General features: G+C 41.6%; 1 protein-coding gene and 1 pseudogene across 2 annotated transcripts; one reads left to right on the forward strand and one right to left on the reverse strand.

The window, feature by feature from the left end:
- Positions 1 to 6,520: 6,520 nt before the first annotated feature.
- LOC100448772 (protein MEMO1-like) lies at positions 6,521 to 7,405 on the forward strand (annotated as a pseudogene).
- Positions 7,406 to 26,180: 18,775 nt separating this feature from the next.
- On the reverse strand, positions 26,181 to 59,141 carry ALDH8A1 (aldehyde dehydrogenase 8 family member A1). Of its 2 annotated transcripts, XM_024248587.3 has the most exons (7): positions 58,805 to 59,141; positions 52,704 to 52,851; positions 51,295 to 51,450; positions 48,143 to 48,292; positions 41,649 to 41,905; positions 37,948 to 38,109; positions 26,181 to 27,665 (listed from the first exon to the last, which is right to left on the reverse strand). In XM_024248587.3, exons 1-7 carry the CDS (start codon positions 58,940 to 58,942, stop codon positions 27,213 to 27,215), a joined length of 1,464 nt encoding a protein of 487 aa, XP_024104355.1. In that variant the 5' UTR covers positions 58,943 to 59,141; the 3' UTR covers positions 26,181 to 27,212. The 2 variants fall into 2 exon arrangements, 1 of the variants encoding a protein (XP_024104355.1); XR_008526462.1 differs by lacking the exons at positions 26,181 to 27,665; positions 41,649 to 41,905; positions 48,143 to 48,292; ... (1 more) ...; positions 52,704 to 52,851; positions 58,805 to 59,141 and adding an exon at positions 30,197 to 30,224 and having other exon boundaries at positions 37,948 to 38,002.
- Positions 59,142 to 71,096: the final 11,955 nt, after the last annotated feature.

Genomic DNA, 71,096 nt, shown 5'->3' on the forward strand with positions numbered 1-71,096 from the left:
TGCATAGGACAAACATTCAGAAAATAATTTAAAAATTACCCCTTTCCTTTTGAAAAATGTGTTGATGCTTTCACTTTCTACAACCTAGTAAAAGGGAGATTCCCAAAGGTGAATTATTGATATTTAAAATTTTTTATATACAAAAATAGCAAAAGTTCATTTAAAAAATTTAAGCCATATAAAACTATAAAGCCCAGAGTAAAAGTGCCCCAGTGCATGCACTCTAACATGGAAAAGAAGTCACAGTTGTTATAATCCCCAGAACAAAGGCATGAGTAGTACTTTGCAGATACTTTCCCATGTTCATATACATATGGAACATATATGTAACAAAATGCTGCTTGAGTTCTCTCCTTTTGTCTTGAAATCTTGGCTAAATCTTCAAAGCTGAAGCCAGTCATTTCAACAAAGCCACACATTCTAAACACAGTGCCAAAGAGTTGCCCAAATCACCCTTTGGCCTTATAAAGAGTTGGCTAAGCTGGCCCTTCTACCTTGCCCCTCCACCCCATCTAGCTTCTAGAAGCAGAAGGTCAGTCTCCTGAAGGAGAAAGGGAATCATCCAGGTAGTGAGGTGCACGCCCAGGGAAAAAGTGCTTTGGCAGAACCAGGAATGTCCCCCTCCAATCCCCCAGGCCAATCCAACCAAAAAGGGCACCAAGAGTGCCAATCATAGAGAAGGAGGGTGTCAGCACCAAAAGGAGACTGGCATGTGTGTGCAACTGCATGCTTACTCAGCTGTGGGACTTTGTGAATGAGCCTGCAATGTGTCCCTTCACATGCCAACACCTAGAAACTGGCACCTGCTTTTCACCTGGAGATTCTGAAGGCGCTAATGTCCCCATCCCCCCTGAGGGCACTAAGGCTAACTGGAGTTGCACAGAAGAGAGAACAGCAGCAGGATAAGGCACCACACTCACCATTCAGCATGGCAATGGTGTGTGGTCTCAGTCCCTGGTAATTAGGAAAACACAAATGTAAATATTGAAACACCATTATCTGACAGGTTGGCAAAAATGTAAAAGATTGATAAAAATCCTGTGTTGGAAAAGGTGTGTGGAGAAAGGCACTCATACATTATATATAAGACTATGTCTTGGTCTTTTTTCTGTTGCTATAACTGAATACCACAGATCAATATGTAAAGAATGGAGGTTTATTTAACTCACAGTTCTAGAGGCTGAGAAGTTCAAGGGCATGGCACCAGCATCTGGTGAAGGCTTTGTGCTGCCTCATAACATGGTGGAAAGTACCACAGGACAAGAGAGGAAGCAAGAGGAAAGCAAGAAAGCCAAAGTCACTTTTTATAACAACCCACTGTGACAGTAACTAATCCAGTCCCAAGACAGCAAGAAATCACTCACTTTCTCTAGCCAGCATTAATCCCCTCATGAGAGTGGATCCCTCATGATCCAAGGGCCTCTTAAAGGTGCCACCACCTGTCAACACCTTTACATTGAGGACTAGCCTCAACATGAGTTTTGATGGGGACAAACCATATACAAGCCTTAGGTAACTACAAATATAAATACCTTCTTTGGATGACAATTGTCAGTGTCTATCAAAATGTTAAAGACATATGCCTTTTCAGCCAACAATTCCACTTCCAGCACTCTATTTAAAAAATAATAATAATCTTCCAAACTTTTTGAGAGATGATTTCTATCCCATCAGTGTGGAGGTAGGAAGAGCAGAACTGGTGGGAGGCTTTGAACAAATTCAGATAGGGAACAAAGAGAATGACTGTGAGGATGAAGAAGAGGAGAGTGAGTAGAGATAGTTAACAGGTTGAATTAACAGGACTTAGAGGCGCTCATGGATTGAATAGTGTCCCTCAAAAATGTATATTGAATTCCTAATCCCCAGTACCCATGAATGTGACCTTATTTGGAAATGGGGTCTTTGCTGATGTAATCAAGTTAAGATGAGGTCATATTTACACATTAGGGGGGTCCTAGTCCAATATGACTGATGCCTTTATAAAAAGAGAAGAGATACAGACATACAAGGAGAATGTCACATGATGATGGAGGTAGAGAAAGGAGTGATGCCTCTGCAAGCCAAGGAATGTCAAGGATTGCCAGGATTACCAGAAAGGCATAGAACGGATTCTCCCCTGCAACCTTCAGGAAGAGCACGACCTAGCTGACAACTTGGTTTTGGACTTCTATACTCCAGAATTATGAGAGCACACATTTCTGTCATTTCTGCTGTTTTCAGCCACCCAGTTTATGGCACAGTGCTCCTCTTTATATGCTGTTTCACGTTCCACAGTTTTAGTTATGTGTGGTCAACTACAATTTGGAAATATTAAGTGGAAAACTCCAGAAGTAAACAATTCATAGTTTTCAATTGTGCACCATTCTGAGTAGTATGATATGATCTCACACTGTCCACTCCATGCCACTGGGACATGAATCATCCCTTTGTCCAGCGGATCCACGCTGTAGACACTGACCACCTGAAAATCACTTAGGAGCTGGCTCGGTTATCAGATTAAAAAAAAAAAAAAAAAAAGGCCACAGTATACATAGGGTTTGGTACTATCAGTGACTTCAGGCATCCAATGGAGTCTCAGAACATATCCCCTGCAGATAAGGGGGAACTACTGTATTCTGTTACAGCAGCCCTGGGAAATGAATACAGAGGCCAACTGGCAAAAGTGGCCAGGAGGAGAGAAATCAAAGATGACTTCAGATGAGTCTGGCTTGGGCCACTGTGTCCACACTAGTCCCGTAAACTTTGCTGATAGATGTAGAAAACATAGAATGGGGAGCAGCTGGGTTGGGGCAGGACATGAGTAAGGAATTTACTGTCTGATGTGGTAAGTTTTGGCCCAGGGTCCACCTGTGTGGACATGTCCAGTCAGCTAAGCTGAGCAGAGAGGTCAAGATAGCCTGGACTATGGGGAATGGGTCTAAAGAGATGTCAAATTCAGTTTGAAACGTGTTAGCATTCAGATTGGAAAACCTTCACCTTCATTCTCTCTAAGGTGAGAGAGACTTTACTCTATGGCAGAGAAACGCACCTCTCAGCGGAAACGCACCCAGAACAAGCATGGTGAGTTCTGGGATCTAGGGCCCTTTCCCGCTGAACAAGGATCCCCATCCTTGCTCACTCTTTAGAGCTGGTGTGGGTCCGCTCTGGCCTCTGGGCTTCCCCGTGAGCTGGACAGCACTGCTCCTCAGAGCATTGTGGAGACATCCTAACAGAAGAGTCGTGAGGCAGGGTCTCGGGGGACCTGCCTCTAACTTGGGGTGTGGTCTGGCCTGGGCACTTAATGACTCACAGCCTCTCCCTGGAAACCGCTCACTGGGAAGTAACAGTGGAGCGATGCATAAAGGAAGGTGAGAACCAAAGTAACCCCATAGTCAGTTCAAGCATTTTATTTTACAGAGGAGCAATATCAGACATGCAGAAGTTAAGTGGTGTATTCAAGGTCACAGACAAATGGGTTTTGAAGTTGGAATTGAAAAGTGCTCTTTTCATTAAAGCATTTCTAAGGTCACTTTCAGTTTTTAAATCCTCTGGTTATAAAAGCAATTTATAAATTTATAAATAAAATGGGGTGCTAGAAGTTTCTAAATACCACCAGACACCAAAAACTGCTGTTTAAAGAGAGGAACTAATTGGAATTCATCACAATTCAGAGGCCACACATTAATTCTGTGCACTGGAGCAAGACCTGTATGGCAGATCATTTCAATGCAGGAGGCCAGTCAGATAGATTGCTTCTTTAGATCTTCAAGAACATTCAAGAACACTGTCAAAACCTTTCTATTACAAACATTTTCATGTTGGATTTTCAATAATGTTTCCAGCTATCCAGAAATGGGGCGGCGTGAAAACTTGCCCCTGCATGCCCCCACCCCAGCTCAAAAAGGAAAACAAATGTGATTGCAGCAGCTTTGCCCTAAAGTCGATATCCAGACAGAAATTGTGAAAAATAGCAACCAGTTACTTCCCCAGGTGGTCTGTTCATTGAAAATGAGCTTCCCTCAGGCCACATGGAGGCAGGCTCCAGGGTCTGAGCTAGACTTTGAATGTGCCTGACAAATGAAGAGAGAGGACTAGAGAGGTGTTCCCCTGCCACCAGCCACATCCAGATGTAATCACAGACCAAGGCTGGCTGCTGCTGGAAGCTTAGCCTTCCCAGGCAGAGAAGAAAGCAGCATCTCCTACCCTCCACCCACCCACCCATCCTAACTCCTCTTTCTCTTTTCTCTGTCTTGGACCATCCAGATTTCCCCTCAGCTTCCTTTCTCTTTTCTTTGTCTTCAATCTTACTCTCCCCTCTCTGCTCCTCTTTCTATCTCTTTCATATCTTCCTCTCGACCATGTCTCTTCTCCCTAATACCCAACCCGAACTCTGGTCTGTCTATTCTTGGACAGACAGAAATGAAGTCACTTTCAACCAATAAAAATCAATAATTCCAATGCCATGGAAAGGCTAGTCGTATGGTAATGAGTAGAGCAAATCCTCTCCTCCTAATGGGGTGCGGTGACTCCAAATTGTCATGGGCTGGCCACCATGGAATCATCAGCCCAAGGAGGATACACCAAGCTCCATAAGGCAGTGCCATCTTGGTTCTTAGGTTCTCTGAATGGCCAAACATCAAAATCACCAGAATGGAAAATTGAGCATGTATAGGAAGCTCTCCTTCCACTCCCAACATAAAGAATGGGTAGAAATATATGAGTGTGTGTGTGTGTGTGAATATACTAAATGCCACTAAACTGTACAATGGTTAAAATGGTAAATGTCATGTATATTTTACTACAATAAAAATAACGAGGACAGCCAGAGTCAATCAGTGCAAAGATAGGGAGAATATGAGGTTATAGTCATTGGAAGGAGAGGCCACCTGAGGGTGTGCGTGTGAACAGAGATAGAGATAGATAAAAGTTACGTAACATAGTCAAATTCAAAAGCAAGAAATGAAAATTTGAGAATAGGACCTTTAAGGACACAAGAGTGAGAAGGTGTTAAAGCCAGGTAGCCCTCAGTGAGTTAAGAGGAAATATGTAATTCAGAACTAGGGTTGAAGCCCCAAGCACCTGCTCAGCAGGTGTTGGAATTGTATTCTATGCATTAACAGTGAAAAAGCCAAATGCTATCACTGAAGGATGACCAGAAAACTCTACCCAAAGGTTATAAACATACTAGCATTTCTTCCAATAACTCTAGAGGCTGATCAAACCATAGCTCTAACAATGGTCCCTCTCTGAAGACTTTTACCTAGGCAGAAATCAGGACCAGAAGAATCTTTGCAATGAGCCGCGCATGGTGGCTCGCACCTGTAGTCCCAGCACTTTGGGAGGCCAAGGCAGGCAGATCACGAGGTCAGGAGTTCAAGACCAGCCTGACCAACATGATGAAACCCTGTCTCTACTAAAAATACAAAAATTAGCCTTGGGTGGTGGTGCGTGCCTGTAATCACAGCTACTCAGGAGGCTGAGGCAGCAGAATCGCTTGAACCCAGGGGGCAGAGGTTGCAGTGAGCCAAGATTGTGCCACTTCACTCCAGCCTGGGCAACAGAGTGAGACTCTGTCTCAAAAAAAAAGGAAAAAAAAGAATCTTTGCAATTCTTTGCAATGAAATATCTTCCAATCCTGTACCTTGGGTCTCATGTTAGCAAATAAGCAGTTAGCATAGAAATAGACCTTTGGTTTCCAAAGCTGAAACTTTGGAATTTTGCCTGGAACCAATCATTGTTTTATTTGCCCAAATCCTGTACCAGACATAGGTCATATGCATCCAACAGGCACCCCTTATTGGGTTTTTATGGATGTTCATTAACAGCTCCATTGTTGGCCAGGCCATTTAGAGACAATCAGCTGGAAACACCAGCTGCTTCACCAAAGTTATGGATACGGCTGAGCCTTCCACCGAGGGCTGTAAAGCCTTAATGGAGTGGCAGCATGGTAGGGCAATTCAGGCCAATTTAGATTTTGTAGCATGTGCATAAATGACTGTTTCCTGTCCTGCTCTGATTTTTCTGTTCGAACCCTTTCCATCCACGTGGGATAGTCACCTCCAGAAAACTAACCTAAGGAAGGTGGTCTCCACTTATCCAGGCCACTGACATATGGATTTACAAAGAGTTTTTCCATTCCCTCAGACGCTAATGCCTTCCCTTTGTACAGAATGTTTAACATTTACCAAATACTTTCACAGTACCATCCAGTTCCTATGAAGTAGGTAATAGGGCTGGTGTTATTATCCTTGCGAAAAAGAGGTTCTGGGAGGTTTTGGGACTTGCCCAAAGATACACAGAAAAGCTGGAGCTTGCAGGTGTCCAGTCCACTCTACCAGTTGTCCAGGTGGCCTTTTCTTCCAATGACCATGACCTTCCATTCTCCTTGTCTTGACATTGATTAACTCTGGTTCTCTATTTTTATTGTGGTAAAATATACGTAACATAAAATTTACAATTTTTAAGTGTACAGTTCAGTGGCATTAAATATACTCACATTGTTGATTCATCCTTGTGCACCGTAGGCGGCACAGGCATCAAGATGTCCAACCGAGTGGTCTGCTGGGAAGCCAGCCGCTCTGGAGCTGGTACGCAGCCTCAGGACCACAGCTGAATGCACAGCTAGAAGGTTGGCTTTCACAAGTAAAGTCTACAAAAAGACCTGCTAGAGCCATTATTGCACCCCATGCAGGATATACGTACTGTGGGTCTTGTGCCACCCGTGCTTATAAACAAGTGGATCCATCTATTACCCAGGGAATTTTCATCCTCGGGCCTTCTCATCGTGTGTCCCTCTCTCAGTGTGCACTTTCCAGTGTGGATATATATAGGACACCTCTGTATGACCTTCGTATTGACCAAAAGATTTATAGAGAACTGTGGAAGACAGGAATGTTTGAACACATGTCTCTGCAGACAAAGATGAACACAGTATTGAAATGCATTTGCCTTATAGAGCTAAAGCCATGGAAATCCATAAGGATGAGTTTACCATTATTCCTGTACGGGTTGGAGCTCTGAGCGAGTCAAAAGAACAGGAATTCAGAAAACTCTTCAGTAAATATCTAGCAGATCCTAGTAATTTCTTTGTGGTTTCTTCTGATTTTTGCCATTGGGATCAAAGATTCCGTTACGGTTACTATGATGAATCCCAGGGGGAGACTTATAGATCCATTGAACATCTAGATAAAATGGGTATGAGTATTATAGAACAATTAGACCCTGTATCTATTAGCAATTACTTGAGGAAACACCATAATATTATATGTGGAAGACATCGCTTTAGGGTGTTAAATGCTATCACAGAGCTCCAGAAGAATGGAAGAATATGAGCTTTTCCTTTTTGAATTATGCCCAGTCAAGCCAGTGTAGAAACTGGCAAGACAGTTCAGTGAGTTACACAACTGGAGCACTCACAGTCCAGTGAAGCTCTGAATCCTCAGGGAGGCCACCTGCACATTCTCATGCTCTGTCCAGGGTCCCAGCCTAGCCTTTACCAAGATACTGGTCCTGGTTTGGGGGGATTCTGAAACCTCAAACTAATAGAACTTTCTTCTCTTTTTTCTAGTAGACATAGTCCTTCCTTAATTTCAACTCATTAAAAAATGCTTTATAGTTTAGGGCAGTGGAAGGAAGGCTGGCATCAAAATATTTTGATCAAAAAAGATAAGAATGTAAAGGCTCAGTTGTGGCAGACAGCTTTTTGAAAGTAACTTGAAAAGCATTTACCGTATCCTAAATTTGCACTCTTTGCAGACTCGTGCACATATATTCCGCTTTCAGAATAGTTTTGCAAATTGTACACAAACAAACAAAAAGGTGGAAGCTTTCCAAAAAATTGCATTTATAAATGATCTGTATTATAATAAATCTCCAGTTATAGTCAATTACTACCCATGTTGTACAACAGATACCTTCTATTTTAGTTGCTAACAAAGGGCTACACAATTCAAAATAAATAAATTAATTAATTCACATTGTTATGCAACCATTATCATCAACCATCTCCAGAACTTTCTCCTCATCCCAAACTGAAACTCTGTTCCTGTTAAACAGTAACTTCCCATTCCCCTCTTCCCCTAGCTCTGGGAACCACAATGCTACTTTCTGTTCTCTGAATTTGACTACTCTGGGAACCTCATATAAGTGGAATCATACAGTATTGGTTCTGTTTCTGGCTTTTTTCACTTGGCATAATGTTTGCAAGGATCATCCATATTGTAGCGTGTGTCAGAATTTCAATTCTTTTTAAGGCTGAATAATATCCTATTTCATCTCTATATACAACCTTTTGTTCATCCATTCATTTGTTGATGGTGCCCTGCACTCCTACTTCCTTTTTTAGGAAATAGCACGTCCCTTTTTTTTTGAAACGGAGTCTCGCTCTGTCGCCCAGGCTGGAGTGCAGTGGCGTGATCTCGGCTCACTGCAAGCTCCGCCTCCCGGGTTCAGCCTCCCTGCTTCAGCCTCCTGAGTAGCTGGGACTACAGGCTCCTGCCACCACGCCTGGCTAATTTTTTTGTATTTTTAGTAGAGACAGGGTTTCACCATGTTAGCCAGGATGGTCTCGACCTCCTGACCTCGTGATCCTCCCGCCTCGGCTTCCCAAAGTGCTGGGATTACAGGCGTGAGCCACCGCGCCCGGCCCACTTTTTTATATTTTTTTAAGAAATTATCTTCCCCATTAGGTAAAGTCTGGTGGAAGTATTAAGATTTTCTGGGCAGAAAACAACACAAACAGCTGCTTTCTCTTAGAACTTGAGACCCAAGCAACCTGATAAATAGAATAAAAATGAAATAGGCTTTTAGAAAATACATACACAGCTCTACCCAGGCAAGGCCGAATCATAGTTTTGGCTACATAGAGATGTTCCCATTCTAATTCATTTCCAAGCCTGGCTTTCCACCCTTCCCTTGGATTATGCAATTTACACCATGGCCAATGTTAGATTCTGCTCCTGGAAACCAAAGAACTATCAGATTCATCAAAACTAAATAAGGGGTACCCCACTCTACAGCCTCCATTCTAGCTATGGGCATGACTTATTTCCTCCTTAAAGAATGCATCTAGGCCGAGTGCAGTGTCTCACGCCTGTAATCCCAGCACTTTGGGAGGCCGAGATGGGAGGATCACTTGAGGTCAGGAGTTTGAGACCACCCTAGCCAACATGGTGAAACCCTGTCTCTACTAAAAATACAAAAATTAGCTGGGCATGATGGTGGGCACCTGTAATCCCAGCTACTCGGGAGGCTGAGGCAGGAAAATCACTTGAACCCAGGAGGTAGAGGTTGCAGTAAACCGAGATCGCACCACTGCACTCCAGTCTGGGCAACAGAGCGAGACTCCTCACAAAAAAAAAAAAAGAATGCATCCAGTGTTTATTTTTGTATCAACTTACATAAATTTGTGGGGACAGGATGCAGAATGCAGAATGTAGGGGGTAAGGAGAGGGGAAAACAGGATAGAACTGTGGTACCCTCTATTTGTCCTGTAGATGAACTTGAATCTCCTTTAAAAACCTATTTAGATTCACCTTTGCCTATTTTTATGTCAAATCTGGGCCAAAGATATAAGGACACAGCTATCAGTATTTCCAGACTTTACAATTCCTTCCAGTCTGGTCTCCTCAGATATCTTGGGGGTCTTTGAAATATGTTTCTAGGTCTATTTTCCTAAGTGTTCTACAATACCAAATACCATCAGTAATGCTCCTACTTTCTCCTACAAAGAAAGAATTCTATTTCCCTCAAAATATTCATTCAATCAGTCAACAAATGTTAACTGAACACTTAAAATATACCAGGCACTGGGCTAAGTCTATGGACACAGCAACAAAAGGACAGACATGCCCTCTATCCTCAGGAAACGTGCCTTTCAGTGGGAGAGGTTGGTAGTAATTAAATGATAGGGCAAAAAAATGTAAAATTCCAACTCAGCTAGCTGAGAACTTTGCAGCAGAATGCCACCTGGTCAGGGATGCAGAAAAGGCTTCCCCAGAAAAGGGTTACTTAAATTAGGTTTTTTGTGTTGTTTTGTTTTGAGAAGGAGTTTCGCTCTTGTTGTCCAGGCTGGAGTACAATAGTGCGATCTCGTCTCACCGCAACCTCTGCCCCCCCAACCCCTGGTTCAAGCAATTCTCCCGCCTCAGCCTCCCTAGTAGCTGGGGTTACAGGCATGCACCACCACACCCAGCTAATTTTGTATTTTTCGTAGAGACGGGGTTTCTCCTTGTTGGTCAGGCTGGTCTCAAACTCCCAACCTCAGGTGATCCACCCGCCTCAGCCTCCCCAAGTGCTGGAATTACAGGCGTGAGCCACGGCGCCCGGCCCGAAATGAGTTTTTAAAGCTTAGTATGGCTGGGTGCAGTGGGTCACATCTGTAATCCCAGCACTTTGGGAGGCCAAGGCTAGTGAATTGCTTGATCCCAGAAGTTCAAGACCAGCCTGAGCAACATGGCAAGACCCCATCTCTAAATAATAATAATAAAAGACCAGTAGACTAAGCAGGGGTTACAGAGGCCTAGAGGAGGAAGAAAGGGCTTTTGCAGAAAAACAGACAGCCAAGGCAAAAGTTCTATGCTTGAAGACACCCTAGCACCTCTGTCTTATAAAATTTCTATGGAAAAACCTCCATTCTTATGTGACCTGAGTTTTCACATGAATTTTTTTTCTGAAATTGCTTTAATATGCCATACCTAATGTTGAACTCACAACAGCCCTGTTAAACCAAGAATTATCAGGTTTTAGGCAAGGTCCCAGCATCTGTAGCTCATTTTTGCCCCACTTCTTTCCCTTCCTCTGCACACACATCATCCACTTGACCTTCACCTCTAGGTTCAGCCCAGCTGAGCCTTCCTGGGCTGAGAAAGGAGTGATTCAAGGAATCCAGGTTCAAGTCAATATGGTAACTAGCTTATCCCTGACACGGTGCCTCAGTTCTGATAATAGGTCACTAAGATAAGACTCTCTAAGTTCCCTGAAAACATAGTAAAAACTCCCTGTCTGGATAACCCTGCCGGTGCTCCCGTCACTGTCTAGCACTGGGGTTCTGCCTGGCTTTTTTCCTATCTCCCTGCTGGGAATCAGAGCCCCACCCCTGAATTCCAGCAAAGCCCTGCTGTCTAAAACCAGGTTTCCTGATGCCACACTCTGCTTGCCAGAATTTGGGAACCTCTCCTGCTTCCCACTGTAATGCCCTGGCCCCGTTAGGACACGAGGTGCCCTTCTGCTTCCCCCTGCTTGCAGCAACCACCCCCTCGTGGTCATTGCCATAGCCGTGCTCTCAATTCCTATCAGAGCTCTGCTGGGTGTCCTGCCCTTCAGCACTTGCCTCAGTCCTTTGGGAACATCAGATGCATGGTTCTGCCCCTTACTAGTCTCCTACAACTAACCAGGCCATAGCCCAGTCGCACCACCAGGCCCCAGCCTGAAACACAGCAGAGCCACCTCTCCTAAACCTCTGGTCTGGGACTCTTTCACACTCCATCCAAGTAAATAAAACTAGCTCTGCAAACTGGGATTTGTGAGCTCAGATTCAGATGTCAAAAATAATTCATGATTAGAGAAGGATTTTATTTTTATTGTACTGAAAATAAAGGAGTGTCATTGTACTCAGTATATTTCCTTGGCTTCATTGCAGAATGCTGTTTTGATCAGCCATCTTCAGGCTGATGAAACTCATACTGTCTACAGAGGGACAGAGACCACGAGCCATAGACCGAGGGGCCAAGGGCTATGATGATTAGGTCAGGATATACAAAGAGATCTCACCCACTTCCCCTCCCTGAAGTCGGCCAGGATTTCTGCGGGGACAGGCTGCAGAGCACCACCGAGTTTCTCTGCTCAACTCTCAGCAGCATCACGCTCCCAGCCCAGGGCTTTCCCACACCAGGGCACTCAAGGCAGTAGAAAAGTAAAAAACATCAATTCTTTTCAGTATTGAGCAGCCCCATATAAGGAAACACTTAGCTAAAAAGGAGCCTATATTTGCAGCTATCTTAGCAATCACTGTACCTAGGAGGGCATTTCAGCATGATTTAGCTCACATGCCATGTCAACAGTAACAACCAGCCGGGCTGGACTTTTTTTTTCCTGTTTCTGATCTTCGGCGCAATTTGAAAAGAAGATAAGATGGGTGTCTCCCAACATGTCCCCATTCCCTGCCACTCAACCAGAACAAAACCACTCAGCCATTTCCTTGAAAATTGCACAGGTTGCAAAAAGGCCAAGCTAGGAAAATGTGCCAGGGAACATTAGTTGTCACACCACCTCACATGATGTCTCAGGATCTGTAACCTAATACAGATCTCTATAATCTTAACACTTCACCTTATTTAGCACTACTCAGTGACACAAATGCATGTACAGATTGCTGAGGAGCCCGTGATCCAAGCTCTGGGTACAGGCTGTTCCGACGGTATCAAAGAAATATCTAAGGGTAAGACAGAGGGAGGAGGGTGAAAAATGTTCGATGGTGCAGATTTTTTTTTTTCTTTTTTTTTTTTTTGAGACGGAGTCTCGCGCTCTCATCCAGGCTGGAGTGCAGTGGCGTCATCTTGGCTCACAGCAAGCTCCACCTCCTGGGTTCACACCATTCTCCGGCCTCAGCCTCCCAAGTAGCTGGGACCACAGGTGCCCACCACCACGCCCGGCTAATTTTTTGTATTTTTAGTAGAGATGAGGTTTCACCGTGTTAGCCAGGATGGTCTCGATCTCCTGACCTTGTGATCCACCTGCCTCGGCCTCCCAAAGTGCTGGGATTACAGGCGTGAGCCACCGCGCCTGGCCTGGCGCAGATATTTTTAAAAACCCAGAGATCTGTAGATAAATATTAAGTTACAATGTAAAACATACCAAAAAATAAAAATAAGGAGAAGGAGGAGAAGAAAATGGAAGAAGAGGAGAGAAAGTAACACAAAATAAGGGAAGGTAAGGAGGCTTCCCAAATCCCCACACCCAGATTAAGTGTCCACACAAGCACACACCACAACAGACACTTATTCCTGTAGGCCTTCCACCTGGTTCCATAGAGAGAGTTTAATGTTCCTTAAATGACCAGCCCCTACCTCCTCAACTTTGGTAAGCAAATTTACCACCCCTAGATGCCCACACTCCTCCTCTTATCACTTCTCCATGATTTATTACCTTTTGTTAAGATAGTATAAAGCCCCCCAAATTTAACCATTTCTTTGGATCTTCTTTTCTATGAAGACCTTTGTGCATGTAAATATTAAATAAAATTGGTATGTCTTTTTTTTTTTTTTTTTTTTTTTGAGACAGAGTCTTGCTCTGTTGCCCAAGTTGGAGTGCAGTGGCACGATCTCAGCTCACTGCAACCTCCACCTCCTGGGCTCAAGCAATTCTCATACCTCAGCCTCCCAAGTAGCTGGGATTACAGCCGTGTGCTACCACGCCTGGCTAACTTTTGTATTTTTAGTCGATATGGGGTTTTACTATGTTGGCCAGGCTGGTCTCAAACTCCTGGCCTCAAGTGATCCACCCGCCTTGGCCTCCCAAAGTGCTGGGATTACAGGCTTGAGCCACTGTGCCCAGCCTGTATGTCTTTTGTTTTCTGTTAATCTGTCTTTTGTCAGCCTAATTTGCAGGTCCCAGACACAAAACCTATGGGGATAGAGGAAAGTTTTTTTCCCTCCCTTCCAAGGTATATGTCTATTCTATCCATTAAAGGAAACAGAAAGAAAAAGCTATTCAGTAGTTCTAAGAAGAGCAAACTGAAATGTGATATGACTTGAATAAATAGAAGGGTAAAAGTAAAAGGAATCCATTTTTTCACCTTTTTGGGTGGATATTTTTGGCAACATTAAATTACCTTTCCATCTTTATGGACCTTACACACTATTTGACTCTGCAATTAATATTTATGTTATCTTTTGTTTGAGACAGGGTCTTACTTTTTCACCCAGGCTAGAGTGCAGTGGCTCCATCACAGCTCACTGCAGCCTCGACTCCCTGGGCTCTAGCAATCCTCCCACCTCAGCCTCCCAAGGAGATGGGACTACAGATGCATGCCACCACACCTGGCTAATTTTGTTTATTTTTTGTAGAGATGAGGTCTCACCATGTTGCCCAGAATGGTCTTGAACTGACCTCAAGCAATCTTCCCACCTCAGGCTCCCAAAGTGCTGGGAGTACAAGCATGAGCTACCACGCCCAGCCTGTATATTATCTTAATATTAGGAATGTGTCTTATTGGTTTTTAGCCTTTTTTATTTAAAATCAAGCTATAGACAAAGTACAGAAAGCTAACTTAAAATTACAAAACAGAGTGTAGAAGTTACTAGCCTAGATAATGAAATTAATCAGCAGGCAAGTTGAGAAGGGAAAGGATGGAGGCCTGGGATGGCGGTCACCATCTACTTTCCTCATCTTACAGAATAGGGAGAAGGTAGATAATGTCAAAACTCGATAAATCAACAGATTAAAATTTATACATATTAAAGTTATCCATGCAACCATTAAATATCTTAATATATATGTTTATATATAAATATAAAATACAAAATATATATGTTTATATATATATGTTTATATATAAACATATATATTATTTATATATAATATATATGTTTATATATAATATTATATATGTTTATATATATGTTTATATATAATATTATATATGTTTATATATGTTTATATATAATATATGTTTATATATAATATATATTCAATATATGTTTATATATAATATATATTCAATATATGTTTATATATAATATATATTCAATATATGTTTATATATAATTATTAAATATATGTTTATATATAATATATATTAAATATATGTTTATATATAATTATTAAATATATGTTTATATATAATATATATTAAATATATGTTCATATATAATTATTAAATATATGTTTATATATAATATATATTAAATATATGTTTATATATTATATATTAAATATATGTTTATATATAATATATATTAAATATATGTTTATATAATATATATTAAATATATGTTTATATATTATATATTAAATATATGTTTATATATTATATATATTAAATATAAATATAAAATCTATTATATATGTATAAAATATATATTATATATAAATATGAAATATATATTATATATAAATATAAACTATATTTTATATATACAAATATATATTTATATAACATATATTTATATATAAATATAAAATATATATTTAATATTATATATTATATAATATTAAATATATATTTCTATATAAATACAAAATATTTATTTCTATATAAATATAACATATATTTATAATATATAAATACAATATATAAATATATTTATATATAAATATACTATATATTTTTATATATAGTATATATACTATATATTTTTATATATAGTATATATACTATATATACTATATATAGTACATATATAAGATATATAAAAATATCTTATATTTATATATTATATAATATATGTAATTTATATACATATCATATATTTATATAAATTATATAATATTGCATATATTATATAATATATATAAATATATGATATGTATATAAATTATATAATATTACATATATTATATAATATATAAATATATAAATATAGATTATATAATACATATATTATATAATATATAAATATATATTATATAATACATATATTATATAATATATAAATATATATTATATAATAAATATATTATATAATATATAAATATATATTATATAAATATCATATATAATACATAAATATATATATTTACATATCAATATAATATATAAATATTATATATAAATATATGAATTTATATTTTTATATATATATTTATATTTATATATTTATATATAAACATATAAATTTATATTTACATATAAATATAATATATAAATATTATATATAAATATATATAATATTTATATATGTATATATATATTATATATAAATATATAAATATATATTTATATATGAATATATATATTTATATATAAAATATTATATATAAATATATATTTATATATAAATATTTTATATATAAATATATATTTATATACGAATATATATATTTATATATAAATATTATATATATTTATATACGAATATATATATTTATATATAAATATTATATATTTTTTTTTAGATGGAGTCTCACTCCATCACTGAGGCTGGAATGCTGTGGCGCTCACTGCAACCTCTGCCTCCTGTTCAAGTGATTCTCTTATCCCAGTCTCCCAAGTAGCTGGGACTATGCTCAGCTAATTTTTGTATTTTTAGTAGAGACAGGGTTCCACCATGTTAGCCAGGCTGGTCTCAAACTCCTGACCTCAAATGATCCACCCATCTTGACCTCCCAAAGTACTAGGATTACAGGCATGAGCCACCACACCTGGCCAAATGTCTTAAAATATTAATGTAACTAATAAAAATTGGAAGGGGAGTTGCAGATGGGATGAGGTAGGGTACATGTACTGAATTTCACACCTTTCATTGTAGGAAACTGAAAAACCGTGTATTATTTGAAGTTGATGTGGCCAGAAATGTGGGGCCACATATGGGTTAGTTCCGTTGTATAGAAGACATAGAAGACCTAAATCCAGAACTATTTCTAAATGGTTACATTCTGGGAAGAACAATTAAGGATGGAGAGGGAAGTGTTTAGCTTAACACAGAGGGAAATTCTTTTACTTTCATTTGCATCATTAGGCACTCTTAAAGTTATTTTCAATTTTTTTATACATTGCAATCAGCCTTTTATAAATAATAATGTGTGTATTTACAAACTCCTTTTGCTGCTTTGGGAGTGGGAACTGGGAAGGTTGAGCTCCACGTTCTCCAAGGGTATCCCAGGTCTCTAGCCCTCTTATCCCCAGCTGCTTTAAGGATTCTGAGATTAGTTGGTGTCGTGGGACACCCAGGGACACTGGAGAGAACACCTTCTGCAGAGACAACCTGGAAAGCCTGCTCCAGCTGAGGTCAAAGGAGGACAATGTCCTCTTGTGCCCCAAGTGCTGCCGGCTGCTCAGCAGGAAGACCTGGAGAGGCAGACCCCCTGGGAACCAACTTCCCACTGCGCTACTCTTTCCCTTCTGCCTGGCACAGGGAGTGCCAGGGGCTGGTCTAGGATGATCCACCTGCCTTCAGGCCATCCATGTTAGATATTCCCATAAGCCACTGAGCTCAGACTTTTGAAAGACAATTTCAGCCAGGCACGGTGGCTCACACCTATAATCCCAGCACTTTGGGAGGCCGAGGCAGGCAGATCACCTGAGGTCAGGAGTTCGAGACCAGCATAGCCAAAGTGGTGAAACCTTGTCTCTACTAAAAATACAAAAATTAGCCAGGCGTGGTGGTGCATGCCTGTAATCCCAGCTACTTGAGAGCCTGAGGCAGGAGAATTGCTTGAATCCGGGAGGTGGTGGTTGCAGTGAGCCGAGATCGCGCCATTGCACTCCAGCCTGGGTGACAAGAGCAAAACTCTGTCAAAGAAAGAAAGAAAGAGAGAGAGGAAGGAAGGAAGGAAGGAAGGAAGAAAGAAAATTTCAAAGCCCTTGGTCCTTGCTTCAGATCTGCTTATCTTCTGGGAATTTCCAGTGTCCTTTGCTTGGGGTGCCTGCAGCTGACTATGACTGCATTAATATAGGGTGGATTCACCCCTGAGATGTCCCAGGGCCAAGCCTCTCACTTCAGGCTTTGTTCATGAGGGTTTCAGTTTGTAGTGTGGGGAAGATATTTTGTTTCTGGGTATCTACAGCAAGCCTTCTGAAATGCGTGTAACAGTCCAGAACAGTCACTGTCAGTCTCTGCTGCCAAGCTTGTCGGTGCCGCGTGTCAGCGCTGACTCACCCAAAGGCCGGTGCAAATCATCGTCATCACGACTGTGAGGCTTCTGCCAAACAAATCATAGGCTGCTCTTTGGGGAAGAATCGTAATTCTGATTGCAGCTGGCCATTCATCAGGTGCTGGGAATCTGCCTAATCTTGTCTGTTGGCCTAGGATATGCCAGCTCCAGGCATCTGATGATGACTTTCCCATCCCACACCTCGTCGTAGCCCTCCTCCACATTCCTCAGTCCAGTCTTACCCTTGGAGCGATCAGAACATTCCAACCTCATCTCATACTGGCAGTTCATTCCAGTGTGACTCAACAATTTCCAACAAAGCCTTGAAAAATACTCCTGGAATATTAAGGATTCGTGGAGTCACTGAATCATAACAAGGTTAATTGCCAGGGATGTTGAAATCACCCTGTGTAGTTCTCTCCCCACTGCCAGATGGACAACTGAGGCATGGAGAAGCTTATTGGCTTGCCAAGGATCTTACAGCAAACAACTCCTAAACAGAACTAGAATACGGAATATACAGAACCTATAGAAATATACAAGCATCAAAGAAGTAGAGGTATTCTGAGGGCAATGACAACTAATTGCAAGTTCTGATTAAGTATTTTGGAGCTCCTGCCTACATATAATAAGCAGCTGGCCTCTATGTGTTCTTAATTACAGCTGTTGGAATTGAGTTATATGTGAAACAAGTACTCTATTTTAACATTTCAAGCTCAGACATAGTGAATGGTGGGAGAGGGTGGAAACCCCTTCCCTGGGGACTGAACGTAGAGTGGGGCTCTCTGGGGTGGTTGGGCTGCTGTGTGGGGAGCAACCTCTGATTCTGTGCAATTTATGTGACAGCCCCAGAGCTTCGGGCTCTGTGACTACAGGTGCCAATTGCCTGCAGGAGCAGGTCCCTGCACAGAGCATAAAATGCTCTCCTGAAGCATCTTTTTAAAGTGCCCACATATCAGGTCCCAAGGACTGCCGCTGGGAAGTAAGCAGCAGGCGCTCATGAATTTCTAATAGAGGAAATCTGATTTTCATGCAACATCCTTGAGAAATCAAAGCATGTGAGAATCATCAAGATAGGTAAAAATTTGAATATCAGCATATTTATCTCTTCAGGGGATTTTTGAACAATTTCTCTGATGTTTCAAGTTCAGCAAAATACATACTTCAGAGGTCCTCTTTGCATTGATTTTAGGTATCTTAGGGGAAATGTATTCTCCCACTAATAATCTACCAGAAAGCAGCTCGGAGGGCTTCTTTCTAGTAACTCCTGTGGTCCTGATGCTTGGGACTTGGACTCAGTTAGTGGTCTGCATTCAGGTCAAGTTCAGTCATTGGGATGGAAGTGATACAGTCCCCCTTGGGAGCGATACCAAAGTGCTTACCAAGCACTTGCTTCAAGCTGAGATGACTGAACTCTCCTCCCCTCTCCTGCCCCTTCCTCTGATATCCCAAATAAAGGGAGAGAGTTCACAGCTCCTGGACAGTATTCACAGAACATGTACTGCACCCTTTCCTCAGGATGTATTTAGTGCATCCTAATCTCGAGAAAGACTGACTCTCTGAACTTTAAGGTTAGAAATAATTAGACAAGAAAATCCCTTCTCTGGATTTCTTGTAACTGTCAAAAATGATGAGTAGTGGAAAAATGGCTTCAGGTCAGACTTCTCGCTCTCCCTGAACCTTTGCACTGTATTGTGTATAAAAAGAATATAATGTCCCTATGTCATGATAGGGTGAATGTTGCTATTTCTGCCTTTTAACTGTTCATTATCATTTGCTGTCATAAGCCAAGGGCCTGATAGATAGCTGCAGAAACCTAAATAAATGCAATAATTACTCAGGACTGTTCAACCCACTCATCCTCTCATTCACCTCTCCTGTACTACAGAAAATACCTCCTTTTGGCAAACACAATCTGGAAAAATGATTTAAGCCCTGGCAGCAATACATAGCTAATTATATTCTATTTTGATTGCCTTAGAGGTTAGCCAGCCAGAAAGCAACATTTCATTTCCATGTTCTGAAGAATTTTAAGGCAACCCAATTCCATTTTTTCTTTTTCTTTTCTTTATTATTTATGTAGTTTTAAATATACATAAGCATTATCTCTATGCTTCACATGCAGTGCTCTGAAAATGCATTCCAACACTCTTCCATTCTCCATAGAGTGCAAACTCCTTGAAGGTAGAGATTATTTTTCATATTAGATGTATGCCAGGATTTATTTTATCCCTATAGATTCAAGATCAATGCCATGATCTTGCAATGACAGCACAGAGACTCCACAAAGATCTGCTGTACTGAATGTAACAAAAATCAAAATCACTATAGTAATTGTCCCATGTCCTGGAGAAATGACACATTTGTTTACAAGGAGGCAGAAACCAAATTATAATTATTTTAGATTTTATTGATTTCTGAGTAGCAACCACATATCCCATAAGTGAGAATATGGAAGCCAAGTACCCTGGCTCATCAGACAGTGTAAAATCTGCTAATAGGTGCCCATTGCTTGGCAAGGATTGTGGCCCAACCAGTGGGGAATGGAGCCAGAGCCCTCCGACCACCACCCAGACAGGTATGGCCTGGCCCAGACCACTGTTCAAGTGAATTGTATTTAGAGAGTTCATTACACGTAACCCCTTGAATAGCCTCTCCAGGGCTCTACTCTCCATCATGTGATTGAGAGACTGTGGTTATAACTCATAGGGTGAATCACAGCATTTCTATAATGTTCTCCAAAGTATGTTCTTGGGCTTCAAAAGAGAAAACAATACTTTGTAGTTGAAAACTTAGGAGGGAGAGTAGGTACTAATAAATCAATCTAATAAGAAAAAAGTCAACTTGGGAGTATGGAGTAATATTTTGTAGGAATTTTAAATCAGGAATTTACTGACTCAAGTGTTTTGGATTAAACTTATTAAAGCAATGAATTATTCTCTTATAAAATGAAGCCTTCTAGTAGGATGATCAGACCATTTAATGAGGAGAGAACACCCTGAGGCCAGTACTTAATCATGTCATCCACAACCTCTAATTTTAGCTCCTAAAAACTCTGAAGCCATCTTTTTCTCTTTTTAAAAAAAAATTATTTCTGTGCTAGTTCTAGAATCATGGCAAATGTAAAGTTTTGAATTTGATCCATGCTTGACAAACACAAAGTAGATGAACATGTTTTTTATCTTATTTCTGTAGGAGAGGAAAACTTTTCCTCTACCCTCTTCAGTTGGGCCTTGTGAATTAAACTGGCAAAAGTCAAATTGACAGGGGAAAAAGGCATACGAATTTTATTTTAAATTTTATGTGCATGGGAGCTTCATAGAAAAGAAGTAAAAACCCAAATAAGTGGCTAGTCTTGGGGCTATAAGTACCATTTTAACCAAAGATGAAAGATTGTTGAGAAATGACTAATAAAGAAGAGGGAGTTTGGGTTTTTAGGGCCAGTAAATTGTAGAAAGGTAAATATCTGGGGGAAAATCCAATGAAGGTAAAAGTTATTTAGTGAGATTTGTTTATGCAGACATCTCGGCACCATCTCCATCTCCAGAAACAAAGGTTATTCTTTCTGTCCTGGTACAAGAGAGAACACTATCATCAGGGAATGTTATGCCCTCCTTTTAGGCAAACGGGAGGAAAATAGCTTTTCCTGTGTCTGCTTTTTCTCAATTACCCTCAGCTCAAAACAATCAATGTATCAAAGTAGCATATTTTGGGATGGCATATTCTGTTCCCCTTTAGCTTTTTTACCTATCTAAGATCTTCCAGATTATCAAACCACATTTTTAAATCCATGCTCTTCAATCACCACGTCCTGTCTTCCCTGTCCTAACTTGAGCCAATAGCTTTCTAGGCCTCTTTTTAAATACCTAACAACTTAAAATGAATTTTTATTTTATTTTTCAGGCAGTTCCTCTGTTTATTTGAATTCTTGTTTCTTTTTGCTGCATTACATCCCCAAGTCGTACCAGAAAGGATGAAATTTTCGAGATAGGGAGAAACTTTTCGAGTCATTAAATATCTTATTGTGCCTTCATTTGTGAATAAGAATTTGGCTGCCTATAAATTTAGGTTCAAAATAATTTTCCTTGAGAACTTTGAAGTTTTGCTCCTCTGTCTTTTAGCATCAATGTTACTAATGAAAATAGTGATGACAATCTTATATGCTTTTTTATGGTAGGTATCCTGTTGATTCACTCTGTAAGCTTTACACTAGGAATTTTTATTTTTATTTTTGATATTTTGAGACAGGGTCTCACTACATTGGCCAGGCTGGTCTCGAACTTCTTGCCTCAAGATATCCTCCTGCCTTGGCCTCCCAAAGTGCTGGGATTACAGGTGTGAGCCACTGCACCCAGCCTACACTAGGAATTTCAAATTTTCAACAGAGTATTTCTTGAAACATGGTATTTTCCATCTAAAAAGAGTGTCTTTAGTTCAGAGAAATTTTCTTTTTCTATTTATTTGATTTTTTTCCCCCTTTTTGTCTTTTTTTTTTTTTTTCAATACTTTTGGGGGAACAGGTGGTGTTTGGTTACATGGATAAGTTCTTTAGTGGTGATTTCTGAGATTTTGGTGCACCCATCACCGGAGCAGTGTACACTGTACCCAATGCCTTTCATCCCTCATGCCTCTCCCACCCTGCCCCCGGGGAACTCAGAGTCCATTGTATCATTCTTATGCCTTTGTGTCCTCATAGCACAGCTTAGCTCCTAGTTATAAGTGAGAACATAATGATGTTTGGTTTTCCATTCCTGAGTTACTTCACTTAGAATAATGGTCTCCAACTCCATCCAGATTGCTGCAAATGCTGTTATTTCATTCCTTTTTATGGCTGAGTAGTAGTCCATGGTATATGTATATATATACATATATAATATATATACATACACACACATACATATATACACACATACACACACATACATACCACATTTTCTTTATCTGCTTGTTGGTTAATGGGCATTTAGGCTGATTCCATATTTTTGTCTTTGTTTTTACATTTTGAATTAGTTACATATTAATAGCTCTCTGGATCTATCCTGCATCTCACCAACTCTCTTATGTTTTTCCTTTTCTGTCGTTCTCTACATCCTGAGCTATTTTCTCAACTTTATCTTCCAGACTACTGATTTGTTTTCAGCCATATCAATGACTCAATTCTATAAATTTTAAAAATTTAATTGGAGAATCAATGTTTAATTTCTCAAGACCTCTTTTATGTTGTTTGCTTGCTCCTTTTTCATAGAAGCCCATTCTTATTTATAAATGCGCTATCCCCTCACATCTTTCTGAGGGGACTCATTCAACTTTTCAGTGTCTCTGCTCCTTCTTGTATCTGTTTCTACCACAGTCAGTTGCTCTTTCACACATCTCGATATTTTTCTTTTACCGAAAATTTAATAATCCTTGGTTGCTTGGTAAATTTTTTTTTTTTTTTTGAGACAGTCTCGCTCTGTCACTCAGGCTGGAGTGCAGCGGTACAATCTCAACTCACTGCAACCTCCACCTCCCGGGTTCAAGCAATTCTCCTGCCTTGGCCTCCCAAGTAATTGGCCTCCCAATTAGCTGGGTGTGTGCCACCACACCCAGCTAATTTTTTGTATTTTTAGTAGCGATGGGGTTTCACTGTGTTGGCCAGGCTGGTCTCAAACTCCTGACCTCAGGTGATCCACCCACCTCAGCCTCCCAAAGTACTGGGATTAAAGGCATGAGCCACCGCACCTGGCCAGTAATTTTTTTTAATAAAAACGGTATTGTTGACTGGGCGTGGTGGCTCATGCCTGTAATCCCAACACTTTGGGAAACTGAGGCAGGTGGATTATTTGAGGTCAGGAGTCTGAGATCAGCCTGGCCAACATGGGGAAACCCCGTCTCTACTAAAAATACAATAATTAGCCAGGCGTGATGGCAGTTGCCTGTAATCCCAGATACCCGGGAGGCTGAGGCTCAAGAATGGCTTTAAGCCAAGAGGTGGAGATTGCAGTGAGCCGAGATTGTGCCACTGCACTCCAGCTTGAATGACAGAGCAAGAGTCTGCCTCAAAAAACAAAAAGGACAAAAAAATGATATTGTTGATTGGCATGGGTAATTGACAAAGTTATTTTTTGCAATTTGGAAAAACAGTTTACCCATAAGACCCATTGCTGAATGGGGGACTAAATCCCCATTTTCTGAAGAAAAGAAGCTTCTTTTTAAGACGTGTGGAGAGTTCATCTTGCACCCTCATTAACTACCAGGGAGGAGGACTTTGTCTTTGGTGGTGAAATTTGGCAGTGCATCTCACTCCAAGATGGGGCTGCCTTTCCCTTCCTCCTCCCCAGCATTGCATGGAAGGTCCTGAGCTATCTCAGGCTTTGTGCCTGGAGCTCCATTAGAGGCATTCCTGGGAAATTCTTCTACTCTAGTGTCTCCAGCAGGGAGCAAATGTAGCCAGCTTCTCCTGAAACCTAGGAAAAGGAGAGGAGGCACCTGTCTTCTAATCAGTGTCTTCTAATTCCTCGACACTCCAAGTGCAATCTCAGGTCCCACCACAGAACTACTGAATCCAAATCTGTATTTTAACAGAGTCCCTGGTGTTTCAGGAGCACTTCTGAGTCTAAGAAGCACTACTCCTCAGCTGCTGTCCATCCTTGAACCTCAAGCTTGGGACCTCTGGGCTCTGCCAGGAGGTGTCTCTCCCACCTTTTCTCAGCTTCTCCTCTCAGCCTGTTCCGGCTGTCCCTTCAATATGATCCACTTTCCTTTTTTGGTATATAAATAATTCTGACTTATGAAATAATATAGTGAACACTTATGTGTCCATCAACTGGCTTAAAAATAAAGCCCTTGAGGACACCCTCACCCCAATTCTCTCTATCTTCAGTTCTGAGCACAGTACAGCAGGGGTGTGGAAGCCCCAAGCCAGGATACACTGGTCCCGTGGGACTCAGCTGCAGTGTAGGCACAGAATGGAGCGGCGCCTCAGCTGCTGTGGGGACTTGAGACCACATGGATGGCCTGGGAGGAGTTCAGTCTTGGGTCCGTACTCACTCACTTGAAGGGGCTGGAACAAAACTAAGAAAGTTCTAGCTCGACTGCTAAGACTCAGACAATGTTATAACAACTGAGAGATGGAATAGTGTTGGCTGGAGGAAAAGCATTTGCTCAAACAGGCATTAATGAGGCTGCCTTGTGAGCCCAGGAGGAGTTTTAGAGATCCAAAAGACCCAGAAGTAGGGAAATAGCATCCAGAATGTCTGTCAGCTGGAAGCAGGCCCCTCTGCAGGCAGGACCCAGGGCCGAGACAGGAACCAACAAGAGCAGGGCTGACTCTGAGCCCTGGAGAGAACAGTCTCCTGGGCAAAGACAAGCTGGTCGAAGGTGGCTGTCCAGGCACAGGGAGCAAGGAGTCAGTTGCTAGAATTTGGAATCAAGATATGGTTTGGGTCTCAGGAATAAGGATGAGCTTCAGCCAGCCCATTTACAAGAGTGAAGATGCAAATTCCTAGAGACTGGAGTTGCTGAAATTCCTCCTGCTGATGTTCAAATTGGTTCTTCACTAAAGTGATTAAGGTCAAGGGGACTCAGCTGAGGAAGAGAAGAGGCGAGGAAAGGAGAAGGGAAGGTAGAATCTAGAGCCAGGTATAATCCAACATCATTTGATCTGAAAGGGGCTGGCTTTTATTTCTCAGCATTTGTAAGCAAGCCAATATATCTGAAATCCCAAGCAAAATTATAAAGCTTGGTCTTCTCCTTTCATCACCCTCAACCACACACACACAAACCATGGAACAAATACCCCAGAGCACCAGGAAGACTTTGTTCCCTTCCCAGAACTTGCTTTGAGCTCCTTCAGTATGCCAGGCACTATGCTATGAATTGAGACTCTTCAGAGTGCAGTACCAGCAGCCTTGGCCTTCGACACTCCTGTCCAGTTATGGAGACAGACATGCAAACAGATCACTCCCATCAGTGTAGGAAGGCCCATGCTGGAGGTGTTCCTGAGTTTCCTGGCCACTGAGGAAGGGCCTTGAAGTGGAGGTGGGTAGGAGAGAGGATGCGGGAGGCAAAACAAGAAGGAGACTTGGAGGGGAGACGCAACACCATGTGTGCCAGGAACCACAGGTACTTCACTGCTTCCTGAGCACCAGCTAAGCCAAGTGGAAGAGGGTGAGAGATCATGGGTTTTGGAGCCTGAAAGTCCTGGGTTCAAACCCTACCTCTACCCATACCATGTGTGTGACCTTGGGTATGTTGCTCGACCTCTGTAAACCTCAGTTTTCTCCTGTGATCATTTGGGGATCCAAAAAAAAAAGCATTTGAAATCTTTATTACTTAGTAAAATGTCCATATTCCTAAGAGGATGGCGATAAGGAGGAACACATTCAAAAATAAGATACATACCATACTGGTTACTAAAACTGCTTAACATTTATTGCTTCTTTTGGGGTTAGTAAGTTGTAAGCCTCATTAGATGCATACACTAAGAAATGGAATTGATTAGACTTGACCGTAGGAATAGATCAAACTATGTCCCCTTCTTGTTCCAAGTTTCCTCCAAAAGTAGTATTTTGTTTTTCTTCATCCTTGTACAGATACATTTAGTAGAGCTTACCACATAGCCTTCCCCTAACAAATTCCAAAGATGTCCACTGCCCCCTTATGTAATGAGGTACAATCAATGATCAATTAGCCATGCTAGTGGCTAATAGACAAGGAGAACATCTCCATAATCTCTCCAAAGATGGCAAATTATGGCTATTTGTTTCTTTTTGGTTTTGCAGCATTTTTTTTTAAAGACAAGGTCTCACTCTGTCCCCCAGGCTGAAATGCAGTGGCACGATCATGGCTCACTGCAGCCTCAACCGCCTGGGCTCAAGTGATCCTCCCACCTCAGCCTCCCAAGTAGCTGGGGCTATAGGCAGAGGGCATCACACCAAGCTAATTTTTAAATTTTTGGTAAAGACAGGATTTCACCATGTTGCCTAGGCTGATCTCGAACTCCTGAACTCAAGTGATCCACCCACCTTGGCCTCCCAAAGTGCTGGGATTATAGGCATGAGGCACTGTGCCTGATTGTAGATTTTTTAAAATTTACCATATACTTGCAAATGAAATAATCTGATTATCTGGAGATTCCCAAGAGTTCAATGAAGATGATGGAAGAAACACTATGAAAACATAACCTGGGAGGAGCTTGACAACTGTTTGGCATCATTGTTCTGTCTTCCTACTTAGAAGTCTTTTCTTCCGAGTCCACATTGAAAATAGACAGTACCTCTTCACCAGTGGGTAAAATTACTAAGAACTGAGGATAAGCTAGAGATAACCTTCTGCCAAGTCAAGGCACAGCTGGAATTCATGCCATGATTTTCATCCACCACATTGAACAACTGATGCCTGCAGCCAGGCATTGGCCATAGTGGCTCCACCATTAGCAAAGATCAGTATTTAACGGTGATGGTTTTGATCTCAGTGAAGAAGTCGTAAGAGTCCTTGGCTCCTTCTCTACCTATTCCAGAACTCTTCATCCCCCCGAAAGGAAGGTTCAGCTCCCTGATGAGCCAGCAGTTGGTCCAGACCAAGCCGGACTGCAGCTTCTTAGCCACCCGGTGGACGCGCCCCACATTGCTGGACCACACAGTAGCCGCCAGCCCATACTTAACGTTGTTGGCTCTTTCAATCACCTCCTCTTCACTGTCAAAGGGGACGACACACGTCACTGGACCAAATATCTCTTCCATCATGCAGCAGGATTCATCCTTAATGTCTGTTATCACTGTGGGAAGCATAAAGTAGCCTGCCTGGTTCCTGGCAGGGAGGCTCAACTTATCCACTCCCTCACCGCACCAAATGTGGGCACCTTCAGCAAGAGCTCTCTTGATGTAACTTCTGACCTGCATGGGTAAAAATCATAATTAGCGATGTCTTACCATGTGGCTTCACACAAATCAGCAGAAAATTCAATGTTTTCTAATCATCTCGGAAGGAGGGATAAGGTCATTCCTAAGAAATCTATGGTCGATTATCTTATCACTCAGCTGCTAAGCCAGAGGGCAGAGGTGCTCCAAGCATCATTTGGGCATTCACCTTTCATACATAAGGGAGGGAAGTAATTATTTAATGTCTAAGTGCCAGGAACTCAGATAAGTGCTTTTCATACAATCTCACTTGATTGTCTCAAAACATTATTAGCTATTGTTAATCTATTATTATCTTCTATTTGCTGATAGTGTAATTGAGTGTAAAAAATATGAATGGTTCATAGAGCTAATAAACAGTAAAGTTAGAATTCACACTCAGTTATATTCTGTAGCTAAATACACGAAAGAATATTTTCTCCCTTTTTGGGAGCTATGTCCATTGCAGAAAATGGGAAAAGAAAGATGTGTAAGATTTAGTTAAAGGCCATAATGCCCTTTAATAGATGAGCTTCCAGAACAAATCATTTCTAATTTCTAGTCTTGTTACTGAATATACTCTGAAAATGTATTTAGGTAATATATTTTAGCTAACTATAATGGGAAATAAATTATGTAGCAAGTTAACTCAGTGACTCAGAGATAATGACAGATGTATATTAACAATGGTTGTAGAAATAGCTCATAATAATTATATATACAAAACATTGTTGAAGTCATAATTATATGTTTTTCTACCCCAAGGGGTATTATAAGCAAAAGAGAAGTATAAAAGTAGTCCTAAAAATTAAAAATGTAGAACAGCAGTAAAGAAGTAAACCAAAGACAGGGTAAATTTTGCAATAATGTTTTGGATTTTTACTAATCTATCGAGCATTCTGCCCCAGGATTACATTAGAACTCCACTGTAGAACTATATTCAGTGTAGAACTATATGTATATTTTCCATGTAAAATAGAGATAATATTATTCTATTATTAAATTTGCTCCAAGTTTGTAGAATTAATAAGCCATGAAGTTAAAGACTTTTTTTACAGACAGTGTCTCACTCTGTCACCTGGGCTGCAATGTAGTGGCACGACCATGGCTTGCTGCAGCCTTGAAGACTCCTGGACTGAAGAGATCCTCCCACCTCAGCCTCTCGAGTAGCTGAGCCTATAGACACAAGTCATCACGTCTAATTCATTTTGTTTAATTTCCTATAGAGATGGGGTCTTGCTATGTTGCCCAGGCTGGTCTTCAACTCCTGGTCTCAAGGGATCCACCCAAAGTGCTGGGATTACAGGAATGAGCCACCATACCCAGCTCAAGACTTTTTAAAAAATAGAACATTTGGTACAGATCTATATTCCCTTCCATTAACTTCCACTCCCAACATCCATAGTGATCTCAAAGCTTTCCCAGAACATACGCTATTCTAGTTTGTGGGTAGAAACTAAAATAAGTTTGTACCTCTCTTGATCCCTACTCTCTTTCTTTTTTTGAAAATAACTCATCCACACTAATTAAAAGGTTCCATAGGTGAGTGTCCTGTGTGAATAGGGGAATGGAGGTGCAGCTGTCTGGAGGCCCTGCTGGGATGCAGTGGCTGAACTTCATCAACGATTCAGCACGGCATGAGGAGTACCTGGCTTTAGACCATTATGTCGAATGAGATCACATGATTTATCTCTCAGAAGCTCTTGGAATCATAAAAGATAAAGAGAAGTGTCAGTCTTCAAACTGTGAACTTATCAAAACATTTAATATATAAGGTGACTCATAGTAATTGAATTCATTTCCTAGAGAAAGTATGACTAGATAATATCTACCCCAGCAGCTCGGGAACAGAGATTTTCAATAAATTCTGGGGGGGAGAAAAAAACCATGACTAGTAATATGCTATAAATGTAAGAAATTATTATAAAATTTTTTCTTCAGGAGAGAGAATAGTTAGTACTCAGTAGCTTTAGACATAAAATCAGAGCACAGGGGTTAGAAGAGTAACCCGAGAGCCAAGCTGTATTCAAATCCCAGTTCACCCATTTACTAGCTGAGGGCTTTTAGATGTTCTGTGCCTCAGTTTCCTTATCTGAAACATAGAATTAACACAGTCACTAATTCATAGGGCTCTTGAAAGGATTAAATAAAATAATATGTACAAAAGATTTAGCATGACGCCTGGTACGTAGTAAGCTTTTTGACTGTCAGCCTCTGTTGTTATTGATGATGTTGGTGATGATGATGAACTGACTGACCTGACACTTATTAGCTGAGAGACCTCAGAGATGCCCCTCATTCTGTAGGTCGGGTTTTTTACCTGACAAAAGGGGACAGGAAACTGCAACAGTGGGCCTTGGTTAGGTCTGAAGCCTGGCCCTAGCAGGGGATGCACCCGTCAGCTTCTTCTGTGCTTCCTCCAGCCTCATTGTAAACTCTCCAGAATTCTCTCTATATAGTTGCCTGCATCTTTGGGTAGGCAGGTACACAGCCAGATCCTCCAGAGTGTCAAGTAGGGAAGGATTCAGGAGGTAGAAAGAAAAACAAAAAGCAACCCTGCGAAAAGGCAAATGGAGACTTATCTTCAATCCACAAGGATAGAATCCCCTGCAGGTTACTGAGCATTCCCATGGAGTCACTGGGACCCTGGGAAATCATACCTCCATTTAGGAGCACGCTGTATCTCCATAAGTCCTTGAGCCCTTGGCCATTACAAAACAACTTTTACATATTCTAATTGGATTATTTCACCAAAGGCAACGCCACCTATTGTGGCAATCACGCAGAGGTAGGGCGGACATGAAAACTCCAGACTCCACATGGCCAATTTGATTTGTAGAAGACAAAAACACACCGCAGGAGTAGAGAGTGCTGGAATGCAGATGGCAGCCCAGTCTTCCTGGGCACTCAGCCCCAAAACTTCCTGGGGTAACACGAGGAAAGATGACCGTCAGCAGAGGGCATCCGCTGCCTCCTCCAGCCCAGATGGTTTGGCACACGGAACTGAAGAGTCACAATCTGAAGAGGCCATACTTAACATTTCTCTAGGTGTTTCTATTAGCTCTCTCCCAAAAGGCAGAGACAGCAGGGCTTTCTCGCTAGAACTGAGCTGAAAGCCTCATGAGGAGTCCAGCTGGTGGGAGGCTCACTCAGTGTAAAGCCATATCTCATTTCATCTGTGCACACACTCAGAGTGGAGCAGTGAGGATGGCAGATGCTCAGTGATCCTCTAAGCCACAGGAAGATGGGGTCAGCAGCCTGCTTCCCAGCAGGAGGTAGATCCTCCTGAGGCTTTATACAGAGGAGGTATTGCAGGCAGAGCTGAGAGGAGTTCTACTCTATGTGGGAGGGATCAGACAGAGAGGACAACAAAACAAAGCAAGCCACATAGATACCAGCGTATTAGATGTGCTGTGGTTATGGAAATACCATCCTTATTGTTTTTCCCTTGAAAAACTTGGCTGCTGATAAGTACCATTTTCAAGTTTTCAACAGTGAATAATTTTTTTTTCTTTTTTTGAGACAGAGTCTCACTCTGTCACCCAGGCTGGAGTGCAATGGTGTGATCTCGGCTCACTGCAACCTCTGCCTCCCGGGTGCAAGCGATTCTCCTGCCTCAGCCTCCCGAGTAGCTGGGGCTACAGGTGCGAGCCACTACGCCTGGCTAATTTTTGTATTTTTAGTAGAGATGGAGTTTCACCATGTTGGCCAGGCTGGTCTCAAACTCCTGACCTCAAGTGATCCACCCGCCTCAGCCTCCCAAAGTGCTGGGATTACAGGCATGAGCCACTGCACCCGATCTGACAGTGGATAACTTTTTAACCATGTCCAAAATCTTTCCCCTTTGAAGCAGTGGAATTTTGGAGCTTTCTGAGATGAGTGCAAACTATTTAGTTATGCTTAGTTTTAATAAGAATAGTTGCTGAAAAATTATTTTCTATAAGGATCAAGCAGAAAATTAAAAGTAGTTGATTGAAAAGTCTTCAGTTGAGTTAATAGTAATGTGCTGGTTTCTTAGCATGAACAGATGTACCTTAGGACTGTAAGATGCCAACAACAGGAAAAACTGGGTGAGTGGATATAAAAACTCTCTGCCTTTTCTTTGAAACGTTCTATAAATCTTAAATTATTACAAAGTAGAAGGATTATTTTGTTTTTTGAGATAGCATCTCACTGTCGCCCAGGCTGGAATTCAGTGGCATGATCTCAGCTCACTGCAACCTTGACTTCCTGGGGTTCAGGTGATCCTCCTGCCTCAGCCTCCTGAGTAGCTGGGACTACAAGCACACACTAGCACGCCTGGCTAAATTTTTTTGTATAATTTGTAGAGATAGGGTTTTGCCATGTTGCCCAGGCTGCTCTGGAACACCTGGGCTCAAGTGATCTTCCTGCCTCAGCCTCCCAAAGTGCTAGGATTACAGGCATGAGCTACCATGCCCAGCGAAGGTTTATTAAAAAAAAAAAAAAAAGAAGAAGAAAAATTGACTGAGAGAGAAAGCATTCAATGGTAAAAATATCTAGGGGCTTTCAAAAGTTTTTTTTTAAAGATAAATTTGAGTTTATGGCCTTATATTTTAATGTGGTCAGAAACATTTGATAACTGCTAAGATTCATCATTTCCAAAGTGATCGATGGCACCTAAGTATACTAAATTGAAATGATATTAAGATAATACAACTAACATGTGAAACGGATGCTTGATTTTCAGGCATAATTTGGTTTAGTAGAAGATGGCATTTCTGGACTTAGATACGTCCAGAAGAAGCTGGCACCATGTCTAGGGCTTTGCCAATATTTCAAGTTTTAAAAATATTGAATAAAATAAGTTGTTTAGATCTATTAGAAATCTTGGTTTTAAAAATATTGAATATAATAAGTGATTTAGATCTATTAGAAATCTTGGTTTTAAAAATATTGAATATAATAAGTGGTTTAGATCTATTAGAAATCTTGGTTTTTGTCCACAGCTTCTGCAGCTGGGATGCTAGAACTAATGAGGAATGAGGAATAGTGGCCTTTTCATTTCTCCTTCCTTTAGAGGAAGATGGGGTTGGTAAAAACATGGTGTATAAGATGGGGTGGTGTAAGCACTACGTTAAGGCAAATTTATTATTAGGGAGGTGCAAGGGATGAAATTTAGTTGTAAAAATATTAGGAGCTCTGACACGAGAATCTTCTTGCTGGGAGTCATTGTGGTCAAGCCTGGCAAAGTACTCTAGGTCCCCTGATTCCCTGCATGCACAGCTTGGACCTGGCCAGGACAAGGGGAGCCCGAGGGAAACCAAGCTCTCCCTGCATGTCTTAGTCTGGATTCAGATAAGAACTTGCTTGAAAAAATCCAAGTAGGGAGCTGGGCTGAGGCAGAAGGAGGACCGGCCAGAGAGGGACACATCTTCAGAAACTCAGAGTAGGGTGTCCCTCCCACCTGTATGCCGGGGCTACTGGGACATGCACTTGCAAACTGAGTCCTCTGCTACCATCTGCCACGGACAGAGTCCTCATACATACTTGCCTGATAACAACAACTATCACAGGAGACTCTACCAAAACCACAACCTTGCACAAAGGCCACCGCAACCTTGCCCAAAAACTACTTCTACAAGGATGTTTATACAGTAACTGTCCACTCAACCTTGGACTGGTGCCCCCATTTAATCATAAATCACCCTTATTATTGATCCTTGTAGCCAATAATAATTGTTTCAAAACAACATTCTGTCACCTTCCTCATTTTACCTTTAAAAACCCTCGTCTTCCTTTACCTCCCTGGCTATGCCCAGAATCCATCCCAACACACCTATCCCAGTTTATAATCTTCTGGCATTCATTCCCAAATAAAGTCACTTTTATTTTCTTTAGAGGGTCCTTCTCTATGTTGTTACTTTAGGTTGAAAGATTCTAACCACAAACCTACTAAAGAAAAGGTAAACTAGGTCTTCTCTGTGGAGTCACTCACGGACACAATGTTCAGGGTATATATTTTACTCTAGGGAAAAATATGGATATTTTATGCTGAAATATTCTGACACCTAAACTCACTAAATTCTGTGCTTATTTTATGGGTGAAGAAAACTACTAGGAATCACCAAAACACAAAACTAAAGTTTGAGAATTTGGGAGGCATTCCAAATGTGAATGGTGTCTTTAACTAAATATTATAATAGAAATATCTTGGTACCTTTTTAATAAGTTGATTCTTGAGAAACAGAAGAACAGTGGAGAAATATGAACCTGCAGAAATTTTTTCACTTGTATATTTGTAGTAATGCTGCAGAAATCTGAAATTATTTTTGATAATAATCTAGATGTAATTTTTTAGATTCCTAAATTGGCATTTAAAAATTAGATTTGTATTAAAAAGTTAGATTTGTATACTATTGAGGTATAAAAGATCCATATTTAACCAAATGTTTTCAGAAAACTAGATACCAAAACTACTCGTGACCTAAGCTGGAATCACCAATACTTGTACCAATGATGAAGAGTTCAAGAGGAATTTCAAGCCAAACCTCAAAGGCATGTATGCGTCTATATGGCCCCTTTATCATTGTTATGATTTAATGATCAGTGATACTAGAGGCTCTGGGCTCGGATGGTTTCAAGCATTTCCTTGAAGAAGTGCTGGGTTTTAGTTTTCATGTTTATTTTGTTTTTCCTTTCAGAGTCTTGATGCTGGCCAGAGACAGCCAGGACCTGTGCATTTTGGACCCATTCCAGGTAGTTTAAGCTAAGGATCAAAAACAATTCAAGGAAAATGGATACCTTAAATTTGGGGGATATATTGTAACTGGAACACATCATGTGGTGTTAATTCAGTCATTCACCCAACAAATACTATGCACCTACTATGTTCCAGGAGCTTTCTAGAGTCTAAAGATACAGCAATGAATAAAACTGACCAAGAAGCTGACATTCTAGTCCAGAGAAGATAGTAAAGGGATAAGATATATATATTGCATGTCAGATGACAGTAAGAACCGTGGAGAAAAATAAAGCTCCAAAGAAGTCAAAGTTTTCAAAGGCACCACTGTATATAGGGTAGGCAGGAAAGCCCTCATTCAGGTGACATCTACTCTCAGAAGGGGAAGGAGAGAGCCATGCGTACATCTGAAGGAAGAGCATTCCAGGCAGCGTGAGCAACAAGAGCAAGGGCCGAGAAGGAGGAGGGTGCCTGGCATTTTCCAGGAAGAACAGGGAGGCCAGTATGCAGGAGTGGAATGAGGAAAGGGAAGGTCACAGAGGTAATGGGACAGATTGTAGCCAGTTTCTTAGGTTATTCTAAAGACTTAGGCATTGACTGTGAGTAACATGGGGTACGACCATACATAGCATGACACATCATCACCAGTGATGAAATAACTATGATATTAGAGCAAGGTTTAAAAGGTAATTTAGCTACATTAGAAATATCAGCATAGACTCAGGACCCTTCTTTTTTTTTTTTTTTTTTTTTGAGACAGGGTCTCATTCTGTGACCCAGACTGGAGGGCAGTGGCGGAATCTGCAACCTCCACCTCCCAAGCTCAAGCAATTCTCCTGCCTCTGCCTCCCAAGCAGCTGGGATTATAGGCATGTGCCACTACTGCCCGGCTAATTTTTGTATTTTTAGTAGAGACACGGTTTCACCATGTTGGCCAGGCTGGTCTTAAACTCCTGACCTCAAATGATCTGCCCGCCTCAGCCTCCCAAACTGCTGGGATTACAGGCATAAGTCACCGCACCCGGCCAGGACCCTTCTTAAAAAAGACAGTGTGGCCAGGCATGGTGGCTCACACCTGTAATCCCAGCACTTTGGGAGGCCAAGGTGGGCTGATCACCTGAGGTCAAGAGATCAAGATCACCCTGGCCAATGTGGTGAAACCCCATCTCTACTAAAAACATAAAAATTAACTGGGTGTGGTGGCACACACCTGTACTCCCAGCTACTTGGGAGGCTGAAGCAGGAGAACTGCTTGAACCCAGGAGGTGGAGGCTGCAGTGAGCCAAGACCATGCCATTGCACTCCAGCCTGGGTGACAGAGTAAGACACTATCTCAAAAAAAAAAGGGCAGTGTGTGTGAAGCACCACAGGGTTTTAAGCCACCTCTTCTTGACTTCTTCTTGGATATTATTGGGCCACTTGTCATGTAATAGGAAATCCCCTAATGGGCACCCTTAAGCTCAAATGCTTGTCTTGATTGCCATTCTCCACTGAAAGGAATCAAGGCTCAGTAGAGAGAGATCTTGTTGTCCATGTGCAGCAGAGCTGTTGAGACCATCTGAGGCTGCCTGTTGTCAGAGGACAGAGATGCCTACAGGTGGGCCTCCAGTGGGCTCAGAAGGACAGGAGAGCAGGTTAAAGAGAGGGACCCTGGAGTAGTTTTAAAGGTGAGGGCATGTTGCCCATCTAGTGTTGCATTTCATAAACACATAGCATCTGCAATCTATGCCAATTACTAGAACTCATTAGCGTCTTGTATAAGTCATCACAATATTAAATATTTAATTCTCCAGCAGTGGCCCATTTCAGTTTAGTACATGTTAAAAAAAAAAAAAAAAAAAAGAAGAAGAAGAAGAAGAAGAAGCCTCTTGTGGCCAAGCAGGAACATACTGGGCATCAAAAATATTGTATGAAAGTCCACAGGAATTACAACACATTGAAGACAAATATTTAGAGTATCAGAGAGAAAAGCCATAGCTGCCAATATGAGTCAAAGTGTGGCATCAATTTCTCTCTCTCCCTTTCTCCTACACACACACGCGTGCGTATACACACACACAGAGAGAGATCATTCAACTGATACAGAAAAGTCAATACTTTTATTTGTTTCACTAGTATATATTCTCTCACTGGGTAACTAAAATAGTTAATATGGCAGCGACTAAAATAGAAAAAAAAATGGTGTATCTGTTGAGTTGATACAGAAAGAACTTTGAAATTCTGAGTGAGTGAATTGCACAGGGAACCTCACACTGAAGTATTGCCTGAACCTGCTGAAAGGTACTCTAGGAGGTTAATTTTTGTTCCACTCCTTCCTGTTTCCCAGGAAGCAGTCCGGGGCATACTAACATTGTTTTTCACCAGTCATTTGCAGGTGTGCACAGGCAGGCAGGGAGCCCTAGTGACCAAAAGAGCCAGAAGGAGAGAGAACAAGGGAGTCTCTTGAACCTGGAAAATCTTCACTCCATGAAGGACCATCCACAACTGTTGGTCTCCCTGGACATTCTGGGGACCACTGCCTGTGTACCTGCAATCTTGTAGGTAAATTTAGCTGGAGAAAAACACGCCATGCTGGTCATCCTCACTTTAAATAAATGACCACAAGCCTCAAGTGAGCCCTTTGAGCTGCTCTGCTAATAACTTCGTCATTTCCCAGTCCTTTCTCTCTCCTGACCTACTGCGAGATTATTTCATACCCTCTCCTCCCTCTTGAAACCTTCAACACCTTTTCCCCTCCTCACCCTGATGCCTATTTCACTGAGAAAACAGAAGAAATAAGGACAGGCCTTCAAGCTACTTCATCTTTCCATCTGCAGGCAACTGTGTTGCAGTGTCCTGAAAGTCAAAGTTAAATATAGTCAATGTGGGAGTGCACTGTGCAGTGTCGGATTTCTACAAACTTACGTAAATGCTCTGTCTCTCATTGGCTGGCTGATGGGGACAAGTTTCCCTCAGTGGCACTGAGCTGAAAGCAGAGTCCTCTGACTCCAAAATGTATGATTTATTTTGGGAGTCACATCTTGTAATAAATTAAAATAACCCTAAATTGCAGTCAAGGGCCAGATCTGCTTTTTTTAAAAAATGACCCTGAAGATCTGAATTTCATCAATCACTCAGAGACTATCAGTGGTTTCTTCCAGATGGGTTACCCCTGGTCCCCCACTGACTAAGGACGATACGATTTGGACTGTTTGTGTTGGCACTTCTGGCTATAAACCAGAGGCAGGCCTTTTCCAAAGAGAATGTTTGCCTGTGGAAATCACTGGCACTTTTCCATATCACCGTTATTCGCTGATCTTTATGTTTTGAAATTTGGCTTCCCCTCTCTACTGGTGTTATCTCCATGCCAACTTCTCAAGTTCATTAATTTCATGTGGATGCACTTTCACCGGGACTGCATTTGCATATTCATATCCACAATGTTTAGACTCTGTGTCCACAAATTCTCCCAGGTTATAATTTTTCAAAAATGGGGTAGTAACTAACAATATTTCAGAGCCCAATGTGTGCTATGCTTGTACTGAGCTTCTCTTCAAATAAGAACTTATTCTGTAACTTACATGGCAGAAATTTACTTACTTTCTCCAAATGTGCTTTACTTATCAGAGCACCCATGCTCACCAATGGATCAGAGGGAATGCCAACTTTCCACTTTCTGGTAGCTTCTACAAATCTCTTTAAAAATTCACTATAGATGCTCTTCTGGACAAAGATCCTGCTGGTACAGAGACAGATTTCACCCTGCCAAGAATGAGAACAGGGATAAGGCTGCAGACACTCTCCTTCATGGATAGACCACCCTGCACTTTTGAGTACCTGCCATGTATCAAGCACTGGTCTAGGCAATGGGGTACAATGGTAAATAAGACAAAGTTCCCACCATGTGGAACACATAGTCTTGTGGGAAAGACACAAGTAACAAAAACACAAGTAAATAAACTCAATAAATAATATAAGTTCAGGTTGTGATCAAAGCTGTGAAAGAAAATTAAGCAGAGGATGGGAATGGAAACTGATTGCATGGGCAGGGACAGCTATTTTACTAAAGGGAGTCTTGGAGGGCACTTGCAAAGAGAGGATATTTGCATGAAATCTTGACTGATGTGAAGGCATGAGATGGGAAAAGATCTGGAGGTGGGGAATTCTTCAAAGTACAGAAGACCTGCGGCAGGAATGAACTGGCGTGCATGAGGAAAAGCAAGAAGGTGGGTGGGGCTGAGGCTGGAAGAGGAGGCAGGGACAGGAGGTGCGTCATAGGAGAGGAGGTCAGGAGGCTAGCAAGGCTCTATCGTGCAGTCTCACAGGTTCATAAAGAGATTACGTTTTATTCTCAGTATCATGAAAAAATAAGGAAAGGTTTTAAGCATCAGAATGATATGATCAGATTTACATTTTAAAATGCTCATTGTGGCAGCCATGGGAAAATAGGATGGAAGGAAACAAGTGTGGGAACAGAGCAGAGGAGTTAAGAGAATATTCCAGAAGTCCAGGTAGCTGGGACCAGGGAGGCATCCATGGAGATGCAGAGGAGTGAAAAGGACCCACTGAGTTCAACAGATTTTTCCAGGGGCACGGGACCTCCAAAGTGTGATGAAGCTGGCATAGATGCACTGGAGAAGTGATGGGATTCAGGATATACCTTAAAGACAGAACCAACAGGACCTGTCAATGGAAAGAGAGGGCAAGAACAAGAGCAGGCTGCAGAGTGGATGGTGGTGCTGTTCCCTGGAAGGCAGACATGAGGTGGAAGGAAGATTGGTATTGCAAGGAAGGGAGAGGGAGGGAAACGAGAGCTCTGATTTGGGCACGCTGGGTTTCAGATGCCTCACAGACATCAAATAGAGATGCTGAGTGTGCAGGGGAGGGGTTATAACAGATTTCTCAGTGAAAAATAACCCTATCATTTGAACATAGCATATAACAGTTTAGACTTAGACTTAGCATGTAACCACATTCTAGACTTTCAAAGCATTATTTATGCATGACAAGTACATAAATGCATAAATATTTTCACCATGTTTGTGTTTGACTTCACAACAATCCTAGGAAATAGAAGGTTCCTGATTTTCTTGGTATTTGTACAAAGGTTCATTGTCCAGATTAAACTGTTAATGTTTTGAAATGATACATTATTTTTGCAACCAGGATCGCTGTTAGGATCATCTCCACATCTAGCTTGGGAAATGTCTAAACACTTGATAGTTTCATTTGCACAAGTGCCCTGTGACATCAGGGAAGGAGAGCATGACGAAGAGGCTAAAGGGGTTTACCCAGTTCCCTGTTGCTCAGTGCCTAGAAAGCGTAGGTAAGCATACCAGGATGCCCACAAGAAAGACTTTGGAGACAGTAAGAAAAGGACAGTATCGTTCGTTGAGCGCCTATCGTCAAGCCAGACACTGTGCAGGGTGCTTTCCTCATTATAAATAATTCTGTAGCCTGTTAGCTTTTCCAGTTTATAGTTAGGAGAAAAAGTTTTGAATTAGTACATGTCCAAGGTCACACAGAGATGCTTCAAAAAAGCCAATTACATTCAATTAAGGAAGAAAAATGCACGACACAGAATTCATCGCTCAGCTAAATCAAGCTGCTTTATTTATTTTGCCTAAAATCCATTTGTGACCTTGGATTAGCCAATTAGTTAGGTGTATGTCTCTTTCCCTATTTCCTTTTTAAAACAACCCCAAAAGGAAGGTTCTCTGGGCAAACTCAAATCCTAGCACAATTCTGGTAGGAGAGAAGATTACACTTCTTATCTCCGTTTTCAGAATTTGTTTTCTTTGTTTGTTTGTTTGTTTTTGAGATGGATTATTGCTCTTATCTCCCAGGCTGGAGTGCATTGGTGCTAACTCGGACACTGTAACCTCCACCTCCCAGATTTAAGAGAATCTCCTGCCTCAGCCTCCCGAGTAGCTGAGATTACAGGCACCCACCACTATGCCCGGCTAATTTTTGTGTTTTTAGTAGAGATGGAGTTTTGCCATGTTGGCCAGGCTGCTCTTGAGCTCCTGACCTCAGGTGATCCACCCACCTCGGCCTCCCAAAGTGCTGGGATTACAGGTGTGAGCCACCGTGCCTGGCCCCTCAGAATTTGTTTAATACAGAGTTTACCTTTCTCTCATCTTAGTTTCTCAGTCCACAAAATTTGTCCCTCCGTTGTTGTCTCTAAGCCATGAAAACACTTGGTTTAAATGTTCACCTGAAACTTGCTTAATGATTAAATTAATTGTATTGTAAAAGTATATTGTCTATTGATCCAGAAATTATATTTCTAGCCACTTCAAGAGTTACAGTGAGAGAAATAATTATGATTATCATGAAGATAATAATTTAAAATAACATTTTTCACTCTATACTCATGAAAACTCTGTTAGAAGACATCATTATTGTTCACATGATTTTATTAGTGAAGCAATGCAGGTTCAAAAGTTTATGCAATATTCAATGTTACCTGAGTTAGCTCAATACAGACATCTCTCATTTCACTGTTTCCTTCTATGAAGTTCTAAGTCTTTGGCCTATGTCTTTATTCTCTGTTAAAACAAAAATATCCTTTGAAGAAAATCATCCAGTGTTTACATACACCTGCTATATCCTGGGCAGTATTCTAAGCATTGACACTGAAAATACCATACAAAAGCAGGCAGCGTTTCCATCTTCTTGCAGCCTACAGTTTAGTTGATCTGGTCTAGTGTTCTTAACTCTTTGGAATGCCATAGCCTTAAAGAATCTGACAAAAACTACAGAGCCCAGAGAAATATCTGTTATGTAATTTCAGGAGCTACAACGATGCCCTGAAGCTGATCCATGAATCTATGCCGAGAAATCTTCTCTAGTCAGTTTCAGATATTTGGAACTCAGTGTATGAATGCATTTGGAATACTTTTGAAATGAGAATAAGGTTTACTGGGAATAGGACATTTGAACCACAAGCAAAGACAGGGTTTAAGAAAAGAATAAAAGACAAGACAGGGCAACTGTGTGAATAAAGAAATGGAGATGCTTGGAGCAGCAAAATCAATCATTCCACCCATGGCTGGTACCTGACAAAAGCTGTGCAACTCAAGAAGAGGAGTTTACTGAACAGAAGCTGTGACTCTGCAAGGCCACTAATTAATGTTAAAATTGAGCAGAGAGTTAAGGGAATCACACAATGTACTGATCCTGCTTTCTCGGAAATGGCACTGGATTGACCTGCTTGCTCCCAGGCATTGCACTGTGATGAAACAGACCCAGCTTAACAGGGCCACGGAGGGGAAGGAGAAGAACCCCCGGGGACATACCTGGTTGGCAAAGCTGGACCTGACGGTTGCCGGAATGCACTCATCCAGGTTGGCGTCCTCAAAGATGATGGCAGGATTCTTGCCCCCCAGCTCCAGGGAGAGCTTCTTGCAGTGGGGAGCGCTCAGCTGGGTGATCCGCTCGGCGGTGGGCTGGCTCCCAGTGAAGGAGATCAGGGGCACCTCTGGATGGGACACCAGTGCCTCACCCACCCTGGGCCCGGTTCCAAACACAATATTGACCACACCTGATGGAACACCTGGATAGGAAACAGTATCAGTTATAGTAATTCTCAGTATGTTGAAGAGTTCAAGTTACATGGAAATTCTCCTTTAAAGTCCAATCGCTTGAATGGGAGTGGGTGGGGATGGAGGAAGCACTTGGGTTTTACAACACTTGGAACTTCTATGGCTGCCTCTGGTTTAATAGCAAAGCAAAAACCACAGAGTCACCTCTGCCCACGGTACACACCAGGTGGGATTCCACTGGATGCTTTGCCCTAGAGAGATGCAGGGTGGAACATATTTTAGGTGATTCATTCCATAATACTGGCTAGGCCTTAGGGGTTGAGGATGCAGAGATAGTCTCAGGCAGGTCAAGCCCACTAGGGGAGCAGCATAATGCTCCATCTTGGTGTCCAGATGTCACAATGCAGTCACAATGCAGAGAGGTGTATACATGCTGTAGAGGTGCAAAGAAGAGATTGACTATGTTGGCCCAGGGAAGTAGGGCAAGGCTTCCCAGGGAGGGTGGGTTTCAGGTTGGAAGTCATGTCCACCATGCTTATAAACAGCATCATAACACTGTAGGGCCAACTTACAAGTACCACAAACAACCAAAAATGGGTGCCCCAATCTTTTCTATCACAAGACTCTGCTACCCTGTATCTTTGTGCACTTATGCATGTGTTCTCTTGTTTTATTATTTTATTTATTTATTTATTTTTGAGATGCAGTCTGGCTCTATTGCCAAGGCTGGAGTGCAGTGGCACCATCTCAGCTCACTGCAACCTCTGCCTCCCGGGTTCAAGAGATTCTCCTGCCTCAGCCTCCCAAGTAGCTGGGATTACAGGCGTGCACCACCACACCTGGCTAAATTTTGTATTTTTAGTAGAGAGGGGATTTCATCATGTTGGCCAGGCTGGTCTCGAACTCCTGACCTCAAGTGATCTTCCCACCTCGGCCTGCCAAAGTACTAGGATTACAGGCATGAGCCACTGCACTCAGCCTATCCATGATGTTTTCTGGACTTACTTGTTCATTGCCTGCACACAACTAGAAGGTATGCTAGCTAAGGGCAGAAACAGTATCTGTTCTTTGCTCTCCACTGTTTACTCTGTGCCACAGCCTAGTTTGGCATTGGGAAATAAAAATAAAATCCTAAGTTCTCCCAGTTGACTGAATGGAGCCTCTCTTGGCCAAAGGGATCCCAGAGAAACCTTAAAAACTGAGTTCCCAGCCATTATGAGATGAGAGGTCAAACACGCCATAGTATGACTCTTCCTTATTAATCTTTAACCAGAATTCTTTCCTGAGTGTAAGCAGAAACCAGCTCTAAAAAAACAAGAAATGGATAACCTATTCCTTTATTGCCTTTAGCTAACCATCTGAAACTGCAACCAAACTTTCCTCCCTCTTTGCGGTTTGGATATGACAGCTCACCAGTCTCACAACACATCCCTTCCTAAAAACTGACCACCATCTCTGGACTGGTTTTGGCTGACTTGCCGAGGATATGTAGTGAGGGTTTTCATGTCCTCTGCTTCACCTTTTGACGTCAGATGGCTAAAAACTCCACCCTCGGAACATGCTAAGGCTGCCATTTTTTGAGCACGTGATCCAGAAGTCATGTCCACCATGCTTATAAACAGCGTCATAACACTGTCAAATAACACTACTCGGGAGGCTGAGGCAGGAGAATCTCTTGAACCCGGGAGGCAGAGGTTGCAGTGAGCTGAGATGGTGCCACTGCACTCCAGTCTTGGCAATAGAGCCAGACTCCATCTCAAAAATAAATAAATAAAATAATAAAACAAGAAAACACATGCATAAATGCACGAAGATACAAGGTAGCAGAGTCTTGTGATAGAAAAGATTGGGGCACCCATTTTTGGTTGTTTGTGGTACTTGTAAGTTGGCCCTACAATTTTATGAGCACATTAAGCTCATCTGTGCATGCACCTGTTTCCCCTTTCATAAATATTCATGACTCCTCCCATATCCTACTGAATATGAATATTCAGCCACTCTGCTCAGGATAAATTTCTGTTCCCTTCACCCCTCCTCCAAGTACTTGTTCTCCGCTTTGGGCAGAAGCTACGCTTCCCAGCCTGCAAGATGGCCAGCCTGCAGGCTGCAACCCTTTATAAGAAATAAAACCCTCCTTTCCAAATGCATGAACCTTATGATTCTTCAGTCGATAGCACATGGAACTCAGACCAGTAAATGCAAACATTAGATAGGGTGCTTACTGTGGACTCACCACTGCTATCCATGACTTGCACCCTTCAGTCCTCACAACAACCTTAGGATGTAGGTAGTTTTATTACACTTAGTTTACCAGGAAGAAATTTGAGGCAAAGTGAGATTGAATAACAACCAGTAAGTAGCAAAGCTGACAGGTTAATGATTGTTAAGTAAATGAATGAGTGAATGAATGCTTAGTGTACATTACTCAAATTAGAAATGGTTCATGAATGGCGAAGCTTTAAAAAGAAAATCATCTTCATAATGTCCAAAAAGAAAGTCATCTGTATAATCATGCTGTGTCTAGGCAGTTCTTAGGGTCTGCCTGAAGGTAGCAGAGTTTATTCCCTCTATTTCTTCAGGCCTGACCTATGGTAGGTGCAGAAATCTTGCAGCATCTCGGCTTTGTGACCTGCTTCCTTGCTTCTGGTTTCCTTCCCTTTGTTCCAGGTTAGACAATCTCTCCTCATTAGAAACATACTCCTTTGGATACAACCCATTTCTTCCAGAATCTACTTTTAAATTATAAATAATATAAATACTAATTTCACACTGATGATCCATTATCATCCAGAACATTCTCCTATAGAGCCACAGCCTTGGCCCAATCACGTTGAAGCTACAGTGATGGTCCCATCCCAGTGAGTCCTCAGGAGACAGGTAGGAAGATTCCATAAGTCGTGATGGTGCCTAGCAGAGCCCCACTTCTTTTTTTTTGAGATGGAGTCTCACTCTGTCACCCAGGCTGGAGTGCAATGGCACGATCTCTGCTCTCTGCAACCTCCGCCTCCCAGGTTCAAGCGATTCTCCCACCTCAGCCTCCTAAGTAGCTGGGATTACCAGCACTTGCCATCATCCCCAGCTAATTTTTGTATTTTTGTAGAGATGGGATTTCACCATGTTAGCCAAGTTGGTCTTGAACTCCTGACCTCAGGTGATCCACCCACCTTGGCCTCCCAAAGTGCTGGGATTACAGGCATGAGCCACCATGCCTGGCCAGAGCCCCACTTCTAAGCATTGCATCTCTTTACCCAACATGCACATTTGTTGAAATCTAGCTTAGGTCAGTCCTGGATTGTAGGTCGCTGTCAGAGGAGTGGTTGGCACCATGTGAGAGCACCCCAGCTCTGGGTTGGGGCAAAGGAAAGTGTGGAAGGAGAGGACCCCCCTCAGTAGGTGATGGGACGAAACAAGGACAAGTCTCCCACAGTTTCCTGGGAAGGGCCCCGCATCTCCACCAGTGACGGGACATGCATGTGGGTGGATGGGGTGTGGGGCAGGAGCGGGTGGACTGTTAGGCTTTATCAATCCTGAAGGCAAAAAATGAATGGGATCACTGCTAATGTTCACAGTAGCATTTTAACCGAGGGTGAGAGAGAACGCAGAAGCACTGCATATTATCCCCACAGTAAAATGAGCTCACTGCGGCAGCGGATTGCCTTCCCCATGACAGTATTATCATTTTGACTACATTCCCTTGGGCTTGGATGCTAATGTTGGCTGGCCATTATTTCTCAGTACCATTTTGACATTTTATCCAGAAATTAATGGAATTTTTCTTGAGATGTCTGCCGTCTAACCTTGAAGGGATTCTGGTGATAAGAGAAGGAAAGCAGTTTAACTGACAAATAGCAATTTAGCAAAACTCAGGGGAGGTGGCTAAAGACAAGTTAGGAACAGACGAGAACAGACTAGAAGGAAACCCCTCAAATGTAGGGGCTTGGCAGGGTGGCAACAAGAAGAATTTTAGGCTTAAATAGAGCACACACACACACACACCCCTACACACACACACATCTCCTGATCCCCACACACACACCTAATGGGAAGGGCCAGGAAAATGCAGTCAGTGGGCACTCCAGGAATGAGGGCAAATATTTGGTGCCCCCAAGAAGAAATGACAGTTCCAGGAATCCCACAGAAGTATTCACTGTGTCATCTTAAAAATGAGTTTATTTTAAAGGACAGTTATCTGTCAAGTCTTTTTAAATGCCCAGGACTAGAGGAGCTAACTCTTTAGACATCCGGAAGGAATTAGTTATTTTCGCTTTCCCCCCCCACCCTCAACTAAAAGCTTCTCTTACATTGCTCTAAAGCAGATGACACAGATGTGGTTCACATTCCTTCCAATCCCAGTGGAGAAACTGAGGGCTCAAGAGAGGAGCAAGGTGAACATGACACTCTCTATATTTGTCAGGGGAGGAAGTTTCAGCCCATGGAGGAAAGAGGAGAAGGGCTACCTTAGTTTAATGGGCTTATTAGTTCCCAAGAAATAAGATCAATGCTGTGCAGAGATTGAAACAGAAATTCTCATGCAGGCCAGGTTCAGGGCAGACTGGTCGGGAAAGATAACTCATCATCTATCCAGACGTGCTTGGTCTCAGGAAAGAGTGGTTAAGGGAACACAGCTCTGCACACCACCCCTGCCTCCAAGTCCCAGTAGAGGGCAAGCCCCAGGCCTAGTCCACTCTGGGGAACCTGCAGTCACCAGGCAGGCAAGAAATATGTCGCGCCTTTGCAGACACCACAGACTTCATTTTACAAAGAATGGAATTAGACTGTGAGGTCTTTTGTAGGGGAGGAACATGGGAAGGGTCGGCACATTTAAATGATATACCCCGCCCCACCCCTTCCACCTGGAAGCCTGGGATCTCCATAGATGACAACTCAGAGTCCTAGGCTGGGAGGCCTCATTCCTCTGGAGGACCCTGGGATCCTAAGGCCCAGTGCCATTCCCTAAACAGCCTCAGTTTTGAGCCTTCATCTTCCTCGTGGAGTAAAGAACTGGCTAGGGTTTACTGGAGGTTAATGTGTTTGTCTGTGCTTCTAAGAAAGGTGTTCCGAAGCAGGAGAGAGGGATGGACTCTTAACCCACCGGGCATTCCGTGGATACAGGAGAGCCCAGCAGTGCCTCTCTATGGGCTGAAAGGCAGCAAGGAAAGACTCAGCTAGGAAGACAGTGAGTCTGTCCCCCCCACCCAGCACTCCTGCCCTGGCTGTGGGGTGACTTAGCAAAAAGACCTCACATTAAGGGGACTTCTCACAGGAGAGCTGCTGGGGTCTCCTGCCTGCTGCCTTCAAACAGTGCCAGCCTGTGCCTGTGCAGAGCTACAGCCCAGAACAAAACCAGGAGCGCATCCTGAATGCAGCCAATAGACTATTAGCAGAAAAAGAACAAGGAGCAAACGCGTGAACCTTGATATGCTAGGAAAAGGCCATATTGTATTAGCTTTCCAGTAGCAGTCCCAAAGGCAGGAAAAACTGAAGGATGTATATTTAGATCTCTTGAAATCGGGCTACTTCTACTAGGTATTCTATAGCCAAGCAAACTATAGGTGTACCTAGCAATATTCTTATTGTTATCAAGATTAAGTTGTGATTCAACTTAAGATTTTATTATTATTATTATTTTCTTTTTTATTTATTTTTTTGAGACAGAGTCTCACTCTGTCGCCCAGGCTGGAGTGCAATGGTGCGATCTCAGCTCACTGCAAGCTCTGCCTCCTGGGTTCATGCCATTCTCCTGCCTCAGCCTCCCAGGTAGCTGGGACTACAGGTGCCCGCCACCATGCCTGGCTAATTTTTTGTATTTTTAGTAGAGATGGGGTTTCACCATATTAGCCAGGGTGGTCTTGATCTCCTGACCTCATGATCCACCCGCCTCGGCCTCCCAAAGTGCTGGGATTACAGGCGTGAACCACCGTGCCTGGCCCCAACTTAAGATTTTAATTGACTCTCTGGAGCAGGCAGGTGTCTTTGATTTGATGGGGCTGTTTAAGTCTGTGTCACTATTGTGCTGCCAGTCACCCACCCTGGGGAGTGGAATTCGCCTGCAGTAGCACCGTTCTGGTGTTGAAGACAGGAAGCAGGATGAGGGAACCCTGTGGGTGGAGGGGATTTCCCAGACAAGAATCAGAAAGACAAAGCCCACGACGTCACTGGAATCGATTGTGCTGCTGAGTGGAAGATTTCTATAAACTACAGCTTTGCTCCAACTCTGTGCCTGCCCCCCAACCCCAACACCTAATTACCTGCTTTATCCAGGAGTTTGCACAACATCCACGCAGTCACTGAAGTCAGCTCACTGGGCTTGGCTATCACAGTGTTCCCTGCAGCCATCGCTGGAGCTATCTTCCAGGTCAGCAAGTAGAGCGGCAAATTCCAGGGGCTGATCAGACCAGCTAAGTGATGAGAGCAGAAGCACTGCCTGTGACGGCATACCCCTCTGAGGCCGACTGGCCAAGTGGGGTTATTAACGCAAAACTCCTTCATGCCACAGGAAACTTAGCTTACTCTTCTAACTTCCTCCGAAGCTTTGCTTATTTGTAGCCACCTTCAGGGAAATAATTCTAAAATATATTCCAAGCAACTGTATCTTTTAAAACAGAGTAAAGTCAATATGATTTACCCGTTTCTTGGTGGTTCATGATTATGAACAACAGCAATATAAACTCCAGAGCTGAAGTGTTGTCACCTATCACATACCCAAAGGACTATAAATCATTCTATTATAAAGATACACGCATGCGTATGTTCATTGCAGCACTTGGCTATTCACAATAACAATAGCAAAGACATGGAATCAACTCAAATGCTCATCAATAATAGATTGGATAAAGAATATGTGGTACATATACACCATGGAATACAATGCAGCCATAAAAAGGAACGAGATCATGTCCTTTGCAGGCACATGGATGAAGGTGGAAGCCATTATCCTTAGCAAAGTAACACAGGAACAGAAAACCAAACACCTGCATGTTCTCATTTACAAGTGGGAGCTGAACAGTGAGAACACATGGACACAGGGAAAGGAACAACACACACCAGGGCCTGTCAGGGGAGAGTTGGGGGGAAGAGCATTAGGATAAAGAGCAAATGCATGGTGGGATTAATAACTAGGTGATGGGTTGATAGGTGCAGCAAACCACCATGGCACACGTTTACCTATGTAACAAACCTGCACATCGTGCACATGTACCCTGGAACTTCAAAATAAAAATAAAAAATAAAAAAACAGCTGTCACCTGTCACTAAACAGTTCCAGAATGTGATGTATTTTGAGATTTATAGACTGAGCTTTACTTTTTCAAAAACGTCTCCTTCCCCATTATTTTAACTGTCTGGCTGTTATTTCTTCTAACATGTTTCTTTACCTTTATTTCAAACCTGTCGTGGGTTGAGACATAAAATCTCAAGCTTTATATAATTATTCATAAAATAGGGGCCAATGGGTTCTGAGTGTTCCTTGTGAGGGCCCTCCTATCAGTAAAGCCAATAACCTTTGGTGCATGGACTGTGACATCCATTTTGGCTATTTAGAATATGTTTAAATAAAAATTCTCTCTAGATTGTCACTTGTATCCTGACCAGATAGATTTGCTGGATGAGTAACGTAACAGAAGCTAGAATGTGTCTCCATGCAGTATTCTGAAACTATCCAGGTTTCCAACCACAAAACACACAAATATAAAAATCTACCTTCTGAAAGGAAATTGATTCATCTTATTTTATACTCTCCCCTCAAGCCTGTGCTATGAAAGTAAATGCATCTTTTATATTATTAAATTTCCCATTGAAAAATCCATTCTTCAGGGGATACAAATATTTTTGCAGCAAAATATATTAGCACACTTCTTAGGAGGAGGTAGAGCTTTCCACAATGCCTTGAAAACATAATTTCTGAAGGTTTCAAGGAACCAAAGGAATAAGATGTCCCAATTGTTTTCCTTTTAACTTGTATTCATAAAATATAACAAGCTAAAAAGATGATTTTTTTCTCCGAGGAAACAGTGACATCTAGTGGAAAATTTTAGTCATTGCAGACATTTATTTATACGTTCTTCCAAAGGTCAAGAGGCAAAGGAATGCACGAAGTTAGATAATTCTCAGTAGAGGCTTATTTATCACACACCTGGCACCATACTACATGCCCTACACTTATTAATTTATTTAATGTACATAAATAGTTCTTCCTTTTTTTTTTGTTTTGAGACAGAGTCTTGATCTATCACCCAGGCTGGAGTGCAGTGGCACCATCTCAGCTCACTGCAACCTCCAACTCCCGGGTTCAAGCGATTCTCCTGCCTCAGCCTCCCAAGTAGCTGGGACTACAGGTGCATGCCACCACGCCTGGCTGACTTTTTTTTTTTTTTTTTTTTTTGAGACCGAGTCTCACCCTTGTAGCCCAGGATGGAGTGCAATGGCACAATCTCAGCTCACTGCAACCTCGGCCTCCTGGGTTCAAGCAATTCTCCCTGCCTCAGCCTCCCAAGTAGCTGGGATTACAAGTGCCCGCCACCACATCCAGCTAATTTTTTGTATTTTTAGTAGAGACGGGGTTTCGCCATGTTGGCCAGGCTGGTCTCAAACTCCTGACCTCAGGCGATCCATCCACCTTGGCCTCCCAAAGTGCTAGTATTACAGGCATGAGCCACCGCACCTGGCGAATTTTTGTATTTTTAGTAGAGATGGGGTTTCACCATGTTGGCCAGGCTGATCGAATTCCTGACCTTCGATGATCCGCCCACCTCGGCCTCTCAAAGTGCTGGGATTACAGACATGAGCCACTGCACCCAGCCTGATTTTTCCTTTTTTAAATATAAGTAGGAAAAAAAAATCCTGGCATGTGAATTTACATATTTACTCTTAGCATTATTCTTTTCCCTATGATTTTCCAAGATAATGTTCCAGGAATAAGTCGTGAACATGAGGCCTGGCGTGGTGGCTCACGCCTGTAATCCCAGCACTTGAGGAGGCCGAGGTGGGAGGATAACTTGAGGTCAGGAGTTTGAGACCAGCCTGGCCAACATGGGTGAAACCCTGTTTCTACTAAAAATACAAAAATTAGCCGGTGTGGTAGCTCGCACCTGTGGTCCCAGGTACTCGGGAGGCTGAGACTGGAGAATCACTTGAATCCGGGAAGCAGAGGTTGCAGTGAGCCGAGATCATGTCACTGCACTCCAACCTAGGCGACAGAGCAAGACTGTCTAAAAAGAAAAGTGGAGAATTTGACACAAAGAAAATAAACTAGAAATAGATCTTTGAGGCCAATGGATTTTAGGTAAAAGAAAAATATCAGCTCTTCCTTTTCTTTAACCTGTTCCTTGAGGACAATGCCACAGAATGTTGCGAGCATCTGCAAGCATAACCGGGAGGCGGGCTCTCACTGAACAGCACCTACCAACTCCCACCGCGGCCCGCACCGTGTAGTGCATGCAGCCCAGGTGGTCCATCTGCGTGCACTCTGACGTGTGGTGCAGGATGGAGGAAGCAAAGAACCTGAAGTTCTGCACAGACCGGGGAATGTCCATGGTTCTTGCCAGTGCTAAGGTTTTCCCTGTAAGAAGCAAACAACATAAAGCACTATCAGCTAATGGGGACAGTCTATCCATCAGCTTCCACTGCCCACGTGTCCCAACTCACACTGAAACGGCCTGGATTCCTTCTAGCCTGGGGCAGGCATTCCTTGACCTCACAAAGACTTGATCACGGTTTGATAAAACCATACAATATTTAGGTATAAGGTTGGAAACTGAGGTGGGGGGTTAAAATTGAGTCAATAATCTTTGTTTTGTGAACTGAACACATCATTCTCATCATCAATTTGCCAGATGCTACCACTTCACCCACACAAACTCTTGCAACTCAAAATCACCAGGCTTTGTACCTGTGACAAAGGCATTGAAATACGGGTGTTAGGACAGTTGTAATTGCACAGCACAAAACGAAACACTTTTATACACATGTAATGTGTATGTCATGACCTCCCAACACATGGTAGAGTCATCAGAAGAGCGGCTGGGAACGCCCTGGCACGGGATGCTGTGTGGCACCTGCTTGCCCATCACATGCCCTGCACATCCTAGCTCCTGGATGGAACAGAAAGAAAAACAGAAGCTTACCTGGACTGCTACTGAGTTCTCTTTAGCAATGCAGAGAGACTGGCCAGGAACACCAGCAGAGAACTATTTTCTTTTTAAGGGCTTGGACTCAGGCTGCTTTCTAATTTTTGGTTGGTTTATGGCACACATGTAATTTTTAAAACTCTTGGCTTATCCTAACAGATATTCTTGCAAAAATTTACAGATATTTACTCCATTACCCTGATGTCTGGGAAAGAGTGGGAAAAAAAATGAGAAGTGTCAGGAGTGGAATGGTGACTGACATATTAGAAAGCATCTTAAATGATCTGACTGCACAACTGCTTTTCAAATTATCTTTGCTTTGAAATTCTCTGCTTAGAATGAGTAGGAGACTGCATGATCAGCCCTAGTTCTTCATCTCTCCCTATATCCATGCCCTTTGCTGTATATAGTTGCACTTCCTTTCATCCAATGAACAGAGTGTATTTCTTTGCCCCTCAGCTTTTGGATCCAGCCATGTGACATTCTCTGGCCATCTGAATGAGACAGGGGTGGGCCAGCCACAAGTTCTAGCCTTCCCAGGCCTAGAGCAGGGGAGGGTTTGCTCTCCACTTCTACTATTGCCAAAGGAGCAGGCACATGGGCTGGCCTGATGGCCCCAGCAGGGGTAACATGAATAATCAGAGATGCCCTGAGTCCCATGTTACAGTTAAGAGGCAACTCTCACCTTGGTCTTTAGACTCGGCCTGGGCAAACTCCTCCAGGGACTGCTCCAGCAAATCCGCCACCTGGTTCAGGACCCGGGAGCGCTCCTGGGGGCTGCGGGATGACCAGCCAGGAAAGGCTTCTCTGGCGGCCTTGACCGCGGCTTCGATCTTTGAGGAGCAAATGGGAGAAAGGGTCACCTTAAAGCTGTTACTCCTTAGGGGATGGACGAAACCAGAATCCTCAGGTCTCCACACACCTAATTTCTGTTTTGTTTTGTTTTGTTTTTTAGATGGATTCTCACTCTGTAGCCCAGCCTGGAGGGCAGTGGCGCAATTTTGGCTCACTGCAACCTCTGCCTCCAGGGTTCAAGTGATTCTCCCAACCTCAGCCTCCCGAGCAGCTGGGATTACAGGCATGTGCCACCATGCTCAGCTAATTTTTGTATTTTTGGTAGAAAGGGGGTTTCACCATGCTGACCAGGCTGGTCTCGAGTTCCTGAATGCAAGCGAACCACTCGCCTCGGCCTCCCAAAGTGCTGGGATTACAGGTGTGAGCCACTGCGCCTGGCCCACCCTAATTTTGAATATTCAACATGTCCCAGTGCTGAGCCACCCACAAAGTAGATGACACAGGTGTTTACATGACCAGCAAAGGAGGGGTACCATAAAAACAAAGAAACACGCTCCATTTCAACCAATGCATCCTGAATGTGGTAATCAGATCATCAGAAAGAAGCTATGTGAATTTTAACAGATGTACATTTTCAATCACTTCAGAAACTAGAATTTTTTAAAATATTGTGGGCCAGGAGTGGTGGCTCATGCCTGTAATCTTAGCACTTTGGGAGGCTGGGTTGGGAGGATCGCTTGAGCCCAGGAGTTTGAGACCAGCCTGGTCAACATAGTGAGACCCTGTCTCTACACAGTTTTTTTAAAAAAATTAGTTGGGTGTTGTGGTGCATGCCTGTAGTCCCAGCTACTCAGGAGGCTGAGGTGGGAGGATTACTTCAGCCCAGGAGGTAGAAGCTGTAGTGAGCTGTAATTGTGCCACTGCACTCCAGCCTAGGTGACAGAGTAAGACCCTGTCTCAAAAAAATGTATATGTTATACATATATACTATATATATATAATATATATAGTATGTATATACTATATATATAATATATATAGTATATACAGTATGTATATATTATATGTATTGTAGAAGAAGAAAATTAATCTAGATATGTGGAATCTCTAAAGCTTCTAACTGAGCTCTGACATATCTTATAAGGTCTGAAATTTTGGGTTAAATCACATCCTCAGATTGTCATTTTCACTTGAAATGACTAATTATAATTTATTGACTAATTTTTATATAAGGGAATATGCTAAATACTTTACACAAATTATTTTTATTTAAGTCCTTTCAAAATTCTATAACATGAGTATTGCTATGCCCATTTTACAGATGAGAAAACTGAGACACAGAAACTCAAGCAACTTGCCATAGGTCACACAGCTAATAAGTGGCAGACTCAGGACTCAAACCCAGATTTTGGTGGTTCCCAGGACCACAGGTTGCTCTGCCTGCTGCCTGATTCTGCCCAGTGGAAGAGGCCTTATTGGAGAAAAGGAGATTTGTGGCTGAACAGATGGCTTGGGTACCTGGTTTTAGAGTTACATACAAAAGGAAACAATATATGTATGGGAAGGTATGGGCAGGGTCAACTCATGGCCAAAATGTGATGTAGGCAAAATAATTTTCAAGTCCTCTTCTGCCTTTCTCTTCTCTCCGGCAATGTCTAAGTAATGCCTTCTCCAGAGATGACAAATCCCTAACCCATGTCTCACTCCTCTCCTTTCTCACATGCATGAAAAATTGTAATCACAGCTGTCTTCCACCACTGGGCCCTGGCTCAGACTCAGAATCCTTTTCCATAGGCTTCTGGCAGCTCTTTTTTGGAGCACTTCACCTGAAGTAATCTAGCCTCCTGAGCCTGTGCTAGCCCTCATACAAAACCTGACCCACACCCCTCCTTCGTTTTCCTCACGCAAAGTGACTGATATGGCTAGGTTTTGTGTCTCAACCCAAATCTCATCTTGAATTGTAATCCCCCTGTGTTGAGGGAGGAAAGTGATTGATTTGTGGGGGCTATTTTCATGATAGTGAGTGAATTCTCGTGAGATCTAATGGTTTTATAAATGGTAGTTTTTCTTGGGCTTCACACACTGTCTCGCCTGCCGTCAGACATGCCTGCTTCCTCTTCGGCCATGATTGTAAGTTTCCTGAGGCCTCCCCAGCCATGCAGAACTGTGAGTCAATTAAACCTCTTTCCTTAATAAATTACCCAGTCTTGGGTAGTATCTTTATAGCAGTGTGAGAATGAACTAATTCAGTCAGTCACTTTTAGCTGAGCTGAAGTAAGGTATAAAATGATTCTTATCTTAATTAGAAATTTCTAGAAATATGGTGGCTTCGCCTCAAAAACTAAATCGCAAATGTGGACCTGCAGACAGGATGGGGGAAGAGATGGCTTTGGTGACCTCCACCACCAGCTGCAGCCATGAGGAAGCCCCACTGCTAGCCAGCAAGAGGAGCATGAATTCCTACAGTCAATGTAAAAATCTTATCTTTTTGCTATTCAGAAAATTCAAGTCCGCTCATATTTTCTAAGTTGCCTTATAGCACATCTTATGTCCATGTAATATAGAATACATATTAATGTACTACATACAATAATATCAGCATAAGCTAATACACAGAAAGCATTTACTATATGCCAAGCACTAAGGGCTTTACGTATATGAGTCTGTTTAATCCTCAGAATAACACTATAAAGTAGATATCATTATTATCCTCATTTTATAGATGAGGAGACTGAGGCATGCAGAAGTTCAGCTCTAAGTCAAAGCCATAGATACCAAGTGGTGCAGCTTGTATTTGAACCAGGCACTCTGACTCTAGTATGTGCTTATAATGGCAATGCTATAATGCAAATGTGCTATGCACACAGGTGTGCATATGTGTGTGCACACACATGTGCACATGCCCATGGATCTAAGCATCAGAGATGAGAGTGTTAGTACTGTCCTCTGTAAAATAAGGATCATAATAGAGACTTCTAGGTTGTTACAACTTGCTTCTTTGGATAATCCATATTAAAGGGCTTACTGATTGTACACTACCAGACTTTAAAATACACTACAAAGCTATAGTAACCAGAATAGCATGGCACTGGTGTAAAAACAGACACACAGACCAATGAAACAGAATAGAGAATCCAGAAATAAATCCATGCATTTACAGCCAACTCGTTTTTTTCCAAAGCTGCCAAAAATATGCATTGGTGAAAAGATAGTCTCTCCAATAAATGGTGCTGGGAAAACTGGATAACCATACGCAGAAGAATAAAACTAGACCCCTATCTCTCACCAAATCAAATCAAAACAGATTAAAGACTTAGATAGATTAAGACCCAAAACTATGAAACTACTATAAGAAAACATAGGGTAAACACTTCACGACATTGATTTGGGCAAACATTTTTTGGGTAAGACCTCAAAAGCACAGGCAACAAAAGAAAATAAATAAATAAAATAAAATAAAATAACATCAAGCTAAAAAGCTTCTGCACAACAGAGGAAACAACAGAGTTAAGAGGCAACCTACAGAATGGGAGAAAATATCTGCAAACTATCCATCTGACAAGGGATTAATAACCAGAATATATAAGGAGCTTGAGCTTGTATATATACATATACAACTCAATAGCCACTCCCCAAAAAATCCAATTTAAAAATGGGCAAATGATCTAAATAGATATTCCACGAAAGAAGGTGTACAAATGGCCAACAGGTATACAAAAAATGCTTAACATCACTAATTATTAGGGAAATGCAAGTCAAAACCACAATGAGTTATCATCTCATCCCAGTTAAAATGGTCATTATCAAAAAATAAGAAATAAAAAAGGCTGGTGAAGCTGCAGAAAAAAGGCAAGACAAATACACTGTTGGTGGGAAAGTAAATTAGTGCAGCCATTATGGAAAACGCATGAAGGTTTCTCAAAAAAAAAAAAACTAAAAATAGAACAACAGTATGATCCAGCAATCCCACTACTGGAAATTTATCCAAAGAAAAGGAAATCAGTATACTGAAGAGATACCTGTACACCCATATTTGTTGCAGCACTATTTACAATAGTCAAGATATGGACTCAACCTAATGTCCATCAACAGATGAATGGATAAAGAAAATATGGTATATATACACAATGGAATATTATTCAGCCATAAAAAGGAACAAAATCGTGTCATTTGCAGCAACATGATTTGAGCTGGAGGATATTATGTTAAGTGAAGTAAGCCAGGCACAAAAATACAAATATTACATGTTCTCATTCATATGTGGAAGCTTAAAAAAGTTGATCTCATGGAGGTAGAGAGTAGAATTATGGTTACCAGAGGCTGGGAAAGGTAGAGGAGAGGATAGAGGTTGGCTAATTAATACAAAAATATGGTTAAAAGAAATAAGTTCTAGTAGAGTGACAATAGTTAACAATAATTTATTGTATATTTCACAATAGTTAGAAGAAAAGATTTGGAATGTTCCCAACACCAAGAAATGATAAATGTTTAATGTGATGGAGATCCTAATTACCCTGATTTGATCATGACACACTGTATGCATGTATCAAAATGTCACATATGCCCATAAAGATGTACAACTATTATGTATCAATTTTTTAATTTTTTGTTAAAAAAGGGCTTAATGACTGCAAAGCACGAAGCAAAAGCTGAATAAACGGGAGCCACTGTTAGCAGCACCAGCAACATTTTCCTGAGTGATGTTTTGGGAAATTGGACATGCGGTTTGTATGGTAACCATATTTTTCAAGCCAGAAAAAAACTATGACTTACGGGATCAGATAGGATATTTGGAAGTTGGATTGCTGAGAAATTGAACATATCTATTACTCTACTAGCTAGTGCATCCATACCTCATTCTATTTTCTAAAAAGGTATGAGCCATTAGCTGCAGGAAATATTTCAGCTGAATTTGGCATGTTTGTCATTTTTAACTTCACTTTGGCAAACAAGGAAGAGTGGAAAACACAAAGCTGGATTTCCCAGAGCTGTGTTAGGTCATTTGAAGCAAACAAAATTGCAGATTATAATTTAACCAATGCATTAACCAACATTTGCAAACATTAATCCCTAAGTCTAAAGGTTTATTTTAAATGCAAGACAGATTTGAAGTATTCACAAAAAAGAAAAAAAATAGCAATGTTCTTAAAAAAAAACTTTGCATGGAATATATATTTTTATATGAAGGCTATAATTATATCTTAAATAATCTAGTTCTTTGTGCCTTAAAAAGAATAAATTATAATTCATAAGGCATTAGATGACTATATATACATCAGCTACATTTACCACTTCAGATATATTTATATTCTCAGTGCAATAATCGATAGCTAATCAAATATATCTCAAATATTTTACAAAATTCTCCAAGTAAAATTAATTCTACATCACTAAAAAAATGTAATGCATATGCCATTAAACACTTTGGATAAGAAAAAAGATGCTGTTAAATCTAACTCCAAAAATATATGGGAATTTGATTTTGAGTTTCATCATTCAAATGATTGATTTTATTTTACTAGGTATTTTGAAGACATGACAAATTATGAGAAGACAATCTAAAACAAAGTCCACAGTTTTTTGTTTGTTTAGTAAAGCTATACTTTTTTTTTTATTCCATGGATATAGTGGTAAATTTAAGCAGTGCTTGGTGGAGAAAAGGGAATATTTAACAAACTGATAGCTCTTACAAATAATACTTTGTACTAGACACTGATTAGGAAATGTTTGAGAATTACAAAAAAAAACTGCACACAGGGTTGTGTTAGGTTGGCTAGAAAAATGACTTACTTTCTGCATATAGTAAGAGATTTGTTCTAGGTATCATACAGTCCAGTTACAAGGTACATCTTCTTAGAACTAGAATCTTCCTTCTATCATGTTTAACAATCCTACATCTTCCTCCAACTCCCTCTGCTTTTAGAAAATTGTTACCCATAATTGGCCAACATATTAAACACATTTCAGTCTTCTTTAAGTGCATATACTCACCTCATCTTTTCCACTATTTGGCACTCTGCAATACACTTCCCCCGTTGATGGGTCGTAAGAATCTATATATGAGCTACAAGGTAAAAATTTTCCATCTATGAAGTTTTCCAGCATCAAAAGTGCCTTTGTTCCAGCCATAGCAAGGAAAAATTCTGCCTTTCCTCTTTACGAATGAGCACTCAGGTTGTCCCCACCACTGTCTGGACTCCTGAGTGAGCCTCCCCCTTCCCAGCCCCCATCTTCCCCTTTACCAATCAGTGAATGTGGGAGGGCACCTGACGCTCTGAGAGAGCATTCCAGTCTCCAAACTCAGAATTAAGAGAGTGGCTGAATGTTTCACAGACTTCTAGTACATTACCTGACATGGATAATTGTGTGTAAAAGTAACAGCTACTTACTTATGTGTTCATAGCCCTTTAAAATCGTCAAAAGGCACCTGTGCATGTGATTTTATTGGGTTCACACTGTAAACTGTTCATTGCTCAAACACTGATTGGATGCCAGGCCCCGAAGCAAGTCCTTTACATGAATTTATTCATTTATTCCACACAACAATCCTCTATGAAGTAACCATTACTTCCTCTCTTTTATAGAAGAAACTGAGCCTTGGAGAGGTTAGACCATTTTTCCATGGTCACATAGTTAGCAGGGGATGAACTGTAGCCCTTTAATCTCCAAATCATACACTTTTTGATTTGCACCACTGCTCACCCTGCAGAGGTAACTGAAGACAGATGCCCTCTTTCCATGGCTCATCTGTGTTTCTTTACCTTGGCTGCCCTCTCTCGGAAGAGCTGTCTCTCCATCCCAAAACCAGGGCCACAGTGGCTGCTCACATCTTCCTAGATGTGCCATGGAGATAAAGACAAGCCAAAAACATGTTTGATACATATAGCAAGGGGTTCAGATCCCTGATGTAGCTGAGAATTTCTACAAATTGATAAGAGAAATGAGCACCCCAACAGAAAAGATAAGCAAAGATACAAAAAAGCAATCCATAGGAAAAGGAACACAATTGGCTAATGAATATATTAACAATGCTCAGCCTGGCTGTTAAGCAAGGAATGTGAAATACAGAGGTGGCCTGATTTGCCAATCATACTGGAGAGCATTTTTAAAGATTGAGAACATCTACTCTGTGAGGATGTGGAGAATCATCCCTAGTCCATAGGCGGGAGGGTTAGCAGAACACTGCTTGGGGCAGTTTGTCAGGGTCTGGTCAATTTCTCTTCTAGGAATCTCTCCTACAGAATTACGTCCTCATGAACAAGTACATAAGTCACAGGACATCGTTTTTTATCATAATTTAAAAATCAAAACAACCTAAATGTCCATCAATTGGAGAATATTAGAGTATAATTGTTATATTCATAACAGGGAATACTATTTAGACATTAGAAGGATGTATTGTTAAGTGAAAAAAGAAAAGTAGTGAATAATATATACAGTATAGTTTCTTTGGCTATTTACATGGTTGACAGGAAGCCGTTTTTACTCTAAATACTTTTAAACTGCTTGGATATTTTATGGCAAGCCTATATTACTTTTATAATTATGATTTATAGTTATAATTCGTTTGAACATTAGGTACCAATATTCTAAAATTCATTGATCACATGAGGGCACTTGCTGGCCGTGCACCTCCTTAGGCCCTCTCTGCTTCCATCTTTATTGGTCTCTAGATATTCTCCAAAATTCTTGCTAATCTCTGATGCAAAGCAACAGGCAACCCATTCCCTGTGGAACTAAGCTCCAGGCCCCTCTCAGCCTATCTGAAGACTATCTATGACACTCTGCTGAACAAACGACCAACTTCTTGGTCTTTTTTTTTTTTTTTGCAGCTCAAAAGTTCTGCAGAAGCTTTGCAAATATAACTCATTACCTTTAACATAACTACATTCTTTTTTTTCTTTTTTTTTTTTTGACAGAGTCTCACTTTGTCGCCCAGGCTGGGGTGCTGTGGTGTGACCTTAGCTCGCTGCAGCCTTGAACTCCTGGGTTCAAGTGATTCTCCTGCCTTAGCCTTCCAAGTCACTGGGACTACAGGTGCGTGCCACCACACCTGGCTAATTTTTGTATTTTTTGTAGAGACAAGGTCTCACTATGTTGGCCAGGCTGATCTTGAACTCCTGGGCTCCAGTGATCCTCTTGCCTCAGCTTCCCAAAGTGCTGAGATTATAGGCATAAGCCACTGCGCCCAGCCATAACCACATTCTTGGTAAGAGCTCAATCTCCTCACCCAGTAAAAAGTAGGAAAGCAGTATAAAGATGTTTAAAGATGTACATTTTTTTCTCAGCTTAAAATTTTTAACATTCCTTTTCTAGGTTACTTTTTGTTTTTAAATGAACTTTTATTTATTCCTTGCACCATATACAAAAAATACTTTTGAATCCATTTTTTTTTCATTTTTTTTATTTTTATTTTTGGATACAAGTTTCCCTGTACTCAGGCTGCAGTGCAGTGGTGTGATCATAGCTTACTGCAGCCTTGAACTCCTGGGCTCAAATAATCCTCCTGCCTCAGGCTCCTGAGTAGTTAGGACTACAGGCATGCCACACCATGCCTGGCTAATTTATTATTATTACTATTATTGTTATTTTGTAGAATCAGGGTCTTGCCTACATTGCCCAGGCTGGTCTCAAACTTTTTTTTCCTTTTATTTTGTGTTAATGATTTTCGGTCATATTACTATACTTTTGTTGAAAATCTCTTCTGATTTTTTAAAACACTGGTCACATATATATAAATGCAGTTATCACCACATAACAACATTTCAGTGAACGACAGACTCCATATACAACGAAGGTCCCATAAAATTATAATGGAGCTGAAAAGTTCCTATTGCCTAGTGACATCATAGCCGTCGTAATGTCATACTGAGAGGCATTACTCACGTCTGTGGTGATGCTGATGCAAACAAACCCACTGCACTGCCACTTGTATAAAAGTCTAGCACAAACAGTTATGTACAGTACCTAATACTTGATAATGATAATAAATGACTGTTAGTGGTTTATGTATTTACTATCTGTACTTTTATCATTATTTTAGGGTATACTCTTTCTACTTATTAAAAAAAAAAAAGTTAACTGTAAAAAATCCTCAGACAGGTGCTTCAGGAGATTTTCCAGAAGAAGGTGTTGCTAACTGAGGAGATGGCAGCTTCATACATGTGACGGCCCCTGAAGACCTTCCAGTGGGACAAGATGCGGAGGTGGAAAGTATTGATGATCTGGACCCTGGGTAGACCTAGGATAATGTGAGTGTTTGTGTCTTCATTTTTAACAAAAAAATTGAAAAGTAAAAAAATTTAAAAATAGAAAAAAGCTTATGGAAAAAGGGATGTAAAGAAAATATATTTGTACAGCTGTATAATGTATGTGTTTTAAGCTCTTATTACAAAGTCAAAAAGCATTTTACAAATGGAAAAGTTCATAAAGTAGGAAAGTTACAGTGAGCTAAGGTTAATTTATTATCGAAGAAAAGTATTTGCTCATAACTTTAGTGCAGCCTAAGTGTACAGTACAGCATCCAGTACTGTCCTAGGGCCTTCACATTCCCTCAGCATTCATGCACTGACTCACCCAGAACAAATTCCGTGGATAACTGCCCTATACAGGTGTGCCATTTTTAATCTTTTATACTTTATTTTTTATGTATTTTTCTGTTTAGATACACAAATACTTACCATTGTGTTACAATTGCCTGCGGTATTCAGGACAGTAATGTGCTGTGCAGGTTTGTAGCCTAGAAGCAATAGGCTATCCCATCTAGCCTAGGTGTGTAGTAGGCTGCACCATCTTGGTGTAAGTACACGTTAAAATTTTTGCACAACCATAAAATCAATTAATGTCACATTTCTCAGAATGTATTCCCAACATGAAGCAAGGCATAACTATAAATACATATATGGGTAAATAAATACAATCACATACACAGTCAGGGTCCATTCAGAAAACAGAAAGCATGGCAGGTTTGTCAAAGTTTAATACCAGGAAATGTTTATTCAGACGAAGCTGAAACAGCATGTAAGGGCTGCTGAGATAACCCAGAGATTAGCAACCACAAAAAGCAGCTGCCATTCTTTAAACTGGAGAACAAAAAGGAAGAGGTGGGCTACGAGAAACCAGAAGCTTTCAGGGGAGCCCCCCGCCTTCTGCCCCAGCTAGTGCTGGGACTCTTTTTTTTTTTTTTTTTTTTGAGATGGAGTCTCGCTCTGTCGCTCAGGCTGGAGTGCAGTGGCTCCACCTCAGCTCACTGCAACCTCTGCCTCCCAGGTTCAAGCAATTCTCCTGTCTCAGCCTCCCAAGTAGCTGGGATTACAGATGCATGCTGCCCAGCTAATTTTTTGTATTTTAGTACAGACGGGATTTCACCATGTTGCCCTGGTCTCAAACTCCTGAGCTCAGGCAATCCACCCGCCTCGGCCTCTCAAAGTGCTAGGATTACAGGTGTGAGCCACCGTGCCCAGCCGGTGCTGAGACTTCTGACAAGCGTGGTGTGGCTGATGCTGGGAGGCCCAGAGCAGCTGGAGTCTGGAGCTGGCGCCGTTGCCTGTTGCTGGAGAGTTGCTGACAGGGACTGGAGACAGAAGGTAGTCTCAGGCTCTTTCTGGTGCTGCCCACGGTCAGGTCAGCTGGAGACAGAATGAGAGAAATATGCAGGTCCCAGCCCTGGCACCACAGAGCAAAGTACCAAGAAGTGAGCTTGGTGCTGAGAGACAGTGAGTACCACCCGGTGTGTGCATAAAGACTTCTGTAGCCCATCTCCCTGGGTCTCCAACAACTCTGCCTAATGTTGATGGACTCATCAGAATGTCTGTCTTTTTGTACAGAGTGCAAAGGATTCTAATGGGAGGACTATGGAAGGGAGATCTTTTTGAAGAAAGGACTTTACCCAGGATAGCATGAGAGAGGAATTTTCTGCCACGTGACAGCAGAAGAGGACAGAAGCCGGACATGGTGCTTCTAAAGAGTGCCTAGTGCTGATCAGAACTCCCCACACAAGATCAGTCCCAGCGGCAGAGCAGACGTGTCTGTCAGTTACAGTGGCCTCCTTGTGCCATTTCCTTGTGCCATTGGCGGCTCAAGCTGGGACTTCGCTGGTTTTTCTTTTTCTTTTTTTTTTGAGACAGAGTTTCGCTCTTGTTGCCGGGGCTGGAGTGCAATGGCATGATCTCAGCTCACAGCAACCTCTGCTTCCTGGGTTCAAGCAATTCTCCTGCCTCAGCCTCCCAAGTAGCTGGGATTACGGGCGCGTGCCACCACGCCTGGCTAATTTTGTATTTTTAGTAGAGATGGGGTTTCACCATGTTGGTCAGGCTGGTCTCAAACTCCTGACCTCAAGCGATCCACCCTCCTCGGCCTCCCAAAGTGCTGGGATTACAAGCATGAGCCACCGTGCCTGGCCTCGCTGGTTTTTCATAATGTACTTGGCCTTCCTTCCCTTCTCCCATCAGCCCTTTTCTGTCCACAGTGCAACCATTTGATCCCCACCTGCAGGTCAGCCACAGAGATGACTCTGGAACCAGAGCTCAGCTGAACTGGGAGAGACTTTCACCCTGGAGTACAGAGCATGGGCCTCATTCAGAGTCTGGTCATGTCCATTGACCCCAGTCCTGATACCTGAGCTCTGACATGCCCTCAAGGCCTTTTCTCTAAGCTTGGCACCAACGTTTCTCCTGTCGGTTTCCCTTGAAGAGACATGAAATCCTATATCTGGGCCTACTGGCTGAGAACCTACTTCTAGGTAGTTCTACCTGCTTCACTGGACATGTGGGTGTCACCTGCTCCTGAATTCTTCTGGCTGGCTCCATCTGCTCGCCAGTGTGTCCTGCTGAACGCAGATCTGTTCTTACCATATCCCTGTAACAGCATTCTGACCCATGGGTGAAACGTACTCCCATTTGCGGTCACAGAATCTACCCCCTACCACATCCCAAGGGGTGGCTTCACTGCCAGGTCCTGCATGGTGAGGACAGGGGACTCAAGACCTTGAGTGCCACTGAGAAAAAATGATAAATGGGAGGTATTAAGTATACTAATATTCTAAGAGAACTAGTTGCTCTAGAATATTACAAAAGAGAATAGGGTATTTTTATCTAATAGAACAAAAGTTATTCTCTTTAAAAGGGGAAAGACAATCCTGATTTAGGGGGCCCCAGGTGTACTGGAGTTTTTTTTACCCACAGTGGTAAACAAAAATCACAGTATGGTAGCATGAGGCAGCTGGGAGGGGTATGCTAGACTCAGGAGAAACACAGGATGGGGAACAGAGAGTGCCATGAGTCAAATGGAGCCATCAGAGTTCATTCATTTGGAGAAGGACAGGGGAGGATGGATACAGAAGCATGGAGAGGAAGTTAAAAGACAGACAGGATGGTAATTCCAGGCCAAATAAATACCTGTTCTGGGGCGTCATTTTCCTTCCGTCTCCACAAGAACCTTGCTCACTGGATTATCATCTAACTTTTCATTCTTCTCCTCTCTCCTGGCGCTTTCAGCCTTTAAATGAGCTCCTCTCTCCAATATCATATCATATAAACAAAATAATATAATAAACAAAAATTTAAAAGAACTTTCTCTGGCTCTCTGGCCTCTGTCTTCTCCTCTATAATCCTTCTCTCCTACTGAAAACATTACACAGAATGAATGAAAATGAAAGTGCTGTTGTTATAGGAATAACTACCCTCACTTATATGTGGCAGGATGTTGTTCTCTTGCCCATTTGCCACCCCCCCAAACCCCAATCTTCTTAGCCTCACTCCTAGGAGGAATTTTTGTGCACAATCACATGTCAGAATTATCCTATGCAAGGTTATCAATATGAAACGGTAGAGGTTTCTTTGGTTGCATGTGCTCCACTCTGAGGAATCTGGGGACGTGCCCTTGCCCTCCAAGGTTGGCGCTCAGAATGGGACCACTGTCTTGGGATGATGGTTGCAGGATCCCCCAAGAGATAGAGCTGAAGGCTAGAAAAACTGGGTAAGGAGAGGAACAAGGTATAAGAGAGAAATTCAAGAAGTATGTATATGGGATTCTGTTTCAAGTGTGAACAGATAAGACCTTAACACGTATGCTTATATTAAACTCAGCCATTTTGGGGAAAATGCTAGGTGCCCCCTGTGGTGGCCACCCCTAATGTTCTCTAACATACAGTTCTCCTCCTGAGTACTCCTCAGCCCCTTTGCAATGAGGTGGGGCTGTTTGGATAGTTCTGGCCAGGGTCTTTGAGTAAAAGCCAAGCCTGCTGGGGACTGTCCACTGTCTCTCCCACTCCCATATAGACCAGGAAGGCTGTGTGTTCCAGGTGGCAGGTACAGGATGGAGAACCTCTGTCAGCCTGGACTGCTGAGTCACTCTATGGAGTACAGTTTTATTATGTGGTGATACTTAGCATGAAATAAACATGTGTTTTCCTATGCCACTGTATTTGGGGGTCAATTTCTAACCAATCACAGCATAAACAAGCCTACCCTAGTTAGCAGGCATATAACTTTAGTTGGCTAAAATTTCAAAATTTCTCATTGATGCTATCTTGCAGATACCAGTCCCTGGGCACTGATCCCATATCTAGACAGGAATAGAGCCCTCTGTGAGGAGACATGGCTCTTTTCCTCAAAGAAAAGGGCATGGCCAAATGCGTGGGGCCTGACGGGTGCTACATACCATGTTAATGATGCAACCCTAGCCTACTTCCCTAACCAAGGAGGTGAAAGTGCAGTGCCCAGCTCAGAGGCAAGACTTAAAGCTGTGGTCAGTGGAGGAAGGTAAGAGCCTCCAGGGCGAAGGTGTACACCTCCTCCAGTATGGAAACACTGCTAAGATGACAAAACTTAAACCCAATTAAGGGGTATCGTATTGATATTACAAAGGCCATGAACTGTGGAAGCAGCTACCATCTGACTCCACGGCTCCTTGACTGATATTTGTGACTGGACACTTGCAGAGGATCAGACATTAGGATCAATTAAGATACAGTTGTTCTGGGCCAAATGGCCAAGGATAATCAGAAAATAATACCTTACACCAAATATACTAAGTGGAAAAAACTGCTCAGCAAAGTGGACTATAGAAATGATTCTGACCCACAATACCTTAAAATGGGTGTGACTGGCATTGTTTTTCTTTTCAAAACGTACTAAGGTATAAGACTCCCTCACTCTCAACTCCCATGCAACAGCAGATCCTCCAGGCTTCCTAACTCTGTAGTCAGATCCAGTTTGACCAAGGCAAAGATTTTTAGGAATTGATTTTCACAGGAAGGGTTTTACTTGGCCAGGGACAACTTCTTATCATCCAAGAGATTTACCAAGATGTTTTCAGGCATATCTAAAATAGAAGAGGTGCAGGGCTTATAACACGGGCTTCTCAGGCTATGTACACAGTTGACCAGGAATGAGGCCAGGGATCTCACTGCTTATTTGTTCACCCTGGGAGGAAGCCCTGGTTGCCTAGACTTTCATTCTGGGATCAAGAACAAAGGACAGATGCAAAGACTTGCCTAGTATATAGCTGAACACGGATCAGCATTAGGCAGAATAGGTCCCCAGAAATCTACATTGACACTCTGTTAAGGTGCCAGGAACAACAAAGTGGAGATAAAATTTCTCTATGGCATGTGGGATTCAGGGGCAACACAAACAGGAGTCTTTCAGGAAAAGACTCTGTATCTTGAAGTGGATTCTTTAATGCCGGGCATGGTGGCTCACGTCTGTAATCCTAGAACGTTGGGAGGCCCGAGGTGGAAGGATCACTTGAGCCCAGGAGTTTGAGACCAGCCCGGGCAGCAAAGTGAGACCCCCATCTCTATAAAAAAATAGAAAAAAATTAGCCAGGTGTGGTGGTGCATGCTTGTAGTCCCAGCTACTTGGGAGGCTAAGGTAGATCACTTGAGCTCCAGGCGGTCAAGGCTGCTGTGAACCGCGATCGTGCAGTGGCACAATCATTGCTCACTGCACTCCAGCCTAGGTGACAGTGAGACCCTCTGCTGGATGCTGAGCCAGAAAAGTTAAGGTAAATGTTCTCAACAATTCTCCATCCACTGAAGAACTAGAGTGGTGCGAGTGGGGCTGAGCGTGGGATTTCCCCAACCCCTAGACAGCAGGGCTCCAAGACGAGTCAGAGAATAGCCTCGCCCTCCCTACAGCAGGAACAAAGTGGGGTTTGAGACATTTTTGTTTCAATTGATGAAATGTTAATAGAGGCTGGTTGAATGGCTGTGATCTATACATATTAATTTCTTGATTTTGATGATTATTGTGGTTGTGCCAAAGATAGATAGATAGATAGATAGATAGATAGATAGATAGATAGATAGATAGTCAGTCTCACTCTGTCACCCAGGCTGGAATGCAGTGGCACAAACATGGCTCACTACAGCCTCCACCTCTTGGTGTCAGGCAATCCTCCCACCTCAGCCTCCCGAGTAGCTGGAATTATAGCCATGCACTCCCATGACTGGCTATTTTTTTTATTATTTTTTGTAGCGACGGAGTCTCACTATGTTGCCCAGGCTGGTCTTAACTCCTGGACTCAAGCATTCTCCTGGTCTTGAACTCCCAAAGTGCTGGGAATACAGGTGTGAGCCACTGCACCTGACCTGTGGAGAATACTTTGTAGGAAACAGATATTCAATTCAGTAGTGATGGGACATCAAGTGGCAACACGGTTTAGGAAAAAAATTGTTTCTGTTGGACTTGGAACTTTTCATTTATTTGAAATATTTTCCAAAATATTCATAACAGAAAAGGAAGTGGATTCTTACCTCATATCGTGAACATATTACTCATACCACATAAAAAATTTACAAAAAAAAAATTTTTAAAGAAGGGAAATGTTAAAATCCCCAGTCAAGGCTGGGGAAAGGCTATGATAGATTAGGATAGCTTCAATGGCACTTATTGTTAATGTTCTAATCATTAGTAGAGGGAACAGTTTATGGGGTTTTCTTAATTGTTTTAAATCTACATATTAATTACAAATGTTTTTTTGCTTGCATTAAATACTATATAACAAAAATTTAAAGACTATTATTTAGAACAGTGTTATATTTATAGAAATACTGCAGCCAGTTTCCCCCCAATATGAACATCTTATACTAGAACAGTACATTTACCACAATTAAGGAACCAGTAGTGATACATTCTTAACTAAACTCTGTAATTTATTGATATTTCCTTAGCTTTTACCTAATGTCTTTGGTACAGGATCCCACTCATGACACCATATTACATTTCCTTATATCTCCTTAGTTCCTCATGGCAATGAGTTTCTCAGATTTTTCTTATGTTTGATGATCTTCACAGTTTTAATGAGTATTGGCCAAGAATTTTGTAAGATGCTCCTCTGTTAAAATTTGCCTGATGTTTTTCTCATGATTAGAGTGGTGTTGTGAGTTTTTAAGAGGAAGATCAGAGAAAAAGTGCCATCTTCACCACATTATTATACATAGATATACATATCAGTATGTATAATCAACATGATGTCACTCTTGATGTTAATCTTGATCACCTGGCTGAAGTAGTACTTGTCAGGTTTTTCCATTATAAAATTCTTTTCACTGCTTTTCCATACTGTACTCTTTGGAAAGAAGTCACTATGCTCAGCCCCACACATGAGGAGTGGAGTGTTATGTTCTACCTCCGTGAAGGTGAAGTATCTACATAAATTATTTGAAATGCTTTTACAAGGGAGATTTGTCTCTTCATTTCCTCTTTCTTATTTATTCAACCTCCCTTTATTTATTCAATCATTTATTCATATTGGTATGGACTCATGGGTATATTTCCTAAGGACAGTCATTCTGTTTCTTTTCTAGGTTTTTTAGTTAAATGTTATTTAGTTAGTTTCCCATAGGCTTATAGTAAAAAATATTTAAGTATATACTGATTTCTTTCCATTACATACAAATATATACACATATACACATGCATATATGTAAAATGTATTTGTTGCATACACATGTAATACATAGGTATATGTATTACACATTTTAAAAAATTTTTACTTTGCTGATTTATTTCTATTACTTTGTATTCCACAAATGATTTGAGATGACTTACAGAAATAAAAATACATACATTATAATAGGTTGTGGGGGAGAAAATATTAGGAAGAATGAAAAATAAGTGCTTGCAAACAAGATAAAGCCAGGAATACGGGTAGTTTACAAAATGCCTAAGATCCTGTACAGTTTGGGGCCTCAAATTTGGCTGTCAGCTTCCTGGCAGCCAAAACAAAGAGAAAACCATTGTGAGTGTAAAGCTATCTGAAGCTTTAATAAGTAAACTCATTTTCATTTTTGAAAATAATCTTAAATTTTCTTCATTAGGTTATTTAGAAGAGTGTCTTTTATATGTCCCATGACTAAGGTATTTCTAAAAACTCATTTTAATATACAGAACTTTTGAGTATTATGCTTTTGATAACCTGGGGTTTTCTTCATCACTAAGAATACACTCAATTTTTGTAAATGAACATTTTAGAAGGTGTTTAAGGAAATAAGCCTAGCCACAAGTAAAACTCCTTGGATGAAAATGTCAGTATGCTATCACGCAGGAGGCTCTCTGGGGCATCAACAGTATTTTGCTGAAATTACCATGGTTCGATATCTGGCTTATAGGCTTTGGGATCTGAATTTGTCAATATACTGAGAATAGGCTCATTTAACTAAACTCAAGAGGTTGATATTTAACACTCAAATTCCAATTTATTTATATACTACGAGAAGTATATCAGAAAACCCACAGATTCTTGTGTCCTCATTCTTGGCACATTTCCTTTCTCTAATTAAACTACTTGAATTGCCAAATAATCAAACTTCAGCACATTTATTCTTGCCTTCAGCAGAACTTATGCAGCTCAGTAAAAGTTAAAGGACCAACAAGGAACCAGAAGAGACATTAGACAAATCAAAATTCAACAGTATTTGAATCTATCTCAGAGTTATGTATTTATCCTCTAATTGGGCCTGGCCTGGCCAAGGTAGCCAGGGAGTCTTTCCTTTCTGGACAGAGTGCAATCATTTGAATATTTATGTCCTTGCAAAATTCATGATGAAATTTAATTCCCAATATAACAGTATTAAGAGTTGGGACCTTTTAATTACAAAATTGGGCCATGAGGGCTCCATCCTCATGCATGAGATTAGTGTCCTTATAAAAGCACTTGAGGGAGCAAGTTTATCCCTTCAGCTCTTCTGCCTCATGCGAACATGGTGTTTGTCCCTTCTGCCAGGTGAGGACACAGAAAGAGATGTCATGTTTAAAGCAGAGAGCCCTCACCAGACACC

The sequence above is a fragment of the Pongo abelii genome, chromosome 5, assembly GCF_028885655.2.
Source record: "Pongo abelii isolate AG06213 chromosome 5, NHGRI_mPonAbe1-v2.0_pri, whole genome shotgun sequence".
Lineage (NCBI taxonomy): Eukaryota > Metazoa > Chordata > Mammalia > Primates > Hominidae > Pongo > Pongo abelii.

Coding starts and splice junctions, on each gene's coding strand:
- ALDH8A1 (XM_024248587.3), bottom strand. CDS start 58,942: ATGGCTGGAACAAAGGCACTTTTGATGCTGGAAAACTTCATAGATGGA. Junction 52,852..58,804: donor CAAATAGTGGAAAAGATGAG/GTGAGTATATGC, acceptor TGCTCCTCAAAG/ATCGAAGCCGCGGTCAAGGC. Junction 38,110..41,648: donor GGTCCAGCTTTGCCAACCAG/GTATGTCCCCGG, acceptor CATTCTTGGCAG/GGTGAAATCTGTCTCTGTAC.